General features: G+C 24.4%; 2 protein-coding genes across 2 annotated transcripts; one reads left to right on the plus strand and one right to left on the minus strand.

Annotated features, from left to right (window-relative positions):
- The first annotated feature begins 21,795 nt into the window (after window positions 1-21,795).
- On the plus strand, window positions 21,796-30,311 carry LOC145838073 (vitamin K epoxide reductase complex subunit 1-like). The gene is made up of 3 exons (XM_082945609.1): window positions 21,796-21,968; window positions 22,053-22,159; window positions 29,603-30,311. Exons 1-3 carry the CDS (start codon window positions 21,796-21,798, stop codon window positions 29,803-29,805), a joined length of 483 nt encoding a protein of 160 aa, XP_082801735.1. The 3' UTR covers window positions 29,806-30,311.
- A 7,593-nt stretch (window positions 30,312-37,904) lies between these two features.
- On the minus strand, window positions 37,905-51,125 carry LOC145838381 (solute carrier family 22 member 21-like). The gene is made up of 14 exons (XM_082945961.1): window positions 51,012-51,125; window positions 47,959-48,145; window positions 47,226-47,325; window positions 46,676-46,834; window positions 46,137-46,240; window positions 45,231-45,385; window positions 44,550-44,739; window positions 44,186-44,309; window positions 43,383-43,533; window positions 42,960-43,130; window positions 42,773-42,878; window positions 41,928-42,027; window positions 38,647-38,789; window positions 37,905-38,207 (listed from the first exon to the last, which is right to left on the minus strand). The coding sequence occupies exons 2-14, from the start codon at window positions 48,123-48,125 to the stop codon at window positions 38,129-38,131; spliced, it is 1,749 nt and encodes a 582-aa protein (XP_082802087.1). The 5' UTR covers window positions 48,126-48,145; window positions 51,012-51,125; the 3' UTR covers window positions 37,905-38,128.
- Window positions 51,126-72,089: the final 20,964 nt, after the last annotated feature.

The following is a 72,089-nucleotide window of genomic DNA, read 5'->3' on the forward strand; positions in this document are numbered from 1 at the left end:
AAAATATAAAATTAATTTTGAAGAAAAACGTTGCAAAGTGAAAAAATGCAAAAAAAAAAAACATTAATTTTTTAAAGGGGCCCCACCATAGAAGCCAAATGTAGCTGAAACGCGGAAAATTAGTTAAAAAATGAGCTATTTTCCACAATAGCTGTTAGCTTAGCATAAACCTCTTTTAACCTAAATTTTGACTTTTGTAGCAGAACGGCCTTGAGGGGCGTCACGTAAACGTAAAGGGGAATCTCGTTGTACTAAACATTTTGAAAAATAATTTATCAAAGTTTATAAACTGTAGTAACAATGCTTGTAACTACAAGTTGTAAGGCTTAAAATAATAAATTTAAACTGTGACAAGTTAAAACATTATAAAAGGTTTTAAAAGAACACTGCTCTTCAAATAAATTAAATTTGGAAATATTTAAAAAATGCTCATGCTCATAACTTTTATAAAAAAATCATCAGTATTAAAAAGTATATTCATTATATTCAGTAAATTTCAGTTAGTTATATATATTTTTCATTATTTTAGGTAGAAAATTAATTATTTAAATGTTAATCTAAACTTATATAAACTTTTTTATATTGTTTAACGAAAATAAGACAAATAAGACTTTCAGCAAAATATTAAGCTTAGTAAGTTGTCTATGAAACATTTCCAAATTCTTAATTACACTGATAATACAAATTTTTAAATTGACAAAGTGTTCAATTTAATGTTAAGAAGCAAAATAGAGGGTGAAGTAAATCTGATGGTTGTCTACCATAAAAAATTAAAATATCCTAGAAATAAAAAATAAATTGTAATTAAAGTCTTAAAATACTTAAAGATTTTTATCAAAAAGTTTTCTTTTTAGTTTAATTTTTGTAATCTATTTTATATATTTGAATGTTATAATGAATTTTTAAATGACTTGATTAAGTTTCAAATTACTATTTATTCAAACATCAGTTTATCACTTTTTCAAAAACAAAAATAAAGTTTAATTTTTTTTTTTTTTTTTAATTGCTTCTTTGACTTAATTTTTGCACATTTTTGCTGGTCACTATTTACTCAAAAAAAAACAACAGATTGAGTATTAATGAAATGGGTAAATAAGATTTCTTGAAACAACCTATCTGCAAAATTTAATTTAATAATGCCACGCATTTTTAAGTCTAGGACTGTTTGTATAGTAGCCATATACAAAGTAGCCTACAAATGTGCATAACTGTGTTAACCATTAAAATAATAAAATTGGTTAACATGTGTTATTAAGTTAGTCCAGTTTTATAAGCTAACTCTTATTAAAAATATCTTTAAAGACTCTCCTTTTGTAACAACTAAATATTTTAACTGTATACTTATTAATTATTCAAGAGTTAGCTAAGACTAGTAAAAAACATTTTAAGTATTATTTTAGAACTTAACAGTTATATAATGTTTTCTTTTTAATTTTTAACACTTTATTTACTCTATTTAGCTCTTCTTTGATTTCTTAAATAAGTTCTTCTGTTATTTGATAAATGTTTTTGTTTCAATTTTGGTTTTGATAAATCATGTTTTTCAAGAATTCTAGAAGTTATGATTTTATAGCTTAAGTTTAGAAGTGTACAAATTTTTCTAAAAACAGCTGTGTTTAAATCAAAATCTAAACAATGTCTTTTATTCACTAAAAAAATTAACAAAGTATTATGTAAAATAATCCTAAAAAATTTAAAAATAAGTTTTGTGTAATAAGTATATTAAAATGGTAGTTAAATAATTGATCTTAATCATCTAATTGTTACAAAAAGGAATCATTAAGAACAGTTTTAATAAAATATTCATTAAAAAAATTTGATGGATTTGCTTCATTAAAAAAATTTTCTTCTCACATTTCCCATATCCTACAATATATGAGCAAAAAATAAAATTATGTCTTTTAAAGCATTCAAATAGTCAATGAAAATGTACATTAATTTTTGTGGTGGACTTTAGATAAAATGATTGTGCTAAAAACTAATGTTTCAGTTTTAAAATTTGTTTGTATCATGTAGAAATTTCACATCAGTAGATTAGTTTTTTTATAGTATCATCCATAAAGTCTATAGTAAGATTTTTTATACTACCAAAAACAGTTTCAATTAACTTTTAAGATATATTCAGTTTAAAAAAGTTTCAGATACATACTGTGTGTGGCACTCTTAGGCTAGTATGAACTTTTTTTTGAAATCTCATGCTAGTGTTGATTTTTAAGTATCTCATACCAGTTTTTATTTCTTACAATTATTGATTTTTAAAGTTCTTTTGTAATTATTTAGGTATCTTTTTGTATTTAAACTTAACTAGTATTATTTTTATTCGAAAATTTGCTAACCAAAACGTTCTGTTTCTATTTTATTATAAACTCTAACTAGTCTCAGGTAACACAGGCTGACTATTTTGCCTCAAAGATAGGCAATTCTGATTATTATTAACTCAGCTTAATTATAACTACTTCAACTTAGTAGTTAGAATAGTTAAAAGCAAAGTATACATTTGTAAGTTGTTTAAAAAGTAGGAAAAACATCTATCTAACTAACTAATGAATTTTTATTAAGTATTAAGTAAAAAAAAATATTTAATATTTATTTTAATATCTTATTACTAACAAAACAATGTTTTACTCCTATATTTGCATATAGGAGATCCTCAGTTGTTGTCAACAAATCTGAAAAAAAATTGAACAAATAAATGGAAGTAAAATAAAATTAAAAACAAAATATAGAAATAGGCATTTAAGTCAAGAACTTTAAATTGATTAATTTAAAAAAAGTAACAATATTAATAAAAAATATGTACAATTATGATTCCCAAGATTTATTTAATCCAAAATACTAAAAAAATATTATTTGTTATTTTATGATAGTTAACTTTATAACAGCCTATTTAATATAAAGCACTAAAACATTTATTTGTCACAGCTGGTTAAAAATGATAACAGTCGAAATGGAAGCACCTACTAGGAAGAATAAACAAAAATACACTTCTAAATGGAAATCTGTTCCTGAGTTTAAAGGTAAAGTAGTTGATTATTGCTTTACATAAATAAGACTTATCTATTAAATACAGAATATGATTTTACTAATAGACTGGATTATGCCTGATGTTTCTAGTTCATACCACGTAAGATGTAGATATTGTAAGAAGAGATTACAAGCGAAATGCTCAATTCTTAAATACCATGCTAATACTAGCCAACATTTGAAAAAAGTTAATTTTAATTAATCATCCTACCAAAAATTTTGAATAACAATTAAAAACATGTTAAGGGCTGAGGGATGTAGATCACCATTTTTACAATTTAGTCTTATAATATTGAATTTTAAGTACTACAAGTTACAAGTTGCTTTTTACAAATTAAAAAAAATCAAATTACTTTTTGAGATATAGCAGGTCAAATTGGACGACAACAATAGGTTCCTTTTGGGAGGGGAAAACTAAAACAGCAAAAAAAGACTACTTCACTAAAAATCCATCTTCTTCTACGTTTTTGAGATAAATGCCACAAACTTACAGAATATGCTCCTTGCAATTTATAAAAAATAGTGTAGGAAGAGAATTTAAACAAATAAAAATAAATAATTTGTGACAAAAAAACAAAAAAAAACTGTTTTTTTTTTTGTTTATTTTTTTATAATTTTATTTTTTTAATTTTAAAAACATTCTTTCTGAAAAAGTTTTAAAGTTTTTTAAACAACATATCCTGAAAGTTTGAGGTATTTATCTCAAAAAACGTAAAAGAATATAGATTTTTAGTGAAATAGTCTATTTTTGCTATTTTAGTTTGCCCCTCCCAAAAGGAACCTATTGTTGCCTCCCACTTTGACCTGATATATCTCAAAAATTGTTTTTTATTATTAAAATCAGTAAAAATCATCTTGTAGCTTAAAAACTCAATAAAATAAGATCAAAATGTGAAAAAGTGTTTAACTCCCCTATGCCCTTAATACTTTTATTACAATTTTGTTAGTACTGCTTGGTTTTAAAAATAACTAAGTTAATTTTCCTTCTGATCTACTATTAGCATGCAGTTTTTTATAGATATTCATGATTAAAACTTCAGTAACAGGTTTATTCATTATTTTTTTCATAAATGGACTAGACTATGCATGCTTGTTTTCTAAAATATTATCATTTTGTATAAACTTTACCTGAACACAGTAAGCTGAAAGCGGATTAAAGCGGCCATTGGTTGTAATAAAATAATTTTGCTAAAAAAAAAAATTGTACAAAGTGTTAAACATAGTTTGATTTCTTTGTTTTAAAATTGGTTTTGTTGTTTTTCTGCTTTAAGTATTTATGAAGTTATGTAAGTTTAAATCCAACTATTTTTTGACTATACAGTTTGAAAACTACTCCGAATTCTTCATAGTTTTGACAAATTTTTTTTGCAGAATGTTAGAGAAAAATTTCTGTAAGACTAATTTAGAGAAACTTTTTTAGTATTTTCTTAAACTTTGTTGAAATAGTATTGGTAAACACAATAAGTTATTTAAAAACTTAAAATTTTTAACTTAATTTTTTTTATTTGATATTTTTTCAAGAAAAAAGTGCAAATAGGCATCAGGATGTTGCTTGTATAAACCTAAAATTAGTTAGTTTCCTAATGATAATTTATTTTGTAAAATTGTATATAGAATTTTTATCATATTTGCTAAAACATAAAAATGAAGATATTTTAGCACCAAGCAGTTGAAATACTTATTCTCTTTTAGAAATACTTTGTAATTACTATAAATACATCAATGAAATTTTCAAAAGATTATAAGTTTTAAATTGAGAAAATATACACTTTTTTTCAACTTTTCAAAGAATTCTGACATTTTTTAACACTAAACCAAAGAAAAACATAAAACAACATTTTTTAAAAAACCTAAAAAAAGTTTTTATATAAAAGCTTCTAAGGTATTTTTTAGCAGTTGATGTTGGCCTTAATTTTGAAATAAATTTTAGGTTTTTTCAACTTATTTTTCTCTATTTAAAAAGTAAAAATTTGCTACATTTAAGCTTACATAATTTAATTTAGTTAACTGGCCACTAGTGAGATATTTATATAACAATACTTTTATAATTTTTTTTACTGAGAGATTGTTTCTTCCAAAGTATGTTAAAGTCCACAGTTTTCATTTAATAAAAATGTTTAATATTGAAGAATAATATACTACACGTACATGTTTTGCATATGAAAGCAATTTAAATCTAACTAAATTCTATTCGAACATTTTATAAACATTAAAAGTATTATCAGTAAACATCCAATTATTTCTAGTAATCTATTAAGTTTGATAAAATGTATTTTGTATTTGTATCAAAGTTGTTTTTTTATTTTTATTTAACTTTTTTATTGAAATATTTGTACAAATTGATTAATTTTTAATGTTTTATACTTGAATAAATTTTATAGCTTTCTATTTTTAATGATATTTTTTGTTTAGTATTAATGTGTTTATTCTAGTTCAACCTATTTAAAAAAAAACTTGTTGACTTAACAGGAATTCATATCACTTGAAGCACATTTTAGTAAAGCCAATCGCAAAAAGTTGGTTAAGATTTCGAAAGACTGTTCCAATTTGATAGTTGTTCCAGGAGCACTCATCTCTTTAAGTTAGTTTTTTTTTAATATTTCATTTATTCTAAATAACTCATCAGTGTTTGTAATTTATCTATTTATTTATTTTTAGACCATCTTCCCTAATTAAAAAGATACTTTGGTCTTTAAGTTAGTTAAAAAAAAAAGTTTTTTACCTTTCAAATTTTTTTTTTCAATTTAATAAAAGTATGATTCCAATTTTTCCACTTCATAATACTTATATGTTTTTCTAACTCTTCGTTTTAAAATGTATAATAATATTATATTTAACTACAATGGATTTTCAAATATTAAAAAATTTTTTTTTTGAGTGATAAACAAGTTTTTGAAATTCTAATTTCTGTAAAAAGTTTCAAATACAAACATATGTAAAACAAAGCTTTTGTAGTAATATTTTAAAGTTTTAACTAATTTACACAACCTTTTATATGTTCTTAACAAATAATAAGCAAAAAACCTTGAATTTGTTTTATTTTTTTTTTGCAATTAAGAAAAACATAAAATATATCAATTAAACTTAGATATAAATTTACTAAAATGCAAAAAAAAATCAACAAATTTTAAAAATTTTGTATAAAAATTTTTATTTTTATTAGAATGCTAATCCAAGTTTAAGTAAACATTAGAGATTGAAAATACTCAAAATGCTTTATTTTCTGTTATAATTTGCTCTTGTTTTGTGGCATGTAATACAACTTTCTGATCAAAAGAACTGTAATTTTTATTTTTAGTTTACTTTAATATTACTTCATGAATACTGTATCGGTTGAATTGAAGTTTAATAGATGCTAAAGAATTTTGAAAAAATGTATAGCTTGATCTTACTTTGTAGATTTTTAACTATATTATATGTTGTTTATTTAAATTTTTTAACTAATTTTTAAATATAGCTGTTTAAAGTTAAGAGCACATTTAATTTTAAAAATATTTAGTGTTAAAAAAATACAATGATAGACAATAAAATGATTTAGATAATTGTTTGAACTAAAAGAAAAATAATTAAATTGGTTTTATATATGTTTTGTAATGAATTTTTGTTATATACTAAGTATTTCATTTCCTAATTGTTTGCAATTTTAATTCATTGAAAATAACATACTTCACTCCTAGGGTAAGTTGAAGTAATTTGTTCTGAATGTTTTTTCAGGTAAACTTTAAAAAAATATTTTATTTTAACCTTTTTTATTTTTAATTAGTTCAGTGCATATTTATTATTTTATTATCAACAGTTTTATGTAACAAATTTTGCACTTAATTAAATTTAGTTGTGTTCTAATAGTTTCAAAATAACTTAAGTAATTATAAAAACTACTTCTTTTTTAATTAAAGTGTGTTCAAAAAAAATATTTTTTTGTATCATTAGATCTTTTAAATTTATTTAGTTTTCAACAAAAAAATAAATTTTTGGTTATTATTTATAGTCATGTTTATTAAAAGATCAAACATTTTAAAAATTATATACTGTAGCAGTTAACTTTTTAAAGTGATGTATGTTAAAAGATTGATAGTTTCAATAAAAAATTCCTCCTTGTATGGTTTTTTTTACATTTTGCTGTTATTTTTTAGACAGAAAAATTAATTAAGTGGCTTAAAAATAAAAAACAGTTACTGTTTAAAGCAATTTGTTTTAATTGCTTTGGAGTTTCTTTATGTTTTAAGCCAACTTTACAATCTACAATGTTATTACTGATGTTTTTTCTACTTATTTTTTATTAGTTACTAGTTTATTTAGTTTTAGTCTATTTAAACTATTTTTACATTAAATGTAAAATTTTACTAACTTAGTATACAAACTTTTTTTAAAATTTTAGAAATAGTAAACAGTTTTTTATTCAGTGTTTCAACTTATGAATTGTTGGTTTTGTTAAAACTTATTTGTCTTGTTGATTTCTGATTTACTAGTTTTTTAGAAATGCTTAAAGAAATCAGTTGTATAAACCAAGCTTATGTAACATTTTAAAATATTTTTAAATTCATATTGTTTTTTTATTAAACCTCTATTTTCATTCAGATGTTTAAAATAATTGAATGTTTAAAACTAAGTTAAATTTTTACCTCGTACCTTGGAAGTTTTGTTTTTAATAGAATATTTTGATAATTAGTAGTTTTGATCTTAAAATGCTTTTTAAGCTGTATCTTTCTATATTTTCTTCATACTAAATTTAAAGTTATTCATAATTTTTTTATTATAAAAGCTTTTATACAAATGAAATTTTGAAACTACAAATGTAAGCTCTACTTTTTATGTGAAAACTACCTTTTAGAAAAAATAGTGTAGAAAATTTTTTAAATCTATTTGATTAGTCTTTTTAATTTCACAGTAGATTATTTAATGTTTTTGACCTTTTTCTTATTAATTTTTCAAATAAATACCTAAAATAATGACATAAAACATTTAGTTATGAAGCTTAAATAGTATTACCTATTATTTTTATGGTTTAGTTTTAAGGAGTACCCATAGAAGCAATTTAATTCTAATAGCTTTAATCCATTTGTTTTTCATTATTATGATGAACAAAAAAGATTAAAAGATCAGCTTAAAATTTAAAATAAATTCTTCTAGGTGTTTTATATTGTAAAATAAGTTTTACTGTTTATAAGATGTGATTTTTAGTTATGTAAATAGTTTTGCAGGATTTTAGACAGTGAACTATTACAATTTCTGCAATTAATATTTCTGCAATTACTTTGATTTGTTTTTATTATTTGTTTTTTTTATATGTTAACTATGATAAAGCTTTAGTTTTTAATATATTTTTTTAGCTAGTTTATTGCAAATTTTTTCAACAAGTTACTTAATATATTTCAAGTATTGGAAAAAATACTTAAATTAGCTACAAAAATTAAACTAGCTACTTTAAGCTAATGAATTTTTTACATCTAAAAGTTTTCTGTATCTAAAGGTAAATGTACTGAATTTGTATACGTTCAATTATTAGAAAAGATATCTTTTTTTTTTAAGTTTATCCAAAAATTTTGTTCACTGTAGGAATATATACAAACTAAATAAATAAAGATTTTTTTGTTAATAAAATTTATTATAAAACTGATAAATAACCTTTTCATTAAGTACACTTGCTAAATTTCACTTTGTATTCAAAATAAAAGTCTAAAACTATATAAAATTACAGTTCGATAATAAATTAATGTATTTTTTAAAATACTCTACTAATAATAAGAAAAAAAAGCTTTTATCCACTATTATCGTTAAAATTTAAACCAAAATTTATTACAAAAAGGTTACATATTTTGAAGTTACTGTAAATTATAAAAAAATCCTAAACATTAAGTACCATTTCATTTACATATTTTTAAAAGAATCGTTTCTTTATAAAAATATAAAAACAATCTTATAATTTGCTTTTTTTCAAAAAAAAGTGTTTATTACTGCTATTTTGAGACTGAATTTACAGAAATATATAATTAAAGTTCTTAATCAAGAAATGATTTCTTTGATTAGAACATTTAGTACATTTAAAAATTTTTTGTTTTGTTTTTCTTTAACTTTATAATGTTTTTATACATTTATTTAAATAAATTAGAAAAAAAAACTCATTAATAATAATATTTTGAAGCAAATATTAAACTTAAATTCACTTAACTTAAAATTGAAAAAGTTACATACTAAGCAATTTTTTTTAATTCTAAATCCAAAATTAAACAGCAGTGCGAACTCAATATTTGCAAATTTAACCGACTGTGCGAACTCAAAAAACTCGAACCTAACTTATAGACTTCTGCATTTGAAAATAATTTTAAGTATGAGCAAAAAACTGTAAGCAACTTTTAAATACCGGAATTTGTACTTTTAGTTTGCAAGAATTATTCTTTTAGTATTTTAGTCTAAAGAAGTTAATTTCAGTAAACTGAAAGTTAATAAGAATAACACTATAGTATAGTGTTTTATTTGAAGACTAATTCATTTACTGAAATTCAAAGAAAGTCAAACTTAGCTCTTGGGCGATACTTAACGGTTAAAAATTTATATATGTCAACTTTTCTATAGAAGTTGAATGAGGGCAAAAATAGCAGAAAAATTCTGGCAACTATGGGCCCCACTACAAAAGTAAAACCCCTATTCGATTAAAATGATTATGAAAAGTTAAGCAAAAGAACGTTATTTAGAAATAAAAAAAAGTTTCAAGTAAGCATTAAAGAAATTAAAAATAGTTGGTTTTAAAGTTTGGTTAGAAAAAAAAATTACTAAAAAGCTATTTCAGCCAAGTTAACGCTCGTTTATAATACTTATACCACCCAAAAATTTAAGAAACGAGTCCGACAATAACTAAACATAAGCATATATGTTTGCAAAAATTTATAAAAAGTTGGTTGCAAAAATGGAAAACTTGAATTTTTTTTTTATCTTAATGGATGTTTATATATAAGTTTTAAATGAAAAAAAAGTGGTTTATACACATGAATCGGTGCACACGTTATTTAATATAACTAGAAGGACCTTTTTCCAATTTTTTATGAAATAAAAAATATTTATTTACTACCTGATCCAAATTTCTACAATATGCTTTTAAAATAGTAAATACATCGGTAAGGTACGCACAATCAGAGGTACGCATCCGCGTAAAGTACGCACCAATTTTAACATTTTTTTTAAAACAGTTCACGATTGTTTTAGGAAACTTATTTAAAGTTGAATATTTACAATTTTTTCAGGTGTTATCAGAATCGAAGACAAGCTTTTTAAAGCATAGATAGAATACTAAAACTTCTAGTGACATTTCAACTACGTTTGACATTTATCTATATCAAAACTTTACTGCACAAATTTTTTTTTTTCTTCGAAAACTTGTGTTTGACTAAAATTAAAAAAAAAACAAAATAATAGCTAAGTTTAAAATAAGTTTTGTTAAACCAAAGTTTAACCAGAACTAGTACTAGTACTAAAACTGTTTTAAATATAAAAAAAAATCTTTATCAGTAGAAAAAAAAAGTAACTATCTAAAAAAAATAAAACTTAAAAATTTTTAAAACTTAAATCGTATAAAAAAAATGTTATGTTTAAATTACAGATCTTTTTGTTTTTACTAAAAAAATAAAAAACTTAAACTATTTTACAAACTTTATTTATTAATTTTTATCAGAAAAAAACCTAGTAGTAGTGGTACAAGGTTTAACAAAACAATTATGTTACAAAAACTAATAAAAAAATTAAACACAAGTAAACTTTAAGTTAACACAGAATGAGTTTAGTTTTTACACAATTAAGGTTTTAGCAATTTAACCACTGAATCATAAAATGAGTAAAATCAAATAATAAATACAATAATTTATAGCATAAATTCTTTAGATTTTTTTTTCGTTTAGATGTTAACAATGTAAATCAAAGAAAATATCAGCGAAAATATCTAACAATGCCGAAGTCTAGATTTTTGTGAGCTGATAGACAAGCTCAAGTTAACATAGAGTAACGACTTTCAATCTTTAGACCAAGATTAAGCCAAATTAATACAGTATAATAGTAAGTTAGTTTATTAAATGTACAACTGTACTAAAAATGATTAAAAAGTGTAACAGTAAACGAGTAGAGAGTATGTTTAGTTTAAATAAAAAGGTTAATCTACTGTTAGGTAATGGTTTTAACTTAACTTCTAGATTAAATAAATGTTCTAAACCAGTAAAGAATAAGCTTAAACTTATTTAAGTGTACATCTATATCGAAACTCCAGTCGGAGCACACATACTTAACTGTAATAAAAGCAAACAAAATATATAACTATTTGGGCACGACTGTTTTTTACAAATCTTTTTTCATTTGCATGTTGTTAGAAAAGATTTTGTGTACACTTTGTTTACAACTTTCCATATAAATATAATACTCCAAATTTTTGTTTTACTTCGTTTCTTATTTCGTTTGTTTTATTTGTTGAAGACTAAATAATTTTTTTTTATTAATAATAAGTTGTAAAAATTCAAGGCATGTGGTGTACGACTTGATAACCAAATAATTTTTTTGTACACCAGGTATTTAGACCAAAATTTTAAAGCGTTTTATATCGTTTGATGAACAAAAATATAAAGCATTAGCTTTAGCTAATTTTTCTTTATAGTATTAAAATAAAAAAACTAACAAACAATCGTAGAAAACCACTCTTTATTTTATTCTAAAACGAACCATTATTTTGTATCAGAAACTTAGCCTCAATAATACTTTAACCTATTTGGTTTGAAAACAGCATCTACAGGAATGGCCTCCCGCACTTAATTCGCAATTTGACTAAAGAACAAACTATAAACGAAAGCTGAATATAAGCTTATTACTTTTAATTCACTGAAACATTAGTCTTATTCTTCTTTTTCGTACAGGAATGACTTCCCACACTTAATTAACAAATGGAGTAACTTGTTTATTTTTTTTGCGTTTAAAAAAAAACAAATATCTTACTACTTTTTGTTTGATTTTCATTATTACGACCACTTATGTGGTCCTTCAGGTCTCGACAAGACCTTTCTACAATTTGGGTATGAACCCAACGGTTAAAAGGATTTGACAATTAATATGATTCACTTTATACTGGCAATAATTAATCGACATTTCTATTAGAAGTTTAGTTAAACTTTGGTTAATTAAAACTTAATTATTTTTTGTTGTTATTTAGTTTTAGTCAAACAATTTACATATAAAGAATAACTTTTATTTTTGTGACGACAAAGTTTTGATATAGTTAAAATGTCAAACGTAGTTAAAATATCACGAGAAGTTGCAGTATTCTACCTATGCTTTAAAGAACTTGTCTTTGTCTCTGATAACACCGGTAAATAATTATATAAATTTAGTTTTAAGTAAGTTTCCTCAAAACAATATTGAACTGTTAAAATTAAAAAAAAGTTAGTGCGTGCCTCTTAAAGTGCGTACCTTAGCGATGTATTTGCTATTTTAAAACCAAATTGTAGAATTGTGGACCTGGTAGTAAACATATATTGAATATCATAAAAAATTAGATAAGTTCCTGCAGTTAAAGTTGAGTACTGTGTGCCCATTCGTGTGTATAACCAAAAAGTGTGATGTAGTAGTGATGAGTAGGGAATACAGAGCATTTTTTGGTCATATTGTAAAATTCACATTGGGAAATATTATTCGGGTGTGTTTTGGCTTTATTTAGATAAATCTGAAAAAAAATTGCTGCATAAAAAACAAATTTCGGTTATACGCACGAATCGGGGAACACGATGTTCAACAATATTTGAAGGAACTTTTTTCTATTTTTTTAATGATATTCAATATATATTTACTACCAAGTCCAAATTTGTTCAATCTGTTTTTTAAAAAGTAAAGACATCGGTAAGGTACGCACTTTGAGAGGTACGCACCCGAGTAAAGTACGCACTAGTTTTTTAAATTTTATTTTGTTCAAAATGTTCATAAACTTTTTACAGGTGTTATCAGAGACGAAGACAAGCTTTTTAAAGAAAAGAAAGAAAACTGTAACTACTAAAGACGTTTCAACTACGTTTGACATTTTTACTATAGCAACTACGTTTCTTTTTCGTCTACTTGGTTTGCTGAAAATTAAATTTTAATTAAAATAGCAAACATATTTTATTAGATTGTTCTTATACAATTAAGGTTTAAAAAGTATTAAAACAGTTTAAAGACAAGTTAGTTCTAGAATATTTGAACACTTTGTCAAAAACTGAAATTTCGAAATAATTTCTATAAATATGATTATTTACCAAAAGCTTAGTTATAAAAGGCCGTTTCATAGCAATTCAGAAGCAACTGCTACGCTCGTTTTATTTTTAGTATATAAGAGACAAAAGTAAAACATTGATTTCAAAAAAAGTTGAAACAATATTAAAAACATTTATTTATCTAACAATTAATTTTGCTTAACTTGTTTCATTATCTCTACAAGTTTGTGCACGCATAAAATTTATTGTTTATATAAAATTAACCAGATATTTCATATAAATAAAGCGTTGTAATATTGCTATAATATATTCAAAATCTATTGCACGCACTATGTATGTGCTTGATAAAACAATAAATCTTTTAATACATTTTTCTTTATTTTATTAAATATCTGAATATAATTACTTTTTTCTTTATTCAACAATAATATAAAGTAAGATCAAACCTTTTGGTTATCTAGTCATACACAACATGCTTATACAACCTACTACGATTTAATAAAATAAGTTTTTTTTTGTATTTTAAAGAAATAACAAAACCAAAAAAGTAAGTAAGTAAAAAAAACTCTGAATAGTATATTTACTTAGAAAATTGTAAACAAATGTAAATTTAAACTTTTCTAACAATTTTAAAATCAAAAAAAGAGTTAAAAAAAATAGCCGTTCCAAAATAGTTGTATATATTGTCTGATTAAAATTAAGTATGTGTGCTCCGACTGGAGTTTTGGTACAAATGTACAGTTAACTAAGCTAAACTTATTCTTACTGGTTTAAGAAATATATTTAAATTATCATTTAAGTTAATATCATTACCTATAAGTAGATTAACCTGTTTATTTCAATTATATATATTCTATACTCGTTTACTTTTACGCTTTTTAATCATTTTAATTTTAATCAAAAATTTTAATCAAAAAAATAAGTTATTTATATAGAGCATTAATTTGGCTTACTCGTGGTTGAAAGATTAAAACAGCATAATTAAAACTTTATGTTAAGTTGAACTGGTCTCTCAGCGTACAAAAATCCAGATTTTGGCATTGTAAAATACTTTTCGTTGAAATTTTTTGATTTAAATCGTAACATTTAAAAGAATAGATCAAACATAGTTCTAAACAATTTATGCTATATATTGTTTTCACTTTTTTTACGATTCAGTGGTTAAAATTGTAAAACCTTAAATGTGTAAAAATTAAAAAAAATAGTTAAACTCATTGTGTGTTAATTTAAAGTATACTTTTGTTAAATAAGCTTGTGTTTAATTATTAGATTAGTTTTTGTATTATAATTGTTTACTTAAATCTTGTACCGCTATGACTGGTTTTTTTCATGATAAAAATTGATTAATCAAATTTGAAAGTTAAATACAAGTTATTTATTAATTAAAAAAAGGTCTGTAGTTTAAAGTTAAAAAGTTATTATATTTAAATTAATGTTAGATTTTCTTTTCTTTGAAATAATTGCATTCTTACTTTTATATACTGATAAATATAATTCATTTTTATTTAAAACATTTCTTGTACAAGTTTAATTAAATTTTGGTTTAACAAAACTTAATTTAAATCTAAATATTATTTTTGTTCAGTTTTAGTCAAAAACTTTTTTCATAAAAATAATTGTTTTTATTTGTCAGACGATAAAGTTTTGCTATAGTAAAAATGTCAAACGTAGTTGAAACGTCTTTAGTAGTTACAGTTTTCTCTCTTTTCTTTAAAAAGCTTGTCTTCGTCTCTGATAACACCTGTAAAAAGTTTATGAACATTTTGAACAAAATAAAATTTAAAAAACTAGTGCGTACTTTACTCGGGTGCGTACCTCTCAAAGTGCGTACCTTACCGATGTCTTTACTTTTTAAAAAGTAGATTGAACAAATTTGGACCTGATAGTAAATATATATTGAATATCATTAAAAAAATAGAAAAAAGTTCCTTCAAATATTGTTGAACATCGTGTGCCCCGATTCGTGCGTATAACCCAAATTTCAACCTCCAAAAATCACCTATATTTGACTTAAACAGTATTAAAGTCACTTATTTATTTCCTAGACTTAATGTTTATAGCTTAAATAAAACCTTATAATCATAGGCATACATTTAAAGATATTTCAACTGCTTTTGATATACTATGACATCATATTTACACAAGATTGCAAATTTTGTTTGTAAAATTGTTCTTTTTTCTAATTAAAAAAGCAAATTCTTCTGCTGTTTTTACTTTTAGTTTCTTTGATTTTAATGTAAAATGTGTGGAGCCAGTTTACCAGAAATATATCACTAATCTAATGTCATTTCAATTGCATTTTGTTATAGATATAAAATACATTTTAAATCAATTTCAGTTATTAGATATTACCATTATTAAAAGCACCTGACTAAGAGTAAAAGAATTAGACAGAAAAATATGTGATTTTTTGGGCAACATTTTTTTTTGCAAATTTTTTTTAGATACTTTATAATTAAGCCAAAACACATCCAAATCATATTTCCTAATAAGTCCAGCAAACATCACCCAAGTTCTACCTACCCCTATGTAGATTTGAATTTTGGTGCAAGATGAGTTAGTTAAAAGTCTAACTAGATTTCATTAAGTTACTGTAAAATTTCAAAAGAAAATAAATAAAATCTTGTTGAATTCTTATATTAATTTTTGAAGAAAAAAAAGGTGAGTTTATTCAGTGACACATCTGTTAAGCTTTCTAAGTTTAGTTGTAATTTTAGATAGATATATAAAAATAAATAACTTTCTGCCCATACAAGTTCACAAGTTTTGCTTAATTATTACAAAATATCTACATTTATATAAATTTATAAAGAGTAATTATAGAACTCAATGTAAAGCTTTAAATTATAACTATCTTTTTTTTTATCACAGTTTTTGTACACTTTGATAAAATTCTTATTTACATTAATTTGAATTTATCTTAAATAATTTGATGGTAAGACATTTAACTTTAAAAGTTTATTAAATTGTATTTATTTTTATTTTTAATATATTTTTACTCTGTAGGGGTAGGTGGTACAGCACATTTTTTTGGTCATATTGTAAAATTAATATGAGGGTATATGATTTAGATGTGTTTTTGCTTCATTAAGAAGAATCTAAAAAAATATAAAAAGTAAAAAGTTGCTTCCCAAAAAACTAACTTCAACCTTAAAAATCACATATTTTTGACTGAAACAGTAATAAAATCACATATACTTGTCCTAGACTTATAATTAATTTATATCTTAAATGAAAGCTTATAATTGTAGGCATAAATTAAAGACATTTCAACTGCTTTTGATGTATTATGACGTCATTATTACACAAATTATGCATATTTTGTCTACAAAAACCTACTTTTTTTCTAGTATAAATCAGGGGCGTGTCTAGACTTTTTAAAAGGGGGTTCACAATATTTTTTGTTCTTAATTTCCCGTTTAAGTGCGCATTTCTTAGGTATGCACTGCCAGTTAAAAACACAATATTTAGCAGAAATCTCTGTGTTTAAAATTCTTATTTTGCTTAGAAATAAGAAAGAAACATATAAGTAGTAATGGGAAAATATTATATATTTTTATTTATTATACTTATTAAATTTAAATGAATTAAAACTAAAAGAGCCGGAAAAAAATATTTATAATAAAATGATTTTTTTAAGTAATTTAATCTATAAAAGTTTAAATTTCACTAAAAAAATGGGTAAATACCTAGGATGATGTTGCACCAATATCAAGCTAGATTATATTAAATTCAATGTTGTTTTTTACCATAATTATAGGCTTAAAACTTATATTTTATAAATACATAAATAAAACTTATTTATTATAAACCAATATAACTTAAATTTTTCATTGCTTTTATTTTAAAACAAAGCAAATGATATGATTACTTATATACATTACTATACTGTAAAATAAAGTCAATTAAGTATTTTAGTTTATAACAAATAAATTTAATTATAACTATGTATTTATATGGCTTGTTTAAAACAAAATATAATTTTAGATCAATCTTACAAGGCTTAAAATCAATATAATTCATTTGAACAAAAAAAATTTAGGCGATAGAATATCCTTTAAATATAACACTAAAATTTAATTTTTGTGTTTTTGAAAGTATTAGTATATTAAACTAGTTGAATAAAAATTTTAATGTGGCCTGCACGCCACAGTTAGCCGACCCCTGTCCTATGTAATTACCAAAAAATGTTTAGACTTTTACAACTAAATTAAAATATCTTCAAATTATATTCAAATGTTTGCCTGATGGTGCAGGAATTCTAATAATGATATTGAAATCTCTCTGAGTTAAAAATTTCAAAAAATCAAGATCAAAATTTGTGGCTAACAGATATACAAAAATAAAACAACTTAAATAAAAAAATGTTAAAATACCATTAAATGATAGAAGAATAAATTGGCAGGTGGTGGTGTATTGGTCTAAAGATAATTTTGAAAACTCTCTAAATTGAACTTTTCAAGGTTTAAACCCAGTTGGTTGACACATAAACAAAAAATATAAATTTTAAAGTACAAAAGCTTCACACCACATTATTATATACAACCAAATAAGTAAAATAAAATTTTTAGTGATTATATTAAACATTTTTTAAGCAAAATTGTACTTACTAGTTCAAAAACAATACTGTATTGAAATCTAATTACACTAAGTAACAATTTATAGTGGGAACTGAGAAGTGAGAACATCTTAGTAAAAAGTTTCCTAGAAAGAAAGTGCTACTTTAAAACTTTTACCTATTATGACATCACAATTGAAATTTTATTTAAAATCTATTTCAGCTGGGTAAAAAAGAGCATTTTTTGTTAAGGAAACTTTTTATCTTTCAGTGTTATAAATTCAACATTCATTATTCAAAGTTTCAGGGTTTGTGTCAGGCTAATTCAGGCTAAATCAGTTTTTTTGAAAAAAGTTGGAAAACGTCAGGCTAAATCAGTTTTTTTATTTAAAAACATGAGAATCTCAGTTTTTCTCAGTTCAAATGCTTGCAAAATTTTTATTTAAAAAATGTTTAGAAATCTTTTTAAGATAAAATTGAGATGTGAATTTATTTCTAAACTAAGATTTATTTATTAAATTTAAAATCAGTCAGTATTTGTAAAAATAAATGCTTAAAACGTTTTGTTGAATCACTGAAAATTTTTAATAACATTCAATATTTTGAGTAGATTATATACGTCATTATTATGGAAATTAAAAAAAAAACAATTTAAACATTACAGTTTAGTTTAACAACTTAGCTGTTTGTTTGAATTTGTTTACATCAGCTATGTTTTTCAGAGGTTAGTTGGTTAAACTATTTTAATTTCTAATTTAAAGGCTTTATACCAAATACTTTTGAGATAAAATCTCTTAGCAGTTTATTCATATATTTTACTGTTTGTTTAAAGTTATTAGAGATATTCACAACACTAAAACTTAGCTTTAAGATATAAGTACTAAGTTTTGTGGGAGTACAAATTTTAGGTACAATTTATTATTATATACAAGAATAAAATATTTAAGGTTTTTTTTTTTGTTTAAGAGTAAGCTTTTTAAATCTGATATGACATCAACAATCACTATATTTATTTAGAGTTTAGGATTTATAATTATGTATCAATTTTAAGAACTAGCCAAAATACCATAAAGAATATTTTTTTACTTATTTTTAATACTCGTGTAAGCATTTCATTTTAAACTTTAATAAAACACGACAATGCACGTTGTTTTATTATAAATCTTCTGTTTATAATGTTTTTACTTAGTGCTTAATTATACTGAAAAATTGTGTTAAGTAATAAATATTAAATTTTTACACTAATAATAGATTAGATATAACACATATTTTAAAACTTATCACTGAATTTGTTAAGTTAAGGGCATGAGGGTCAATCACCTTTTTCACAATTTAGTCATTAATTTTATTGAGTTGTAACTAAGCATTGAGTTGCTTTCAACAGGTTTTTAAAGCTCAAAATATTTTTGAGATAAAGCTGGTTGAAGTCGGAGACTACAATAGTACTAATCAAGATCCCCCAATACCTAAAATGACTTCTAAAGGAGATTTTCTTTACTTTTAAAAAATGTCAGGCTAAATTGGTCTCAGTCAGGCTAAATGAAAAAAATTTTGCGCACGAACCCTGAAGTTTATCAAATAACCAAAACAAAGTCAATAAACAACGTTTTTAGTGATATTCTAAGAATCTTTTTTTCTTTTTTCTTATATTTTTTCATGGGGTTTACAGGAAACAGGAAACCAGTCAAAACATGCCCCTGGTATAAATAGCAAGTTCTTCTACTGTTTTTACTTATGATATTTTGATTTTGAAAGTAAAATGTGTGGAGTCAGCTAGCCAGAAAAATATTACTGATGTAATGTCATTTCAATTGCATGTAGATATATATATATATAAAATACTATTTTATTTTACTTGAGGAGATTGCAATTTTTTTGTCACCGAAATCTGGTTGTAAACAAAGTATTTAATTTGCACATCTCTATTTAATTAATCTCTTTGCATTTCAGTAAATTGAGCAATCTTTTTTAATTAAGACAAATAACTATATACCTGTTAAGCAATGAAATTAAGATTTGACACAAATATCTGATTAAAATTTCTATTCAAAATTCAAATTTAATTGCTTGCTAATAAAGATCCTAGCAAAATGAGGATAATATATAGTAATAAAAACAAATTATACAGTACTTCTTTTATTATACCAACATTTGTTTCTGTGTGTTAACAGATTAACACACTTCAACTGGGTTATGAATGAAATAAAGAACTGATCTTTTATTAACAAACACTTAAACTTCTATTTTTAATAGTGATGATATATAATAATAACAAATTTAAACAGTACTCTTTCTTTATTAAACTAACACACGTTTCTTAACTTCAACAGAGTTCATAAAAAATATATACTGTAAGGAAAGAATAAAAGCTAAAGTAGGTGTGTATATGTGTTTATTTAAAATAAATATGATTAAGTAAAATAAAAACTCACATGAAAGTTGGTATTACAGGGTTGCCAATTAACCTGGAAACCTTGAATTTGATAATTTAGGAAGAAAAAAAAACTGTAGTTTGAGTAGTTTTGAAAAAGTCTAGAAAAACTTGGAATTTTGAACTAAAAACACTAAAAAACTAAGAATTTTAACAATTTTCACATGTTCAGTAATAAAGTTTTGATTTGACTCAAAAAGTCTATCTTTTAAATAAAAACAAATTGTCATGTCCGCTTGGAGGGCCTAGCAGCCCCGACAGAACAGATACTGCTTTTGAGTCACTAGAGATCATCCTAATATACTCTTACAAGATAACAAGTATTAGAATATTAGACAATATTAGAATATCAATTATTAGAATATCAAATATTAGAATATGAATATATGGAATATGAATATCATTAATGGATATCAATTACAATAACAAATACTAATAATAGTATGAAAATTTGTTAGAATATCATGAGTCTAAATAACTATATATAATAAATACTGAAAAATTAAACTATTACTAATTAAATTTAAATTACTAATTCATTATAAAACAACTATGAAATTACTAAATTTTATTATTAAACAAACTAAAATGTAAACTTGCAATTAAAGAAAATCAAGAGAGAATAACAGCATTTAAAAGATAGCAGTTCAGCATTAGATTACCAAGTTCTCTGAAGCCTTATCATGTTACTCTTAAAACATATCTTGTTACTCTCAAGCCTTATCATTCAACTCTGAAGACATAAAACCTGTCTTCAAAAACAACAAATTCTATCTTTTTTATTATCTTTCTATTAAGTCATATCTTTTGATTTTAGCGTTCTTAGAAATGTATAGCTATTTTGTACTTTTTCGAATAATAGCCTAACATTACAGTCATCATCAAAAAACTTTTTTATTAAAAAACATGTTTAAAGTAGCTTTACAGTATCTTTTCATTGTTTTTGTACAATTTAACACAGTTTCTTACCTTAAACTTGACTTTAAATAAAAAATAGACCCATACAAAAAAAAAAGTACTTTTAAAAACCTGGAAGAAATTTGGAAAACCTGGAAATTTTTTTGAAAAAACAAGGGGCAACTCTGATATTAGTTATTTATTAATTGAGTAATTAAAGTTTGTTGTTTTAGTTCTTTTTCTTTGTACTAGATTACTTATTATGTATTTAAAATAACTGTTGTGTAGTAAACTATTGTTTTGATAAGAATTTTACATATAAGTAAAAAACGACTTTTCTGCAAATTGTCTTAATTTAACTATGTATTGGTAACTTAATAATGTTATTATTTGCTTAGATATAATAAAGAAATAACCTGTTTTTATAATACATAACGTTTTGTGTTAATAATAAAACTTTATCCAAGTTAATTAACTGTTGAAAATAAAAATGCATCTACTTTCTATAATTTTCTTGATATTTTTTAATCCAAATTGGGAAATAGCTAAAAAATCTGGTTTAGCTTGGATTAAATTATTATGAATCAAATCAGTAGCAATAAAAGTAGGTAGACTCATATGGTATAAAAAAAGACTTAATACTTAGTTTTTAATAATGTTTTTCTTTAGAAATGAATTTAAGTATAAGTTTTCAAATTAAAGCAAGATTTTTCCTAGTCTTAATTGGCATAGGACTATCACTGTATGCTTTGTATGTTAAAGAATCTAAAGCTGAAGATGATAGTTATACTGCTCTTTGTGATATAAATGAGAAAATCAGCTGTTCTGCTATTTTTACATCCAAGTTGGTTAAATGTAAAAACTGAGTGTTTTTTTTTTTGAGTTTTGTTTGTTCTTTTTGTATTAATTTTAAATGTATATATACCAGGTGGGGTAGAGGTTTTGGAATATTAGAACATATTGTGGGAGAAGATCATATTTTGAATCAATCAAATAGTCTCTATGGTATATTCTTCTTTGGTATCCAAATTTTAGGTAAGATTTGAACACAATAGTTTTAAAACTTTTTCTAACAGTAGTTTTTATTGTGTTATTTTGTACAATTGGTATGTTCAGTTATTTTATCAAATTTTTACTAAAACTTTAAGCTTTTTTAAAATAAAGTATATTTTTAATGTGTAATACTTTGCCAATTAGTTGTCTATAATTTTCTTAGGTAGTTAAAATGGGAACGGGTCTTATTGCACAAGGTTACTAAATTGCACAAGGGAACAAAATTGCACGAAGACATTTATGCACCAAGGGTCAATTTCGCACAAGTTACATTTTTGCACGAGAGTAAAAAAAAACAAAAAAAACATAAAAACAGTCATTAAAAAATAAAAGATAATTAAAAAAAAGTTACTGACTGAGGGTAAGGGTTAGGGTAACAGTGATAGTAAAAATAAAAAACTAATAAATTTTTTATAATGAAATAAAAAAAGAAAAAAAAAAAAACATATATTTAAGAGGGAAAAACAAAACTACCAACCAAGGGTTATGGGTAACAGTGATAGTAAATAAAAAAATAGTAAAACAAATAATAACTAAAAAAAACAATTAAAATTAATCAAAAAATTTAAGATCTGCAAAAATGTCTTTATGCAGTTAAATCCCCTTGTGCAAAAGTATCTTTGTCCATTGGTGCAATTTTATACGCTCATACAAATTTGACAGCTACTCAGTTAAATTTTCTACGGTTTGTATTAATTATATTTAGAACTTTTTCTGTTTCTCAAAAATAATAGAATTATCTGATATTTTATGTTTAAACATATTTAATTAACATTTAATTAAATTACCATGTATTTTAAGTTTTTTAATATAATTGGCTGTTAATAGTTTACATTGTATATATTTTTTTATGTATTACATTTTCATCTTATTTCATTTTCATTAAGATACTTTTGTGCTTTTTCATGGAAAATTTTTGACTGGGTAATATTTTATTTAAATATTTATAAAATCAAAACCTTCACTAACTTTATGATTTATTTTAGCTAATTTACTTTATATTCAATACTTAATTCAATAATTTTATACAATTAAGGTCATAGGGGGTAAAATACTTTTTTTTACAAAAATTAACTTTGGCTTTTTTTTTGAAACCTTTAAGTACAAACTACAAGCCAGTATTTATAGAATTTAAATATTTTATTTAAATTTTGAGATATTTATTTTTTTTGTAAAAACTTTCCGATACAAACGTATGCAGGGTTCGTGCGTGTCAGGCTAAGTCAGGCTAAATCAGTTTTTTTGAAAAAAGTTGAAAAAACGTCAGGCTAAATCAGTTTTTATATTTAAAAATTTGAGAATCTCAGTTTTTATCAGTTCAAATGCTTGAATGTTTTTGATTAAAAACAATTAAAAAATCTTTTTAAGATCAAATTGGGATGTGAATTTATTCCTAAAAAAATATTTAGTTATTAAAGACAAAATCAGTCAGTATTTGTAAAAATAAATGCTTAAAACCTTTTGTTGAATCTCTAAAAAAATTTAAAGAACCTTCATTATTTTGTTTCAAGTAGATTATATATGTCATAATTATGAAAATTCATAAAAAAAAAAACAGTTTGAACATTACAGTTTACTTCAACAACTTAGCTGTTTGTTTGAATTTGTTTACATCAGCAATGTTTTTCAGAGCTTAGTTGGTTGAACTGTTTTAGTTTCTAATTTAAAGGCTTTATACAGGGTTCGTGCGCGTCAGGATAAATCAGGCTAAATCAGGCTAAATCAGTTTTTTTTTTGAAAAAAGTTGAAAAACGTCAGGCTAAATCAGTTTTTATATTCAAAAATTTGAGAATTTCAGTTTTTCTCAGATCAAATGCTTGAAAATTTTTGGTTAAAAAAAGATTGAGAAATATTTTTAAGATTAAATTGAGATGTGAATTTATTTATTAATAAAATTTAGTTGTTAAAGACAAAATCAGTCAGTATTTGTAAAAATAAATGCTTAAAATATTTTCTTTAATTTCTAAATTTTTTTTGATAATTTTCATTATTTTGTTTTAAGTAGATTATATACGTCATGATTATGAAAATTCATAAAAAATACAGTTAAAAATTACAGTTTAGTTCAACAACTTAGCTGTTTGTTTGAATTTGTTTACATCAGCAATGTTTTTCAGAGCTTAGTTGGTTGAACTGTTTAAGTTTCTAATTTAAAGGCTTTATACCAAATACTTTTTAGATTTTACTGTTTGTTTAAAGTTACTAGAGATATTCACAACACTAAAACTTAGCTTTAAGATATAAGTTCTTAGTTTTGTGGGAGTACAAATTTTAGGTACAATTAATTATTCTTTTCAAGAACAAAATATTAAACGTTTTTGTAAATTTAAGTGTAAGCTTTTTAATTCTGATATGACATCAACAATCACTATTTTTATTTAGAGTTTAGGATTTGTAATTATTTATCAAATTAAAGTATTAATCAAAATACTATAATAAACATTTTTTACTTATTTTAATACTCGTGTAAGCGTTTCATTTTAATAAAACACGACAATGCACGTCTTTTTATCATAAATCTTCTGGTTATAATGTATTTACTTAGTGCTTAATTAAATTGAACAATTGTGTTTAGTAATATATATAGAACTTTTACACTAGTAATAGATTAGATATAAGACTTATCTTTAAAACTTACCATTGAATTTGTTATGTTAAGGGCATAGGGGGGTCAATCACCTTGTTCACAATTTAATCTTATTTTATTGAGTTGTAACTAAGCTATGAGTTGCTTTTTGCAGATTTCTAAAGCTCAAAATTAAAGCTGAGATAAAGCTGGTTGAAGTCGAAGACTACAATAGTACTAATCAAGATCCCCCAATACCTAAAATCACTTTTTAAGTAGATTTTCCTTATTCTGAAAAAATGTCAAGCTAAATTGGTCTCAGTCAGGCTAAATAAAAAATATTTCGCGCACGAACCCTGTTTATACCAAATACTTTTTAGATTAAAACTCTTTCCAGTTAATTCATATATTTTACTGTTTGTTTGTTTAAAGTTATTACAGATATTTACAACACTAAAACTTAGCTTTAAGATATAAGTACTAAGTTTTTTGGGAGTACAAATTTTAAGTACAATAAATTTTTCTTTACAAGTACAAAATATTAAAGGTTTTTTTTTAATTTAAATGTAAGCTTTTTAAATCTGATACGACATCAACAATCACTGTGTTTATTTAGAGTTTAGGATTTATAATTATGTTTAATTTAAGTATTAGTCAAAATACTATAATTAACATTTTTTACTTATTTTAATACTCGTGTAAGCGTTCCATTTTAAATTTTTATAAAACACAACAATGCACGTCGTTTTATTATAAATCTTCGGGTTATAATGTTTTTACTTGTGCTTAATTAAATTGAACAATGGCGTTTAGTAATATATATTAAATTTTTACACTAATAATAGATTAGATATATCACTTATTTTAAAACTTATCACTGAATTTGTTATGTTAAGGGCATAGGGGAGTCAATTACCTTTTTCACAATTTAGTCTTATTTTATTGAGTTGTAACTAAGCTATGAGTTAAATATATTTTTGCTCAGCGGGCCGCATGTTTTTCTTTCGCGGGCCGCAGTTTGCCGACCCCTGCTTTATAAGAACTGTTTTCATTTTATTTATGTTTAGTTTTACTGTAGATAAGTTATAACGTAAGTAAATTTAAATGATTTTAACTGTTACTAATTGCTTTTGTCTTTTACTAAACTCTTGATTACTTTATGATTATTTAATTACTATATAAGTTTGTAAAATCTTATTACTTGTTAGCTTTGTTCTCTATTGATGAGAATTGCTCGAAATATATTTAGTTTTATTGAAATAGTGTGTCTTGTGTATCTTATTGTATAATTACTGGTAACTTATGTTTCAATATTTGAAAAATATATAACTTAAATATAGTTACAACAGATTACTTTAAGAATTCAACAAAACAGGAACAATAAGGAACCTATTGTTGCCTCCAACTTTGACCAGCTATATCTCAAAAAATATTTTGAATTTTTAAAATCTGTAAAAAGCATCTTGTAGCTTAGTAAAAACTATATAAAATAAGATCAAAAACCAAAAAAGAGTGTTTACCCCCCTATGCCCTTAATCAAATTTAACAATTGTGTTTAGTGATATATATTAAACTTTTACACTAGTAGTAGATTAGATATAACACTTATTTTAAAACTTATCACTGAATTTGTTATGATAAGGGCATAGGGGTCAATCACCTTTTTCACAATTTAGTCTTATTTATTGAGTTGTAACTAAGCTATGAGTTGCTTTTTGCAGATTTTTAAAGCTCAAAATATTTTTGAGATAAAGCTGGTTGAAGTCGGAGACTACAAAAGTACTAATCAAGACCCCCTAATACCTAAAATTACTTCTAAAGGCGATTTTCCTTACTCTAAAAAAATGTCAGGCTAAATTGGTCTCAGTCAGGCTAAATGAAAAAAAATCGCGCACAAACCCTGCGTATGGACTGCAAATTTTTCGGAGTCAATTTCTTGGAAATTTTAAATTCACTAAAAATCTATATCCTCTTTCATTTTTCAAGAAATCTTCTTCAAATTTTCAGGAAATGTTCCTTATAACAAAAGAAAAAAAAAACGTTATTTATGAATTTTAATAGTTGTAAGAAATAAAAATTTTATCACAAAAAGTAAAAAAAATATTTACAATTTTTTTTTTTAATTCCAAAGTAACGTTTTTTAGTCATTTTATAAAGGTTAGACTGAAAGTTTGAAGAAGATTGTTTGAAAAATGTAGGAGGAGATATATTTTAAATAAAATAGTCTTTTTTCGCCGTGTTAGTTTTCCCTTCCCTTAAGGAACCTATTATGCGGCCCGACTTTGACTGGTCATATCTCAAAAAATAATTTGAATTTTTTAAAACGATAAAAAGCATCTTGAAGCTTAGAAAAAAACTCTATAAAATAAGATCAATTTGTAAAAAAACATTGCTTTAATTTTGATTTTTATTAAGTTTATCTTTTAACTTTTCATTATGGTTTTTTAAATTTTCCAACAAGCTCACCCATAACTTTAAATAAATGATTTAATTCCTGATTTAAGTTATGGTTTTGGTAAAAGTAGGCCAGAGATAAACATGTTTGAAAACTAAGTAAAGTATTAAATATTTTTTGAAAAGGTGGGAAAAAGCAACTATATTTGCTTGCTCAATAAAGTTATAATTTAATTAGAATTATAAAGTTATTTTTTTATTGTTCTAAATTAAATGTAACTATTAAAAAATAATAATATTAATAGTTATAATAATAATAATAGTTTTAAGAAAATAATTAATAATGTTAACTGTTCTCAACGTAGCTAGTGAGGAATTTCGCACCTGCTTTCTCTTGGGGAAATTGATGTAATTGCTTTTTTTTGGGAGAGTTTTGAACCAGCTTATTTCCTACTAAAAATTTTACTCTTGCTCTTTATAATATTTCAATGATTACAAATCAGATAATTTTCTTAAAAGAATTATGATCATTTAAAATTTAACTACATATTTTTAATACATGATTGAAATCAATTAAGAATCGTATCTAAAAGGATGTTTAAAAAATAATAATATACAAATTACGAAAATTCTTTTTTTACAGAACTAGGTACTTATACTTTTTGACTGTGTACATTTTTATCTATTATGCCTTTTGTACGTTAAATTCTTATTGAGTTTTTTATCATATTTCTAGGTATTTAAAGTTATTATCTGAAACATAAATATTATTTAAATTTAGTAATCATTAAGTTATTAAGTATTTACATTTTTGTTTTTACTTAGTCATTTTTGTCTTTATCTTAAAATCAACTTTAAAAGCACTAAAATATTAAAGGTTTATTAAAGAGCAACAAAGTAAATTATTTTACCTACACTAAACTTAAACAAAATAACTAGAAAAAATTTATTTTATTTATGAGGACCTGGTTTTTTAATAAAATAAAATAAACAAAATTCTAGTGGTCAAGTATAAATTTGTTTAAAAGTTTACTTATTACTTTATAAAACAATGTTTTTGTGCTTGCTATATCTTTGAATTTATAAATTTAAACAGTAGTTAAAACAAAAATTAAAAATAATAGAAAGTTAGTACTGTACAATTTTTCGCTTTATAATTCCTTTAACACCGTTCATATTACTCTTCAAATTGTAATTTATTTGAACATTTGAGATAAAATAAGTGTAATGAAATATTTTATTACACTAGAAAAAATCTCTACACCACCATAAAATTGAAATATAATTTCCTATTTATAAAAATCATTTAAAAATTTTTTTCCAACTTTTCCCATGAAAACCAAACAAATAACATTATAAATTTTCAGAGCTATCTACCTATTGATAAAAAAGAAAAAAAATATTTGGAAGTTTTATTTAATTTACAAAAAATGAGAAAAAATTAAGTGTTATTTATAATGTATTTATATAAGGCCACAGTGGGTAAGACACTTAATTTATATTTTGATATTAACTTTTAAGGTTTTTCAACTAAGCTAGCAGTAGCTTTTACTGTTTAAAAAGTTCAAATTAGTTTTTGAGATATAAGAGCACATTTTGTAAAGCTCAATAGGTTTCTTATAGAAGGACCAAACTAAAAAGGCAAAAAAAAAACACTATTTAGTTTTAAGTCTATTTTTTTTTAAGTTTTTTGAATTATTTTTTATTATTTCTCGATCTAATCTTAATATCATAATAAACAATTCTAATGTAACATTTTTGATTTCTATTTTTTTTAACTTTTAATCATAAACTGCTTATTTTTAATTTCATTTAAAGTTTACGAAATGATTTTTTCTTGGAATGCAGGGAACATTTCTTGAATATTGAGGTTAATTGCTTAAGAAATGAAGGAGAAGATAGATTTATGTGTTGTTATGTGTTAGTGGTTATGTGTTGCAAGAAAATCAGCAATAATTTTTTTGACATACGTTTCTATCGAAAACTTTTTACTTAACTGACTATATCTCAAAAATTAATTAAAATTTTTGTGTTCTGTAAAAACTGTTTTCTGTTATCAAATTTGTGCCTTCAAATAAATGCCAATGTAAATAAAAAAAAAGTTGAACCTTTTATGACCTTAATTTCAAATTATTTTTTGTTTCAATCTAGTAATTTGGTATAAAAGTTATTATTTTATATATCTTGTCTATCGTGAAACTTTACCTTACATTTATAATAAAATTTGTAGATAGGTTTATTGTCTTAATGTTCTTATTTAAAACTAATTATTTTGGTTGAACTTGTTTTGATAGCAGTAAAAATGATTTAAATTTCAAATCTTTTTAAATAAAATGTTGTGGTGCCTACCAAAATTCAGTAAGTTATCATTATGTTTACAAAACGTAAATAATTAATATAATGTCAATGATGTATTTAAAACTTTTTGTTATAATTTATAAAACATTATATAAATCTATATACAGGCTGCTTTTCGGATAAGTATGCAAAGTTTCTCTTCTACATGACTACATTGGGAATTTTATCGTGCATATACCTCGCTTACATCCTCTACTTTGTTCTTGAAGACTTTTGTGTAGTATGTGTTTCCACCTACTTTGTTACTATTTCTCTGCATTATCTTAATTACCTATCATGCAAATCTGCTACTAAAAGAAAACAAAATTAGGTATATTTCTCAAAACGTTCTACTTTTTTTCAGGTAATTTAAGTTTGTTACATATGAATTTTTACAATTTATTATACCCGAAGAAAGATTTAAAAAATTACTGTATAGTTAATTTTTTAGTGCCTACTAGATTTTTTTGCTAGTTATCATGAAAAATTTTTAGACAGATATCCCTTATAACGCTGAACTATGCTATTACTTTTTAAGTGTATAAAAAACTGTTCAAAAATTTTTAAAACACCAAAAAAGTTTCCAAATTTTTTGTTATATTTTAATGTTTGATCTTTGTTATTAAACAGTGTGTAAAAATTCATTTACCCTTATATAAGATTGCCCAAACATTGTAATAACAAATGTATTTTTTGCCATTATAATTAAAAAAACTTAAACTAACAATTTATAACCGCAAAAAACTACAAAAAAAATTACTATAATAAACATCAGAAAAATCAAAGCTAATCATATTATATGTTTTATACTCTGTTTTTCATGTATTATGTAACTCTTCACACTATTAATCTTTATTACGTTGAGTTTATTGTTTTGTTAGTTGACTTACTGTTTTAATGTTTTTTAGTTTTTTCGTCTACTATACTACCTTTTTTATAGTACGTTTAACTTGTATATTCGCAATAATTTTTGTTTTGCTTTTGCATTAAACATATATTTTTACTAAGTATTTTTACTATACAACTGATGAATACTTTTTCTATATGTATTTTTTGTTTCAGTTTATCTCTTAAAGAAAAATATAATAACTGTCACAATTACTAAAGTATAAAAAAACTTACCCTTTAGAATTAATAGAAATTCATCTGTATTACTTAAAAACTGCTTTGAAACAATATTTAAAACTGTAAAGAGTATATAACTATAAATTGAATGTAATTAAGTTTAATAAAAAATATATATGTAAAGGTAAGAAAAAGTTTAAATAATTAAAATTATAAAAAAGTCATTAGAAACTTCATCTCTTAAAATTCAAAATCTTCTAAGTATCTAAAACCTAAAATTTCGAAAAAAAGGTTAATTGAATAGTTATTTGGTAAAATTTTAAATCTTACTTAAAATATTTTTAATAACTCTGATAAATTATTCAGCAAGTTATAAAGAAGTCGACGATAAAAACAATAGTCTTATAAACTGATGTATAAAAATACCTTATATTGAGTACTTAGTTAACCACTTGTCTAGTTTAATTTTACAAATAAATTTTTTTGTTTTTAATTATTTTTTAAATTTAACTAATGAATTCATTTAAAAATATTCTTGCTAGGTGTACTCTTAAATTGTTATTTAGGGTATTCCCATAAACAAATAACACTAAAGTGAGTTCAACCATGTTCAAAGTGAATGTAAAGATTTTTTGATCAAAAATTAAGTTGATCCAAAAGACGACAAAACTTTTGACCTCATGTGAGTTAATACTTAAAAGCTCCAAGTTGTATAAAATGACTTTTAATCTTTGTACTACCGTTAATCTGAACAAAAATTAGTCAACTCATGTGCCTATTTGATTTAAAGTGATATGTTGATTAACATATACGTTTTATAATACTGTTTCATTAACTTAAAAATTACAAGTTTAATTTAGTACAATTATATCTTAAAAGCCTATGTCTTTTCTACTACCATTACTGATACAAAAGTATTACTTTGAACATATTATTCCAAATAGATAATTTTTTTTGCGATTTCGTACTCAATGTGATCAAGATTATGTGACTTATATTTATTAAAAGTAGTATATCATACAAATGTACCATCATATCGTATCTAGTTATATAATCATTTATTTTGAAAAAAATATATTTAAGTTAAGGTTTCCCAACCTCATCTAGTTAATTACCAACTTATTACTTACTTAGACATATTGAAAAAATATTTAGCTAGATCTGCATATTTTCGATAACCATCTATCGCAGGGGTCGGCAGGCAGTTGGTGGTCGCGGGCCAAATTTCAAGTTTCCAAAGTCTTCGTGGGCCGCAGTTTTAGTTATAGTGACATTTGAATAATCTTTTAGTTTTAGTCACACTAGAGAAACGTTTTACTTTTAATTACTTTATTATTTTAAATGACTTATATAGAATGCCTTTTTAAAATAATATTTATTAGATTATAATTTACATTGACTAATATACTTAAGTGTTAATAAACTATGTACCTTCATAAGCACTTAATAAGTTAAACTTAATACTTTTGTAATTTTACTTACAACCTAACTCTCTATAAAAACTTAACTTGAAAGACAATTTATAGGTTACTTTCATACATTTGTTATATCACCTTTTTCATATTTTACGAATATTTACTTCAAAAAAAGTTTTTGCGAATTAAATAATTTACACTCATTAAGGAATTAAGTAATTACTTAACATAGTAAATTTAATACCTGTACGTATTCCAGAAAGCTAAAACAAATGATTTAAATTAAAGAATTCTCAAATATTTTAATAAAATATCTTAATAGTAATTAATTAGTCTTTTACATGGTTGCCACTTAAAAAGTAAAAATGTCTGAGTTATATCGAACCAGCTTAAGCTTTTTTTATAATTTGAAAAAGCTAACAAATAATTGTTAATCAAGCTTAAATACCTAGTTAAAATATCATCATTATCAAACAGTACACAAAGTGTAAGAAAACAAGATAAAAATACAATTAGTAAACTACACTACAGTAATAAAAACTATTCTGAGAATTGGAAAACTTCTTTAAAGTGTTTGAAATAAAAGCTTCACACACCTGAATTTTCAAGCTTTCAAAATAGCCTGTTTTTGTAGCAACCAAGTTAAAAAAAAGTTCACAGCATAAAGAAATAACGAAAATTATTAACAGTAAATAAATTACATGCCAAAAAAAATATAAGTCAGCTGGAATGGACAATCAAGTTTCTTAACCAATTTTAACAAAAGTATAAAACTTTATTGAGTCATTAGCAAAATAGAAAAACTTATTTTTTGTTAAGCATTATAGCAATTCTTTATTTGCAATAAGAATATTGCATTTTAAAATATTAATTGTAAAATATAAGACGAGCAACAAAAAAAAAGTTAGTTAGGAGTTATTGCGAGAAACGATAAAAAAAAATTACCAAAGTCAGTTCACACAAAGTACATGATTATCTTCAGTAACTACAGAATTTTCAGAAAAAATTGTTAAGGCAAGTTATAAAGTAGCAAAATTTATTATTTAAAATGAGATAATGTTTATAATAGAAAACCTTTTTTAAAGAATTTATGTTGGCAGTAATGAAAAAAAATTGTTTATTTCTTCAACGAAAACAAGAAGTCGTGTTCAGGAAATGCATTAAGGTTATAAAGTCGCATAAATCTTTAAGCTTTAAGCAATATTTTAACATGAGAGAACTGTCAGAAAAACTATTGCTCATCTGAGAATTTTTATTAGAGATGTTTTTACTAATTTTGACATTTTAGTAGAATTTCTCGGTTTAGTTCCAACACAAAGCACAACAATCAGTGAAATTTTACAAGTAAAGGTGCAATAAAAAGTTTTTAGAAGTACAATTCCTTCTTTTATTTTTAGTTTTATTATTTTAATTAAAGTTTAAAAAGTGTCTTAAAAAATATGTCAGTATTAAAACACACTGTTAAGCTACTTTAATATATTTTTTAATAAAGAAATGTTTATTTGTTAAATTTTTTTGTGTCAAATCGAAATTTCATTACTTTACATGTAAAAATTGTTTGAAATTCCATGTTTTTTCAAAAATTCTCAAATTAAAGTTTTTTTCTAGAATTTTTAAGAATAAATTTTTAAGTTCAAAGCTTTTCCGTGATTCAAGTTTTTTGGCAACACTGATTGTTCACACTTAAATGTAAATAATATTATAAATAATATATTGAGTTATACCAGCTGCAAAACTTAAAACTTAACATATATTATAACTCAAACTAACACTGTGGGTTGAGCAAAACTTACATCATAAGTTTAATTTGCCACCCTTTCAAGCAAAAAAGCCAGCCTGAGTCAACGAAAACATTTCTGATATTTTTGTATACAAAAAACAATTCTAGCCAAAAACTTATAAAATGACTTGGTTGATCTGAGATTTGAAGTCTTCAAATAGTGATAGTCTGAGTGTGTGTCAATTTTTAGTTGTTTATTTGCTTGGATTTGAACTATTTTGATTAACAATGTACAAACTCGATAAATTTACCATCCCTAAGTCTAGTTTATATTAACTAGGTAGCTCCAAAAAATAGCAAATGTGTGTATAGATATGCAAGGCATAAAAGTTAATTTAGTTTGACAAAAAAAAAATTTGAAAAATGAAAATATATTCCTAACAAAAACTATATTAATTTATGTCGTATACATTGTTTCAATTGTGTCTATACATATTTAGAAATTACAACAACAATGTTAGAAAATTATGCATAAACTAAACTTAAACTAACTAAAGTATTAAAAAAAAAGTGGTTTAAAATATGAGCATCTGTTTAACTTGGTGTGCATATAAATTAATTTAAGTGCAAAGAATACTTCTAAAAAATTAAAATGTGTCAAAACAAAAATTAAATAAACCTTATTTCTTATTACTATGTTATTCTAAATGTTTTTACACTAAAATATAACATTTACAAATTAAAAAATCTATAAATAAAACTTAGGTATAAAAAACCTTGAAAAAGAATATCGAAGCTATAAAGAAATTACACTTTAGTAAATTACTGTGCATTATTTTGTACAAAATAGAAAACATTTCCATTTAGTTTATTTAATAAATAGGTATTATATAACTAACTTATTAAATTCAAGCACTGTTTACACTCTTTTTTCAGATAATTACTTGCTGTTGTAAAAAAGAAATTATTATGAAACTCAGAAAAATATCCTGTTAGAATGCTAATCGGTCTTTCTCACATTTTTAAACTAAAGCAGTTATTTCTTCTAATCATTTTTAAATGTTATACATAGAATTAAAATCAAACTAATCAAATTGAATCGAGTTACCGAAAATAATTTAACTTGAAATATATTTTTGCTGAGCGGGCCACATTTACATGCTCGCGGGCCACAAAATTTTCTTTCGCGGGCCGCATTCCATTCAAAAAAATAACGTGCTCGCGGGCCGCAGATTCACCCTTCGCGGGCCGCAATTGGCCCGCGGGCCGCAATTGGCCCGCGGGCCGCAGTTTGCCGACCCCTGCTATCGTATACAAATTGGTACATAAACAATGATTAAGTATTTATTGGACTTGCTAACCTGTGCGAACAATAAGTTATTTTACATTATTCAAGTAAACTTTTTAAATAAAATTTCTGCCATTTGAAAATTTGTTGTTGGTTTATTATCTAAAAAATAAAATATATAATTTTACGTGTAAGAACTAATTAAACTTTTTATAACGTTATTTTAAACATGTGTTATATGGCATTAGGATCAAAAAATACAAGTTGAAAAAGCTTATTTGTACCAATTTCTTTGTGTTTAAATTAGGGTACAAGTATTTCAACGATTTGTGATATTGTTTGAATTTTTACTTTTGTTTATGAAGTGTATTTAAATTTCTATTAATTGCTCTCTTTTTAAGCTACTATGTATTTTTTGATAATTAGCAATGTGAATCCTGTAAAACTTTGCACTAAAAACTAGTAAATTAAATCCGTGACTTTAAAATTAATAATTAACCTAATTAACACACAGTGATTGAAACATTTTGTAAAAGCTTGAACATTAACCAAGTTTTAATTTTTTATACTAATGCTAATGTTCAACCGTTACTATTAATATTTAATATGCTCAAAGTTACTAAGATATTTAAAAGGAGTAGAACTTAACAAGTTTAAAATGTTATAATTTGTCATTGGAAGCAAAAAGTTTTATTATACTAATTTTCAAACTCTTAATATTTTAAAAATTCATAAACTTATTTACCATAAAAACGCTAATCTACTGATCAAAGTGTTAAAATGTTATAAAGGAAATACTTTACACCTCTTTTTATTTTTGAAATTAATAAAGTTTTAAGCTTCTATGTTGTCATTGAATTTAAGTTGGATAGGACTGCTCTATTTAGGTCTTCATAATCAACTCGACAGTCTTTGTTTTCACATTTTCCTCCTCGAATTCCAACTCGAGTTTGAATTGTCGTAGTTTGAATTGTCGAAGTTTGAGTTGTCGGAATTTGAATTGTCTGATTTTGAGTTGTCGGAACTTGAATTGTCGGAATTTGAATTGTCGAATTTGAATTGTCGGAATTTGAGTTGTCAGAATTTGAATATTCGTGCACCCGTTTTAGGGAATTTTCAACTTTGCTTACTTACTGCAAAATCAATATTTTATTTTTGAAAAAAAAAAGCTTTTTTGATTTAATTTGCGGCAGGCAGCTAAGAGTTTGCGACAGTGTAGTGAGAAAAATGGTCGTTGTCTAAATTGGAGTTTTAAAAAAGATTTATTCTAAAAAATAAATAAAATCTTATAGATACTTAATTTTTTCTTAAAAAATTTTAAGGTGGTCCAGTTGCGACAGTGCGACACCCCACGCTACGCCCCTGACTAGTATCAAATATTTTAAATTTCGAAAACTTAATAATATAACGAAGTTTTATATTTATCTACTATCATCTCTAGAGTATAGAAGATGGCAGTTTGACTTGATAACACTTTTTAAAATTGTTAATGGTAAATATAAAGGATTTTTCAATCAGTTTTTTGTTTTTTCTAGGACCAATTATAATTTGAGAGGAAATAATAAAAAAATAAAATGTAAATATAACGTTAATAACAGTCAGTGGCAAAACTCTTTTTTCTGCAGAACATGTGGAATAGGTTACCGCAGGATGTGGTTTCGTGTGGGAGGGTGGAACAATTTCGATTAAAACTAAAAAAAATCGATTTAAATAATATAAACACAAGTAAAATACAGTGATTAACGAATAAAAATTCATTTTAAAATATTAGTATCACTAAGATCAATTTTTCTTCCTTACGCCTTCCCCCTACAGATTATAAGTTTTTATATATAATTTTTGTAAATGTGTAATCTTTTCTAGTCTATGCATAGGTTTTTTTATGAGAATTTATTTCGTTTTGTTCTATGTGCATACTAAGTTATTATTTATCGTACAGGACTATTTGTTTGTAATTTTTTTTTTTGCTGTGTTGTTTTTAGATTTTAATTTTCATTGAATGTAATTTGTTTGTTTCTTTTCTCGTGTGTATCGTTTAAGCGGCTCGGGTTTTAATGCCCGAGTCCATCTTTGCACAATAAACTCCAATAATAATAATAATCTTAACTTATAGTTGGTATGTATAAAACAAAACTACCTTCAGAAGTTTACTATTTTAGATTTTAATCACCCTATGATGGCTTAAATATGACTAATCTTTTGGCTATACATTAAATAACAATTTTTGGTCATTTTTACTTTTCATAATATTGTGGAATAGTATAAATAAAAAATGATAACGTTCTCGATTCTAAAAAGACTTACTGCCCTGCCAAAAAACGTCACCGACATAGCCTTTTCAAGGAGACCAAGAATAAAGCATTAAATTTTATACATAAGTTTCTGGAAACCTAAATAAAGCAACTTTATTAAGATTAATTTCATCATTTACAAACTTTAAACCTCCATTTTAGGAGCAATTAAACATTGTGATATCTACATTTAAAACCTCGTTATAAAACCTGTGAATCTCTGTTAAATCATAACTATAGTTTTGAATTTCTAATTCATCAATAACTTTCTCAATAATTTTTTTTGGGAATTTTTGAAAACCGTGTTTCTGGGCAAAAACTCGCATTGTTTTTGTTTAGTACATATTTCTCATAAAAAACAAGAACTTACTAGTTTAAATATGCGCTTTTTTTAACTACAAAAATCAATATACCTAACTATTCAAAAAGTAAAAAGAAATTCTTTGTATAGATAACAAAATTATACCGATTATGGAAAAAGTTATGTGCTCACCTCAACAGTATAATCTCTACACCTTTTATTTAACATGATAACTAAAAGAGTAAAACAGTTGAACTAAATAAGTATCTAGGAAAATTAAGCTATACATAAAGCAGATAAAAAACAAACAAGCTTTAGTAACAATATACAGTGTAAAAAAACGAGTAGAACTTGTTGGAATTATCAGATTATAGCACTTCATTTTTATCATTTTAATAAACGATGAACAAATATCTATTAGCAGAGTAAGATTAAATGATAACTTTTTAGGTCACAAAATCAAAATAAGTTTACAAAAATGTTCGATATCAAAAATTAACTTATACTTTTTTTAAGAAACAGAAAACATCAGAAACGTTTTCGTTTTACGAAAGTTTATCAATTGTATGACACTTTACAACAGCGGAAGATCCTCAGTGGCTATTTTCATTTCTAGACTTTCGTTTTTGTTGTTGCACTCAGTTTTCTTTGTTCTAGTGTAAGTTTTATTTAACACCTTTTAATTGTAAAGAAATGCATAACATTATATTTATATTACTTCACAATAAAAAAAGATTTAGGTAGAGAATTATATACATTCAACTTGAAACCTTTTATTGTTTTGTTGCCAGTATTTTAACATTTTTAAGCTAAGGGTAGTTTAGTTTTAGTTATTTAAAACATAGAATTTTTTTTTAAATCTAACTTCTTCAAAGAAATAACAGAAAAGTAGTTAAATATATTTTTTCCAATCATTAATTTAACTAAAACAGTGTAGAAAACTAATTTAGTAAAGCTTATTATTCAATAAAATTTGAACATTATTAAAATAAATATGTACGAGCTTTAAAACTTATAAAATGTAATTATATAAACACTTTGAGTTTTTATACTTTTATTGTTGCTTAGATAGTGTAAAGCTCATAAACTTACCCAAATAATTTGTTGTAAAAATTCATTTTAGAAAGGAAGAACTGTTCTGTTTCTTCCAGTGTTGTCAGACAAACAGAGTCTTCAGTTTCAGGAAACATCAAACAAACGAACCCAGCTATGACTCCCAAAATACCAAAGACTGTCTGTTTTTAGAAAAAAAATTTGACGTTTAATGATGAATAAGCAACTAATAATTTAAATTATTGTTAGATTAAGAGACAAATTGTTTGATACGAATAACTATCTTACTTTTTTAGAACTAACCTTCACAAAAAAAAAACTTTATTATTTAAGTAATAACTTAATAAATATTTTAGTAACTATGAAGTAAATTTAAAACATCTAACAAATTGACTTTATACTTTATTTTTGTAGCAGCACTTTAGAAAAACTGTTACAATTGTTCACTAAAACTTAATGAAACACTATAAAAGATATTTATTTTAAAATTATCACTTATGTTTAATTTAAATGTTTTTAAAAGTTTTTATAAAAATCCGTATTTAAATAATTTAAAAGTAGTTTTTTAAATAAATAAACTAATTTATGCAATTTAAAAACATAGTAATCGTGTATAATTTTAACACGATTAAAAACAAAGCCACCCAGTTTATAAAACTTCAAGTAATTTATAAACACCAATACATCTTAAATATGTTTTAAAGCTTATTCAAGTTGCTGTAAATATCGCTTTACAAAATACAAAGTGTTTCAGATTTAATATAGATACCAAGACCATTTTATAAGTAATTTATACACTAAAATGATACGGACAAGAGTTAAGCTACAGTTAGCAGATTGAAAACATGATAAAAAAAAACTAAGTTTGATTTCTTTAACGTTCTAATATGTAAAAGTATTGCTACACAGAATGGTATAAAGCTTTAAAGTGGTTGTTGATAATAATAAAAAAACATTATGTTTTTATGGTATCTTATGCAGCAAAAACAAGTTTAGTACAACTTTTCCTTTTCAAACATAAAACAATTAACTACGGATAAAAATGTACAAAAAAATATTATGTCAAAGTAAATAGTGACTGTGAAAAATAAAACTCCCAAAGTGTGGTAAATACTTAAATATTTAGTTATGTAAAGGTACTGTTAGTTCAAATAAAATATAAGAAGTAAATATAACTTCAGCTATCATTAAAATTGATGACATATAAATAAATAAAAACAGTTAATTAAATTTGATAAACATTTTAATTCTCAAACAATACCAAAGTTTGGGAAGAAGTTTTAAAAACTGTTTTTGTTGTAAAACTACTTATGAACTTCTGAACAAAAAAAATAAAAAGTTTTAATACTTAATGAACTTGTGCAGAAAAGAGCTTATTACTAAAGCTCTAATTTTGAAAATAATTCGACAAAAACTTTAAACATTTGTCACTCAGTTTAAAAAAGTTTATCAAACAATTTCGTTAAGCGCATCCTCAGAATAATCTTGCTAAAAACTGATAATATTATAGTGTAAATTTAGTTATAAACAATAATTTTGAAATGTCTAGCAAAAAATAGTTACGTCATAAAGTTTATAAGTCTGTTTAAAATGTTTAAATTAGAATTGATTAATACATAGCTGATTATGAAGTAATTTATAGCAATAAAACAAGATGACTGTTTAATAAAGTTGTATTTGCATTAAAGAAAAATATTTGGAACTGTGTTTGAGATGTTTGTGGAAAATTGATATTACAAAACAAACTTTAACATATAGGAAGTAATTATCTATTAGTATATAAAAAAAAATTAAATGTAGTTCTGAGTGAAGGCAGTTGTATATTTTAGTCGGACTAACCTAGCACATACTATTTTGTAAAGAACTATTAAGTAACTTAAATAAACAGTTGATGAGTATACTATTTTTTATAAACTTTTTATTAAAGTACCTTTAATAAAGAAAAATAAGTAATTATTAATATGGTTAAAACATAAAAGTTACTCGTAATTATTTAAGCTAAACTTTCATTCTTATAACAAAAAAAGTTCAAGCAATACAAATAAACTTTACTCTTAATCTTCTTATTCACTAACACCTTATCATGTTGTTTTAGCTACTTTGAATTATAGACATTACTTTTTTAACTAGTTTTTAAAACATTTAACATTTACTCTCTTAATATTTAGGTATCTTCACTAAAAAAACTTTACTATTTTTAAGTTAGAGTTCATTTAATAAATAATGTTTGAAACTTCACTTTAATAAAGTTTTATGGCTTAAGCCATAGTAATAATAATGTATCTGTAAATATAAAATAAAACCTTATCTTTACTTAGATGTTAAGTTTTAAAAATATTTTTAAATTTAAATATTCTAAAGTCGTAGTAAAAATGAAGCTTTTATAAATTATAATGTACTAAACTTATAGTTTTAGTATTTAATTTATTTACAATTTACCATAGGATTTAACTGTAGTGAACCATAGCATTCAAAACTTTTGAGTTCACTTAAACTCAAATTATTACAACTTTGCTTCAAGTATTTCATCAAGTATAAAGAAAGTACTTCAAACAATTGATACACCAAAAGGAAGTTTTAAGAAACTTTAGTGTTATAAATTTTTACATGCATTGTTAAGTTTTTTATTTCTACTTTAGAAATTATTTAATTATGCTATTCACTTACCGTTTACGATAAGTATTAAAACTATCTTAATAATTAAAAGTCTATTATTTTAACTTAAAAAACAAAAACAAAAATGTTTTTTATTACAACTAAGTTAATAAAAAAAAAAGAAATATTAAACCATTTGTGTTAAGTTACATATTATCATACGTAGGTTTTGATGGTTTTTGTTTTTGTGTTTTTAAATGTCACAAATACTACATTTCAGTTTATTTTCATTAAAATAATATTAGGAGATTAAAAATACAATCAGTAGTAATTTTAACTTTCTAGGATTAAAGTATAGAAAAAAACACCATGCTTTTAACGACAAAATTAAATGACTGTTTAATTTTTTTATCAGCTTTTAAACTAAATGATAGTTGTAGTACTCTTTTTTAAAATTAATAAAGTAAAACAATAATACAAAAACAAAGCGCATAATTTACTCAAAAAATTTAAACGAAAATTGCTTGATAGTATCACAAAACTTGGGTTTGATTTGAATAAATTTAATAGTTTAATATTTAATATTTTGTTGTTGTTTAATAGTTTGAACTTTGGATTTTTAACAACTTACAACAATACACGATGCTACATATAAAGATAAATGTGTTGCTCTTGGACAAATGTTTAATTTTTTAGTTATCTATTAACTTTAATATATATCATACCTGTGGTAGCCAAGGAAACGTTTTGTAAAATTCCAAGGTAAAAGGGGTTACCATGCCTCCGAGCCGTGACATCATTGAGCCTAAACCAACCCCAGTACTCCTGAATATTTAATTAAGTAAATTTCATGTTTAGGTTCTTTAATAAATAAAAAATAATTTTGGAATAAATTATAGTTTTTAAAGGTTAACCAAAATGCCTATAAACTATTTCTAACTTAAAGTACACTTATCTTCAGCGTAAATTTACATTTTAATATTTCTTAGGTTTGACGTTTAAAACCTATATTTGAACTTTATAGTTTTTCACTGCATACCTTTGTACTTTTGACCTAAGGCTCAACAGGCAAAATTTTGAGGCATGTTATTGTACTTAACTATTATTTAATAATAATTGATCTCTTTTTTAGTTTTCGTTTAATAAATTAAAATCTTATTTAGTTATGATATCTACACTGCGTGAGTTAGCGTTTTTATTTTAGTTTTGACACACAAGAAACTAACAAAAAAGCTTAAATGTTTTTGTTTTTAAAAACTTATTTGTTAACATGACGTTTATCTCAGCCCTGAAATATCAAATAGTAAAATTTACAAAATTATACTTTTGTGTTTTCAAGACATATTTCTATGAGTTTTTTAACCACTTTTTTTATAAAACAGATTATTAGCTAAAACAAAAAAAAATAAGTATAAATTTTTTATAAGTGATGACTGATCTATAAAAAAAGTCTGTATTGAGTCATTTAATTTATCTAAAATACTAGAAGAAAAAGTTTAAAAATCTTAATTAATACTTTCTTTATAAAATTAATTTTTAAAGCTTTATATGAAATAAAACAACTTTAAACCTGAGAACGGTCGGGTACACGTCAGCTGTAATGCTGTATATGAGCAAAAAGCATGCTTGAGACCCCATTTTTCCTATCAATGCAAAAGCTGTGCTGGCTGTTTGACCTGCCAAAGTAGTTATTAAGTTAAAAGAAATAGTAAAAGTATAATACTAAACATTTGTAAATGTGAAAAATTTCTGCTTACCAAAACTTGAAGAAGAAAATGAAGCTATACAATAAAGAAGGCATGCTATTCCTGAAAGGAAATAGCAAAAGCTTGTTAGCTTTCTTTTTCCAGTTCGATACACTAAAAGACACATGATATTTCCTAATATTTCTATACCGGCATTCATTAGACCATTAACGTAGATGCTACCTTAAATTTCGTTTTTGGTCAATAAATAAAGATTTTAAGGTTTCAAAAGAAAATATAAATAAATAAAACATTAGTAAATGTACAATTGTTAGTTCAAATTAATTTAAATTTATAAGTAAAAATACTGTACTATTATCATTAAAACTAAATTTTATTAGAACAAGTAATAAGTTTAAAATATTGAAAAAAAAATTGTGTTAATTTGGATAGCTTTCATAGTACAGTAAAACCAAAAAATAAAAGTATAACAACCTGCAAGATTTTGAACATTATAAATTAATCCGTAGTACACAAAACACACTGTGAACCATGTATATGAAATAAAAAATGATACAATTCTCGTTCTTGGCTTTTTAAACAAGTCTATAATCGAGTACTTGGTGTCTTTTTTGAAATGCCTTCTCTAAATTTGTGTGGTATGATGTTTAAGTTTTTTTAATCTTTGTTAAGTTAAAACAGAAACATAAAATTCTACTTATTGTAATAGTTTTTAATTCAGACCGATGTAAATTATGCAGTATGAGTAATAATAAGATATACAAGATTTAAACAAACAGGTTTTGTTTGCAATATTAACAGCATAACCGCATAATTGTTTGTTACAATATACCTTAGGCTAATTTGTTTATTATTAAAATAAAAAGTTCATAAAATATTACATTATTATTTATATTGCTATCCTTTTAAAATAAATATTCCTAAAAAAGTCTTATAGAAAAAAAAACTTAAATGAATCTTAAAAAATTAAAAAATACATTACTAAGCTACATTTAACTACTTATATGTTGAGGGGACACGTTCAAAATCCAACTGGGATCAAAATCCACCCGATCAAAATCTACCCAGTCAAATTCGAGAATCGCTTACCAATCGAGGGTAAGGGTTAGGGGAAACATTGATAGTAAAAAAAAATATAAAATAAAATAAAAAAATGCAAAAAACATATAAAAGAAATCTATAAATAAAGAAAACAAAGTCGGGTGGATTTCGAACACGGGTGGATTTTGATGGTATACCGTATTGAGTCTGTGCACAACAACAAAACAGCATTAAACTTTTGAAGACTCTGTCTTGATAACTAGCTGCCAATCATCTTTTTCCAAAACTGTTTTGTTAGATCTAGCAAAATTTTCAACAATCAACTTAGCTTCCTCATCTCTTCCTTGAGAAATCAACCATCTGTTTATTATAAATGCATTATCGTGTTTAAATGACCTTTATTTATTTTTCAATCGTAAAGATATATTTAGTAGAGTTTTATGTCTTCTAAATTAACATTAGTTTTATAAAACATATAATATCCTGAAATGGACTAAAATAAAAATAGAACTAACTGTTTAAGTTAAAGTTTATGACGATAACAAAAAAAAAACTTTTTCTACAAAAAAAATATTTTATTTTTGTCACACTTTAATTTACCTCGGAGTTTCGGGAACGTAGAAAAGAATAATCACGCACGGAAGACAGTAAAGAGCTGTCACTTGTACCAAAGTTCTCCACTCTCGAAAAAAGTAAGCGATCATGGGCAGGGTGGTGTGAGCGAGCGAGGATGAGAGAGAAATCCAAAGCGCCGTGTAAGTCCTGTACTTGGTCGGTGCCATTTCAACAGCTGAATTTTAATTAACTTATTAATATTTACAAGCGTTTATTTAAAACAACTAGAGGTTGTATGCGAGTTTTTAATTCAATAGGTATATAGTGTGGAACTTTAAAGTTTTGTTTAAATGTATTAAACGATCGAATATATGGTTGCACTGAAAGGTAAAGTTTAAAATGCATTGAGTAAAAATATTAATTATATACAGTTTACTTTATATACTTTTTGTGGAATTAAAATATTAACTTAGATTATTATTTGTAAGTTATATAATTAAAAGAAGCTTTTCTGAAAACAAACAGCTGTATTTTGAATGGTTATAATTATAAAGTATGAATTATACTAATTTTTTTAGTAAAAAGTTTTAAACTTTATCAGCTAACTGAAATGCACTGTTAGTAAAATTTTAAGAACAAAAAATAACAATAAACAGTTTCTGACACGATTCTCAAAGCTTTAAATAATATATTTTACATTGAATAGTTATTGAATAGCTAATTAACCATGCGTAAATACGGCGATATATGCAAAAACGTAAGAAGTAGCAACAAGGATTCTTAGTATTGTGTACATCGCAAAACTTTGTGAAAATGAAATTGCACACTGAAATACTAAATAGGTTGCCCAAGACAACAAAATTCCTTTCTTTCTTCCAAACCTAAAACAATGTTTTCAATAATCGTAGTTAAAAGGTCAAATGATATTTTGCTGGTTAAAAAGGTATTCATTTTTAACTTTATATTTTTACTTTAAATTGTTGATTTTATATAAACGAACGTTTGCATTAACTTATGAAATACAAAATACTTTTAAATGTAAGAATGTTTTTTAACTTTTTTAGTGCACTGTACAATATTTTACTTTAGTGAAATAAAAAACGATGATTCATGGTTTTTAAAATCAATAACTGTATCAAAGCAGTTGAGTATATTATTAGCCGAATTTATGTATCTAAAAAAATTTTTGCATAATTACTGTGGAACTGTTTTATAAAATTTCTTTTATACATAAATACTCCGAAGTTTTAGGATGTTTAAAATTTAGTTTAATATTTATCTAAGAGTTTTTATTTTTTTTAGTTAAAAAATTTTTTGATAAAATATTTTAAGGTTTTAACATAAAATAATTCTATTTAAACTTTTTTAACAGCACACAAGTTTTAAAACTTTGTTAATGAACGAAAAATTATGTTTTATTTGAAAAACAAAACATGTTTAAAATCAATCATTGCTTCGAAATAAAACCTCAAACATAATGATATTTTGTTTGTTTTAGTTTACAACTCTAAAGATTTTAAATTGAAGTTAAAAAGGGCAAAACTTATGTATTTTTTAAACTTCTTTTAATTAATTTAGTTCTAATTAAATTAGTTATTGTAATTTTAATTAACTAAAGTTTAAAAAACTCACCAGTCACAAATAGGCCCAGTTATAAACGAGCCAAAAAAATATCCTACGAAAAACAGACTATTTGCGATCGTATTCCAAATTGATTTGTCACATACCACGTTGTACTAAAGTTGAGTATATATTGTTTTCGAGTTTAATATACTTAGGTAAAAATGTATTTCTTAAATCATAAAAAATTAGTTTTTATTTTTTATGATTGTATTATTTAAAAAATTAATATTATTTGGTAAAATTATTTAAAAAAAGCTTAGAATTTCGTTTTAATTTATGGTAATACTTTTGAAAATTATATAAAAAAAATAATTTAACATTTTTGTTTTGAAAATATTACTTTTGTTATTATTATTTTATGTTGTAAAAATATTTTTTGCTCTATTTAAATAGAAACTTTTATACATTAAGTAGTTCGATTTTATTTACCGAGAGAGTTATTTTTTATCTTTTTATGTTTTAATAAGAATTATAGCTTACTTACTTATTTTAATTTCTGTTTAAGAACCGCAAAATAACATTTTTTTAGTTGGAATAAAATTACTTACGTCAGTTAAAACTGTACTTTTGAAGTTTTCGGTGACGAATATGAAGTTTTCTTTACACTTTTTTCCCTTCTCAAACGAAATAGAACAGTCAACCAAACTACTATTCAAGCACTTCACTGTTTCGTTTGATAGCTCGTAGTTGTAACAGAAATCAGCCTTCTAAAATTATTTGTAGTTGTTTAAAGTAATCTCAAAAGCATTATTTTAAAACTAGTAATTCACTATATTCACAAATAAGTCCGACTGAATCCGGATATTTATTAACTAGGATATTTTTTGTCTGTAAAAACTACTAAATTTTATTATCATTAACTTTTTGATATAAAAATCATGCCATTTTTGAGATAATTATTATTTTAATTGCAAAAATCTATTAAACCATGTGTTTTTGTCGTATTATCTGCAAAAAAAGTGAGCCATCAAGTATTTTTCAATCAGGCCATATCCGGGTCTGGTAAATCAATATCAAAATTTTACTATGTTAACACTTTCATTAAGAAATTATTTGACGTTTAAGATTGTTTTCCATTTATCAAAACAAACAACTAACTTTGTTTTGTTGCGAAAGGTCCTCTTCAATTGCATTGCTTTGATCTTTTAATGTCCAGTTAAGATCTCTAGCGTACTCTTGAAAACTTTTAGACGGACAGCTATCAATAAGTATTTAATGAAAACAATCATCTTTTTTAACCATTGTAATTTGTTTTAAATCAAACAATTTAAAGTTATTTACTTAATTATTTTTAAGGAGACTTTTATATACTTTCTCAAACAAGGTATAAGAGTACTTTTTTTTTAATTATGAACGAATTATACATCTTAAAAATTTATATAAATATAGACAAATACTTACTTATAAAATATATAATACCTATACAAAACTCAACTATGTATTTTACAGACAACAACAACAGGTGTATTTTATGTTTTAAGATATATTAGTTTTTAAAAATAAAAGTTTGTTGATAAAAAGTGCTTAACTAATTGTCATACAAAAAGTTTTATTTTAATTACTCTTTACACGCTTTAATAAAAAAAATATTTGATACTCCTACTAATAAAGCTATAATAAGTTTAAACATGACTTTACTTATTAAATGAACTTAGTTACAATATTAAAGAAAATCGACTAAAACACGATGAAATTTGGTAAAGACTTTATTGAGCAATAGTTGAAAACGTAGAGTGTTTAAATATATTTGTTACGAAACACTTAGTAGAGCATTTTATTAAGTACAAATGAAGTTTAAATACTGTATTTGAGTTTCTTATTAGAAACTGACCTAAACTCGGGAGTAGCAGCTATGAAAACGGCCATTTGGGAGGCAGGACCAGTGCCAAAAGTAAAAGCAGATACCAATAAAACGACAAGCACTTGATAGTAACTGAAACCTCCTAATTTATGTTGAAGTGCATCAAAATCAAATTCATCTTGTTTATCGCTTTTCATTTCTGCTCTTTGAATAAAAGCTGCAATATATTTTTAAAGTTAAAAAGTTGAATTTTATTCATATTTTTTAGATTTTCTTAACTTAACTAAATATTTAAAAAAAGTAAAAGCTAATTAAATCAAATCTGATAAGTTATTAACAATTTTTAAAGTAAATTTAATCTTGTTTTAAAATTTTAGTTCATTTACAAAATTGTAATTTTTTTTTTAATTATAAAAGCAATCTTAATTTTGTACATATCAACGATTTTTCTTGTAACTTTAGTTTTATTGGCAATTTTATTCAAACTTATATTAACTTAAAATAACTTTTGAAGTCATTAATTAAATAAAGTTGGTAAAAAAACCTCTCTATTCTTCATAAACTTCTGGTTTTTAAAAAACGTATACTTACAACTTTAGTAAAACCACTTCAAAACTGAATACAAACCTTACTAACCCAAAAAAAGTTTAATATTCTAGTACTTAAGTGATGCTCGGTATTATAAAATCATTGAAATGTTGCTAAAAATGTCGTAATTTCTTTTCATTGTCAGTAATAAACAAAAGTGTTCTTTTTTTATGTATACAACTGAAACGAGATATTCTCTCTAAAAATTTATTTCAAAAAAAAGTGTAAGAATAAAAATTAAATTGTTAATTTTTTTTTTTCTTTTAAGCTTTTTATTTTTTGATTTTAATAAAAATTAATAACTAGTTAGAGTAAAAGTTCTTTTTAAATAAATTAAAACTAAAATAAAGCACAAAAATTATATTAAGGGTATTTCAATAGATTCCTACAAACAAAGTATTTTTTGTACTATAATAATTTTTAACTAAGTTTTTATTCACAATTGGAAAAAGTTTGTACATATTAAAATCTTACGTCCTTAACTGAAAGCTTATCAACAAGTTTATGCAGGTGCTGCGTAATAATTTTTTGTGTTACCACACATTGTTTTATTTTTATTTAAATATTTTAAACTAGATCTAACAAACTTAAAATGATCAAGCTATAAAAGTACTTAAAGTACCTTGAAAACTTTGATATAGTATAAAGCTAAAAACTAGTTTTATTAATATTTGAATTTTAGTGCTCAAGATAATGTATTTAAAATTCTGATTAAAACTCATTAGAACTGATAAAAATTAATTAAAAAGTTTCGAACTTACTTTTTTAGCGTTTGACGTTTGAAACTAGCTTGTAAACTAAGCTCAACCCACTTCAAATTATACAAATGCTTAAACCCAAGTATTTATATCAATGGTTTTAAGAAAAACAACAAATGTGTCTTAAAATTTTTTGTGTCGTTTCTTTTGTTTTAGATTTGTTTTTGAGAGTGTTTAACAGAAATGTGGTTATTTTTTTGTTCAAAGTTTACTAAGTAAGTGCTACGCTTTTTTACTAAATTAACTAAATAAAATTGAACAACAATTACATAACTCACAAATTTAATTTTAAATAAAAATTGAAGACAGAAATTTCGATCGACGCTTGTCAAAAGTTCATGTATTATTGTTTAATGACCGATAAAAAAAGCGCTCAAAAAGTTCGGTCTAAGGACCTGGTGTACAAAGGAACCTTTCGGTTATCGAGTCGTACACCACATGCTTATAAAGTTTCTTACGAGCTATTACACACAGCTTTTTTTATCATTTAAATATTTAGATCTTTAGTAAAGAACAATCAATTAAACAAAAAAAAAAACTAAATGAAAATTAACTGAGTTTTGTGTTTAATAATGTACTATGAATCTTGTTTAGTAACATATGAACTAAAAAAAATATATAAAATTTTTAATTAACTTAAAAAAGTATATAAACAACACTAATAACAAACGTGTGAATACTTGAATTATAAGTTACAACTTCTTTAAAGAAAGTAAAATGTAATACGCTGAAATTTTTTACAAAAACAATTTTACATTTGAATAGTTAAATAAACTGTTGTAATATTTTTTTTAATTTTAAAGAAGTGACTTTTACAATAACTTAACTTAACTTTTATAAAATATGAAGATAAATACTGTAAAACTTGTGCTTTTAATAAGAAAGCTAAAAAACTATAATAATTTTAACAATAATGATATTAACAACAACAAATTTCCTTTTATTTTAAAACACTATCTTTATTTTCTTTTTTTTGATTACTTGTTTAAGTCTAAAACTGTGTTAAAAGAAAGCAAGCAAAATTTGCAAACATAAAATGAAGAATTTTTTCTTTAATTTCCTCAAAAAAACAAAAAAATAACTTAAGTTTGCTTGGAACATTTATCTAAGTTTACTATTTAAATACATTATTTTCTGTAAATTAAAAACATCTATAACTACTTTTTTACATTTGTTTGTATACTAAAAAAGGTAAAAAAATCGTAAGCATAACAAAAAAAAAAGAAAACGTTTTTAAGTGTTCTGAACTTAATTCAAAATAGTAATCTTTAAGAATAATCTTAAAGTATAACCAGATAGAAAATGCTAAAACCTAGATTAAACCAATGTTAATGTAACTAAACAAATCAACTTTCGAACAAAAAAAAAACAAAAGTATAAAAAAGAAATAAAATTTTTGATATCAATTGACAAATACTATTAACTCCTTAAACAAAGTAAACAGACGAGTAGGTATGATCACTAATGACCTTGAGAATCACTACTTAAAAGATAACTTTTAAGTTCAACCTGGAACTTTCCAAAATAACTTATATTTTTTAGATATAATGGTAGCTTAATCCATAACTTACTTCGTGGTAGGATAGCGATTTATGACCTATTGTGCTGTTGAATCTAGGTAGAAAAAATTTGTTTCTGAAGACCTCGTATGATAATTATGGACATTTCTTACACTTTTATAGTAACTTTTAAAGTTATCTGGTAGCAAGTTATTGATAAACTTAAACATAAACAGACCTATTTCATATAGATACAGACTTTCAACATCTAATATTTTTTTCTGAGTTTTTAATTCTCTTACGCTATCATCATATTTCTTATAATGTATGCATCTAAGTGCTCTGTTTATGAGAACATTGATATAGTTTATACATTTTTTATTTTCCCTTCCCCAGCACAACAAGCCATATCTAACATTGATATATATAGATAACTAAACATTCTGTGTAAAACTGTAGACTTAATAAAATTGTAGGATAACTATTAATGAAAAACTTTAAAACACAAAACTAAATTATCAGTTACTAAACAAGTTATAAAGTTGAGACAATTTCTAAAAAAATCTACTATAATTTTACGTTGATACCAATTTTAAAAAGGTTTTATACGGCGTAAAAATAAATAAAAAACTTAATCAATAAATTTAAAGTATAAAGCTAAAGTACTAGAAATTTAAAGCATTAATAGCAATATTAATAAGAGGAAATAAATACTACGAGGAAATGATACATATCACGTCCTTTACAAACAATGGAAAACATGTTATCGTTATAGTTTTTTGAGCATTCTAAGATATTTAACAAATTTTCATCTATTACCGATTTATCATACTTAGTTTTTCGAGCACATAAATATGTTCCAAGGTGAAACTAAATGAAGAAATTAATAACATTAAAAGTATTTTTGGCTCCTTAGGTTACCCTTAAGAATTCATCGAAAAAAACAGTTAATAGGACTACAGCAAAACTTGTCAGCCCTACGAAACACGGCACAAATAAATGTTTAGTATATTTAACACTTCCATAATTATCAAAGGAAGCTAAGATTTTAGAAAATCAAATTAGATAAACCGTAAATTACAGTTTTGGGGCAGTAAATTTAAGAATAACTCATTCCACCAGAAAACCCCTTAAAGGGATTGTTAAAGACCTCACTCCTGATCCAGAAAATTGCAACACAATTTATAAGTACAAATGCCACTGTGATAGTGAGTAGTATATTGGGAGAACCTCGCAACGATTCCATATAAGAAGGGACGCCTTAAGAATGTTACCAACGCCTTAAGAAACTGGATGACCTATGGGACAAACAAGCCAATAAAAAGTCAATTGGCAATAGATGAACATTTGTTAAATAACTTAGAATGCACAAAAAACTATAACGATAATACGTTTTCCATTGTTTGTTAAGGACGTGGTATGTATCATTTAAGTGTTTTAAAATTTTTATTTATAAAAACTATTAAGCCAAGTTTATGCAAACAAAATTTTGTTTATAATTCTAATTTGTTTAAATTATTCTGATCTTGTTACTAAGTTTCGTTTTTGTTACGTGATTTTATTTTTATAGAAAGTTTAAATAAGTTTGTTTCCTCTTATTAAAATTGCTATTATTGCTTTCAATTTCTAGTAGTTTAGCGTTATACTTTAAATTTGTTGAATAAGTTTTTTATTTATTTCTACACCGCATAAAACATTTTTAAAGTTAGTATCAAGGTATTATTATAATAGATTTTTTTTTTAACTGTGTTAACTTTATAATTTGTTTAGTATCTAATAATTTAGTCTTGTGTTTTAAAGTTTTTCATTAATAGTTTTAAAATTACTTTATAATAGCATTGCATTGTACATAAAACTTTATTTACCTATTATAACTCAAAATCTTACAATTTTATTAAGTCTACTGTTTTAAACAAATATGTTTAATTATCTACATGGAATTTTGACAAGCGTAGATCGAAAAACTTTAAGTTAACAAAAAACAAATTGCAAAATGAACTTATGTCTCCAATTTTTATTTAAAGTTAGTACCGTAAAGAAGTTATTTCAAAAATGTAGTTTCTTAAATCTCAATTACCTTCAATTTATGCACATTTATACACTACTCTAAATACAAGTATTTTTATGTACAGAAGATTATCTACTAATAATTTTTTTCTTTTTTCTTTTATTCATTAGAATTTTAAATTTAAAAAAGCTTTACTGTTGTTCTAAAAGTTAAAGAACATACATAATTTAGCTGCGTCTAAACAAATACAATCTTTAAATGACAGATTCAGAAAAATTTTGCTTAATAGTTTAATTGTGCGCAATTTTTATTATCTAATTTTTACACTCCTTATACTGTAGCTATAAATGAGTCATAGTTTTGACTCAACTTATTAACTTTAAAAGGGAGTAGCCTTTTTTTTAAGTGCTTTTACTTTTTTTTTAAGCTGAATTAAAATTATTGTTTACAAAATAAATTTAAACTTTACGAAAGATTATGCAAAAACAAGTTAGGTAAATAGGGAGTAAACAGCAAAATATCTATATAATTATAGGCTATAGAAAGAGATTAAAAAACACGAAAAAAAGTGGAAAAGTTTTTAATTGAGAGAATTTGAAGTTTAACAAAATCATGATAATTGATTAAACACATAGAATTGGCAGTCAAAACAACTTAAAACTGACTTATAGAACAACATTTTATCAACCAAGTTTGTTCTTATAATGATTTTTTTTTTTAATATTCCATTTATTTTAAATATGTAAATATCGATAAACGAAACGTTTTTTGGTGCATTAGGTCCTAGGATCAAACTATTGAGCACTTTTCTTTGTCGTTCAACAAACTATTTGTATTTGCAACATTTTTCTTTTCTCAAGCGTTTTTAAAATAAAACAAAAAAAGAAAAAAAAGGCAAAATAGAAAATTTGAATTTAAATATTCAATGCTTCAAGTTAAACATTTACTAATAAAGATCCCAACGAAACAAGTCCATTGGTATACATGATAACACATTTTTGCCGTTTTGCTCTCTTTGTTAAACTAATATAAACAACGAACTTCACCGCACGATCTACAACAACAGCATCCGAGACAATCCTACGACCGGTTTCGTCCTTATTAGGACTCATCAGGCAGGAATAGTCGCGAGAAACCGCTTTTGCGTTAACACATAAAATCATATGTTAGTTTAACAACAAAAATTAATGTGAAATTTTATTATTATCAATCTTAAATAACATACCTTACATTATAATGGTATACTAAAAGCTACAAAAGCCATCCTACAATAGACATGTAAAATTAGATATGATTGCTAAAACCAGCACTTAAAATTATCTTTTAAAGGTATTAAACGGCTTTTAACTAACTTTATGAAAAACTAAAATTGATACAAATGCTAATAGAATATTACAAAAAAAATTATTTGCTTAAAAGTTAATTTTATTCTAATCTAGATATATTTTAAACTACTACAGTGAGTTTGAATAATAGTTTAATATTATAATTGTATTTTTGTTTGTTTATTTCTATTTTAGAAATATTTTTAAATAATATTTTATTACAAGAAAAAGTTTGCTTTTTAGCTGCTTAACTGTCTTCATAGAACAATTTGAAAATATTTTAACAAGTATGTTTCAAAATATCTTCTAAAATCTTATTAGTTATGAACTTTTTGCATTTATCACAAGTTAAACTTAGCAAACAATTTTTCGTGATTTGTAGCGTATTTATTGTGCAGCTCAGTAGTTTTCACTGGTGTCCACAAAACTTATTTTGGGGTGTGCGAAACTTGTTTTGAAATTTGCACTAAATATTCTGGAATTTATGATTTAAAGCAAAAATAAAGACTTCAAGTACTTTTAAGGGGTGTTTTGAAATTTAACTAGTAATTGTAGAAAAGTTTTGAATATAGCTACTACACTTTTGAGGATCTTTGAACTTGAGTCGAACAGAATTTTCTTATCTAGTTTAGTGTGTGTACAGATATTAATTACCGTGAAAACCACTGTACAAAATCACCACTAGGCATTTAGAAGAAAATTTATTTAGCTAAAAGTAAGTTCTACATGTTTTCGACAACTGTCGTAAAAAACCCAAGTATATATTCCGTTTTAATGGGGGACCCTTGAAATTAAAATTATTTTATTGTATTTATTTAATTTTTCACACTTTCTGGTACTTTTTGATATATTTTTTAAAAGTGTTGTTGTTTTATTTAATTACATAATAATAATATTTATGAAAACAGTAATCTTTTTCATTAAAAATGTTTTAAACGTGTTTTTTTATACTATTAGAACGAGGAATAATCAATTAAAATGAACTTAACAATTCTAAATTCTTTATATAAAGTTTAGAGTATTGTTATTTGAAAAAATTATAATTCTGTTTCCACGTTTGAATAAAATTTTTAAGCGTCAAAATATATATGAAGCTATGTAGTAATAAATTATCTCTATTATGATCTTTTTTGTGCTTTTTGACAGTTAGCTATGTGAATCTTGTAAGGTTTTGCACTAAAAAAATTTTATTCCGTAATTATATAAAAGTTGTCAAAGTATTCTAAATATTTTTGTTTCTTATTTTTTTAGTTATTTTGTATTTTCGATTGTCTGACGACAATAACATCGAATGTCTTATTTTAAGAAAAGTAAATTATAAAAAAAAACATCTCAAAACTGTTTTTAATATTAGAGAAATAAAGTTTTATAAAATTAAAAACATGATAGTTTGTTATTGTAAGTTTTATTAAATTTGTTTTTATAATTTTATTTTTAAACATTAAAAAGTTTAAAAACCTTCGAAACTTTCAATTTATAAAAAAAAAATAATCTACTAATAAAATTATTTAAATTCAAATGTTTTACTTGAGCTTATTCATTTTTTATTGAAATTATTATATATTAAGCTTCAATTGAACTCGAATTTAACTGCTCCAATCAGGTCCAAAAAAGTCGTTCAAGATTGACTCAACCTGTTCTTCAACCTTGCTTCAACCTGTTCTTCCTCGAACTCAAAACTAAAAATTGAGTCTTTGGTAAACCACTCCCCAGTTTGGTCTAACATCTGCAAGAATCGTATTAGAGAAATTTTTCCATCATCAAGCAACTTGCTTGCTTTCTCTAGCCTCTTTTCAGCCTCCTTAATTTCTCTCTGTTTAATGATCTCGACTTTTCTCTCTCCTACATCTAAGTTGGCTTGATCGTTTTCACTGATTTTTTCACAACACTCTGGTATTGAAGCTAAATAGCAGGACGATCTAACACTGCTACATTCTTTTTCATCAACAATTTCTGGCCACTCGATGTTATGATTATTTAAAGTTTCTCTAAGAACTTCGAACTCTAATACTTTATCATTCTCAGAGTGATAGTCTGAGTCAAAACTTTCTTCAGTAATTTGACTCTTTTCCCACGCAATAACGTCACTGTAAATTGTTTTTGTTTATTTTAATGTATAATCAGGAGTATGTATAATCAGGCTTAACTATTAGTTAGATGTTGTGGTAGACGTGTTTCTGAAAACCTTAAGTAGTTCAAAAAATATAATTATGTGTATAAGAAGTTATAGAATGATTAGGTTAACAAAAAGTTGTTAAATTTACATTAATAAACACCAAGGATTTTTTTAATTAAGACTTTTTTTTAATGTTTCTCAAAAAACTAGTCTTAAAGGAACAAGTTAAATCACTAAATTAAGGCTGCTTTTAATCGTTGTTTTAATGTTTTACCTACATGTTCTGTGAAAACTTTATTCTTTGTAAAATATTTAAGTTTTAATCACATATTATCCTTGTCGTCATTTAAGCTACAAGTAAAAATACATATTTTATGTTTTTAAACTTCTTTCATTAATAATAATGAATACAATCCACTTACTCGGTACCAGCTGTAATCTTTATTGAATACTTCTTCATGGGAACGGGTCAGAAAAGCACGGGTGACACTTTAGCACGGTGTGACACTTTAGCACGGAGTGACACTTTAGCACGGAGTGACACTTTAGCACAGGGTGACACTTTAGCACGGTGTGACACTTTAGCACGATGTGACACTTTAGCACGTTGTGACACTTTAGCACGGGGTGACACTTTAGCACGGAGTGACACTTTAGCACGGAGTCACTTTAGCACGGTGTGACACTTTAGCACGGGGTGACACTTTAGCACGGCGTCACTTAAGCACAGGGTGACACTTTAGCACGGGATGACACTTTAGCACGGCGTCACTTTAGCACGGAGTGACACTTTCGCACGGCGTCATTTTAGCATGGAATGACACATTTGTTTATGCTTATATGTTATATTGAAAAATATAAAAATAAACTATGCAACATAATACTACAAGCTTTTAATATGTTTCAAGTTAAAGCTTCAACTAAATTTTCGTATTTAATATAAATTACAATAGTTACTCTATGGCAAACCTCAACTTAGTAATAACAATACAAAAGTAATTTTAAGAATTCTATCAAATCATTTAATAAAGATATTTTAACTAACGTATCTAAATATTTACAACAATATAACAATATTTATTTTGTTATATATATATTTTAAATGTAAAACTACTTGTTTAAACCTAGCAACATATACGAGCTCAAGGTTTTTTAAAACGTTATTTAATAAAATTTTAGATTAATTAACTTAAGTGAGTTAAGTATAAATATTAATAAATACTAGTATATTAGTAAATACGTTAAATAAATGTGTAAATGTGTAAGATTTATCTATAGACTGCAACAAAAGACTTTTTAATAAAAAAAAGTTTGAACATAGTTTAAATATAAAGTCTAAAAAATTTAACAACATAAACTTACAGACTATTAAAACAAATAGGGTGATTGAACAGTTGTTAACACAAAAAAATAAGTAAACAAACCTAATTTGACCATTCTACTTTCTTAATTAAAAACAATTTAAAAATTATTTAAAGAAAAAAATAAAATAAAGAAATTTTGACATGTCTGACTGTGGATTCGAGAAATAGAATAAGAAATCACTTAAATTATTTTGTTAAATGTTTAAATTTTAGTTCTTTTGTACAATTTATTTTCTTGCTGAAGTTACATCACAGACGATATTTATTTTTTTGTCCGTAAAATGCCAAAATTGCAGAAATAAAGAGTTATAAAACTAAATAAACTTTAGATTAATCTAATATTTCAACGAAATTATAATTTAATGCACTATTTATAGTATTAACATATTTTGGTAAGTGTCAGTTTTTTTTAAATTTTAAGTTTGATAATGTTTTTATTTATAATATTTTGAGCACACACAAAGTTTAAAAACATTTAAGTTTTACCATAATGTTTTAAAAGTTCATCCTTGTGTGTTTATATTATAGTTTGAATGAGTTCCACCGCCTCAAGTTTCACCGTGCTAAATTGAAGCCGTGCTAAAGTGTCACCCCGTGCTAAATTGACGCCGTGCTAAAGTGTCATCCCGTGCTAAAGTGACACTCCGTGCTAAAGTGACGCCGTGCTAAAGTGTCATCCCGTGCTAAAGTGACACTCCTTGCTAAAGTGACGCCGTGCTAAAGTGTCACCCCGTGCTAAAGTGACACTCCGTGCTAAAGTGACGCCGTGCTAAAGTGTCACCCCGTGCTAATGTGTCACCCTGTGCTAAAGTGTCACTCCGTGCTAAAGTGTCACCCCGTGCTTAAGTGTCACACCGTGCTAAAGTGTCACCCCGTGCTAAAGTGACGCTGTGCTTTTCTGACACCTACCCCTTCTTCATATGTCTTCATCATAATTCAAATTTGTACTTCCGCAATGTAAGTAAAGTATAAGTTAATGTAATTTTAATTGGAAAAAATATTTTTATACTTTTATAAAATGACATAATCTCTGTTGTTATGGTTGCAAGATCAAATACTTCGAAAATATTCTATATGTATAGTTATTTGCCTTAACTAAAAAATAAAATATTCCGAAAAAAAATCCAGTTTTAATTATTTAATAAAAAACTTTTTCATATACCTTTAGATTAGCAGATTTTTTTAGTTATATAAAATATGTTTTTGCGATATAGTTTGGTATACCATACACTGTACAATAAAATTATCTCAAAGTGCAAAACTTTCCACAAATGAACACTTTTGAAACACTGCGTTTTCCATAAAATCATAAATATTTACTTTTTATCGAGTATGGGTTTAGAAAAGGTTGAGAAAAAAAAAATTCTTAGTAAAAAAAAATTGAAAACTAATTCCATAACAAAAAGTTTAAAAGTTTATTAAACTAGTCTTGTTTCTTTATAAAACGAGCGTTTTGGCCCTTAATAAAACTAAGTGCAAATTATAATAGTTATGTTGCTAAAATTTAAAGATTAGTGAAAAAACAAAATTTGTTTATGCTATATCAAAGAAATTAATTCGATTATTCTTTAGAGACATGGTGTTTAACTTAAGACAGATCTTTTATTTGTTTTTAAGTGAATTTACAAACTTCGGAAAAATTACTTTAACTGTATTAGTGTAAAAAAAACTTTTAAAACTTTATGGGAAAGCTAATATTTTTAAGTCTTATTACATATGTCCTTTATTAAATAAGTTTGTCACGAAGTATTTAACAAAATTTTTGATAAAAAAAAACAGAAATAGTATATCTTAAATTGTTTTTTTTTATTAGTTGTTGCAAACTACGGCCGTCTTGATAGAACTTTTGCAAAAAAAAAAAAAAAACATGCTTTAAACTAATTTTAAGTAAATAGTGGTGCTTATCAAATAGTCATTTCGTTATAATATTGCCTTTGATAAGTTATTTTACTATAAGTTTTAAAGTTACGGCCCGCAAATTTAATTTTCTAGAAAATATCACCCTTACGTAAACTAGCTCCTGTTTAACACTTTTGAACTTAGTTTTATAACAACTTTTACTATTATCTTAATTTGAGTTGTGAATCAACAGCTAAGCAACTATAAAAGTAACAAAAAAATGACTTGGTTTATTTCTAAAAATCTTACTTTAATGGGTCAGCAAGCTATGGCCTGTCTAGCATAAGTTTATTGCTCACACTATCTATTAGTTGTAACGTATGTACAGCTAAAAAAAATTAAAACAGGCAGCATACTGTGAGTTATTTGTGAGAAAGCAACAAAGCTAGCTTCATCAGCATTTTGAAGTTGATTTTAATTTTTAATCCACAATGTGGCGTTGCGTGGTATTTTTCTTAGTGGTGCAGAAAATTAAAAAAAAACTGCCGAGTTGCCCGTGCTCAAGTTGCCTCTGCTCGAGTCGCCTCTTAGTTGCCGGTGTTTCTGCTACTCACTGCTTAACTTCTTTTTAATTTCTTGTTTACAATAGCTTGTAGAATGAAACTTAAGCCTGTAATGTTTTAGGAAATTTTCAACTTAGCTTACTTACCGCAAGATGTTTTTGAGGTAGCTTTTAACAAATTTTTGCTTTTTTGACTTCATTTGCGGCAGGTAGCTTTGAGTTTGCGGCTGTGTAGTGAGCAAAATTGTCGTTGTCTAAATTGGAGTTTCATTAGAAATTATGTTATGAAAAATAACTATTACGTTATAGATACTTAATTTTTTCTTACAAAATTTTAAGGTCGTGCAATTGAGGCAGTGCACCACCCCACGCGACGCCCTTGATCCACACTAACAATAATGCAGCGGCTCGCAAAAATCATGATGAAAATTTGTAAACATGATGATGTTTTAGTTTTATTACCAATAGACTTTTATTTTTCTTTTTTTTTTTTTTGTGTAGGACATTTATTCATAAACTATTATAAGTTAAAGTATACCATTTCTATTGTAATAAATAACACTGTTTGAGTAATAAACTAATCAAAGATTTACAGACATTTAAGCAAGCCTTTTTGAATATTTTTCAGGCAATAAACCATAAGTAAGCGTTAAAAATGTAAAAAAAGACCTTTTTTAAGCATTTTTAAAGCTTCATCTGGTCATTTGCAGACCGGAACTTTTACTTGTAACTAAGTAAAACAAAACGTTGCTGGTGATGACCAACTGGTTTAACTTAGAACCATTTAGCGTTGTTTATTCACTAATAGTTGATGAGAAGGGTATAAATTTCTTTTTTGGGCCACACTTAGTTGTCATAATTTAAGTATTGGCAAATCAATCAATAACAAACATTATTCTTTTTACAATTATATTGACATGCGTTTAGTCTTGACGAATTAAGTGAAAAAAGTATGAGTTTTAGAACCGCAGAACTTAAGAAAGCTTCATATATTACAACTCTACCTTGAAAAAAGAAAAATGCTATGAGGTTGTACTCAAATTGCATCTTTATGTCAAGTTATATAGAAAAATTTCAATTATTACAATTTAAAAAGTAGTGCTGCGTAAATAGTAGGCACCCAATAAGTTTTATAGTAAAATGAGGTGTGTAAGACTCAATAACTTTTATGAAGTACATTTTTGTAGTGCACTATTTTACTTTTAAATTAATTTTTAGTTAAGAATCTCTGATTAATTAAACTTTTTTTTTAAAGCTTTAAATTTTTTGTTATTTCATAAATGCCGAAAAATAAAACTTAAAATGAAAGTTATAGACTTCTTATTAAATAAATCAGTGTCGGGTTGTTATAATTGATCACCATAAACTTTTGTTATTTTTAAATATTTTTTTCTAGTTAATTAGTAAAGTTAAATTTACACTTTTTAAATTTTTGAAAATCTATTTAATAAGTGTTTACTTAATAAGATACCTATAAGAATTTTACAACCAAAATGCTTAATAGATACTTTCACAAATTATTTAATTTCTACCTTTAAATTCAAGTATAAATAAGCGCTAAATGAAATATGTATACAATTTACTTTTTTTAAACTTAAAGTTAAAAAAGTGCTAATATATTTTAGAAAATTTATTACCTTAGATACGACTTATGAAATCTTGAAATTTTTTACTAAGATATTTAAGACCAAAGAACTGTATAATCGAAATAAAATTAAATAAATTACTTTGATACTTTAAAGTTTTCCCTTTAATTAAAACATGTTATATTTTTTCTTAAGTAATAAATTTTAGATAATTTAAAAGAAATAATACTACTTTACTCAACCTAATTCTACAGCTAGTTTATAAGAATTTTGCTTATTGCAATTTCAATAAGCTTAATTAGTCAATTATAAAAAAATAAGTAGTTTTTTTATCAAACTTTTTTCTTAAAAATCTTTTAAAAATGCAAGATCAAATTTAGATTTATAAATTCAAAAGCAAATGATAATAATAAATGCTGAAAAATTTTTAACGATTAACTAAGTTTTTCTTTTAAATAATTTAAAAAATTAGTCAAACTATAGAGTTTTAATAAGATAATAATACTTTTACTTTGTACAAAACTATGTCTTTTTTCATAATTAGTTGTGTTTTATTGTGCATAATGATAGTTTATGTGCATCTTAAACGAAAATTTTACTATAATTTGATTTGCCAGGTAGCAATGTTTTAACAGCATCAATTACTAACCCGCTTTTCAAGGCAGTAGTCCTAGGCACAACATCAAACTGTATCCGTTGTATATGACTCAAAAACAAAAAGTTTTTTCGTACATCAGGTCGTTAGACCAAACTTTTTAAACGCTTTTATTTTATGTAATAAACAGCACTAACGAATTAATTAAACCATATTTTTAGAATTTGTAAATTTTTATTGGTTATTTTTAACATACTTTTATTTAGTTAAATTATAACACGTTAAGACAAAGGTATATTAAAACTTTTAACTAGTATCAAACTTTTTGGATTTCGATGTAGCCGCTCTATAGGGGTAGAGAGTCATTCTTTCTTTCTCTTCTTATGTCAAAATTAGCGAAGTTGTTTTAGTTTGGCTGGTTTATTTTGGTTTTTGCTTGGTTGGTTTTATTTTAGTTTGTTTCGACTTTGCTTACACTTTAGCTTTATTAGATTCTGAGATTTTTGTTCATCATCGATTGTAATGAACTGTGGTTGTAAAGCCAAAGTATTTTATTTCGTATTAATTTCCTAGTACAGTTTGTTGTATTTTTTGCACATTTATTTATTGTAAATTTATCTAAACTTATAGACTCGATTTCAACTATACAAGTAGTTTAAGTTTTCTAACTACCTTATAAACCTACTTAAATAAACAATAGTTTAAATTATCTAACAGCTTTGTAAACCTATGTCAATAAATAGTGGTTTAGGTTCAATCAACACTTATAACCTATTATAATAATAGTATAAGTTCAATTTACTAATTATAAACCTGCTTTATTAATTAACGAGATCAGTCTATCACTAGCGTAGAACTATCTAAGGATACCTTTGATTATATTATATCTAAGGATATAGTAGCGCGTTATAGTCAGTAACCGCCAGGCCTGCGTTACATATATAACCAAGCTTATCCCTTAGTTAGTTTATCGAAAACTTTTTAATACAATGAAGTTTTATATATACTTTAACTTACAGTTGGTATATATTAGCAAAACTACCTTTACAAGTTTACTTTTATATGTTAACTAATTTTAGAGTATGTTAAATATGACTAATCTTCTAGCTATACAACAAATAAGAATAACAGTTTCAGTAACAATATACAGTGTAAAAAAACGAGTAGAACTTTTTGAAATTAGCAGGTTATAACACTTCATTTATATCATTTTAATAAACGATAATTAGTTAATTATTAGCAGAATAAAATTAAATGATAACTTTTTAGGTCAAAAAATCAAAATAAGTTTACAAAAATGTTCGATATCATTAATTAATTTAAACTATTTTTAAAAAAACAGAAAACATCAGAAACGTTTCGTTTTACAAAAGTTTGTCAATTGTATGACACTTTACAACAGCGGAAGATCCTCAGTGGCTATTTTCATTTCTAGACTTTCGTTTTTGTTGTTGCACTCAGTTTTCTTTGTTCTAAAGTAAGTTTTACTTAACACCTTTTAATTGTAAAGAGATGCATAACATTATATGTTATATTACTTCACAATAAAAAAAGATTTAGGTACAGAATTATATACATTCAACTTGAAACCTTACATTGTTTTGTTGCAAATGTTTTAACATTTTTAAGCTAAGGATAGTTTAGTTTTAGTTATTTAAAGCGTAATAAATTTTTATTTATCTATCTACCTCAAACAAATTATATAACATTAATTTAACTAAAACGAAGTAGAAAACTAGTTTAGTAAAATTTATTGTCCAATGAAAATTAAACATAGTCAAAATAAATATGTATGAACTTTAAAACTTATAAACTGTAAATTTATAAACACTTTGAGTTTGTATACTTTTATTGTTGCTTAGATAGTGTAAAGCTCATAAACTTACCCAAATAATTTGTTGTAAAAGTTCATTTTAGAAAGGAAGAACTGTTCTGTTTCTTCCAGTGTTGTCAGACAAACAGAGTCTTCAGTTTCAGGAAACATCAAACAAACGAACCCAGCTATGACTCCCAAAATACCAAAGACTGTCTGTTTTTAGAATTATTTTTAACGTTTAAGTAATGAATAAGCAGCTTATAACTTTTAATTATAGTTTTATTAAGAGACGAATAGTTTGATACGACAAATATCTTATTTTTTCATAACTAACCTTCACAAAAGAAACTGTATCATATAAGTAATAACTTAATAGATATTTTAGTAATTTTAAAGTAAACTTAAATTATCTAACAAATTGACTGTATACTTTATTTTTGTAGCAGAACTTTAGTAAAATTGTAACAAGTATTCACTAAAACTTAATAAAAAATACTCATAAAAGATAATTATTTACAATTAATCACATATATTTAATTTAAATATTTTAAAAATCACTTATAAAAATCCGTATTTAATTAATTTAAAAGTATTTTTTTAAATAAAAAAAATAAACCAATTTACACAGTTTAAAAACATAGTTTTCGTATATAATTTTATTGGGTAGCTGTCTAAATTGCACGAGCGTACAAAATTGCACGAGGGAACAAAATTGCACGAATGCACAAAATTGCAATAAGATAAATTTGCACGAAGATACTTTTGCACGAGCAGACAATTTTGCACGGGTTAATTTTTTTTCTTTTTATTAATTTTTTTGATTTTTTTAATTAAGTTTTTTTTTTTACTATTACTGTTACCCCTAACCCTTACCCTTGGTTGATAAGTTTTTTTTCAAGTTTTTGTTTTTTTATTTTTTTATTTATTGTTTTACTATCACTCTTACTTATCAATAAAATTAAATACATATACATTGAAAAACTGTTAATTTAAATTTGATAAACATTTTAACACACGAACATTACTAAAGTTTTCGAAGATCTTTTGAAAACTATTTTTGTTGTAAAACTACTTGCTGCACTTCCAGACAATAAAATTATAAAAAGTTTTAAGATTTGATGAACTTGTGCAGAAAGAAGCTTACTACTAAAAAAACAAATTCAAAAATATTTCGATAAAAGAAGATGAGTGTTTACTAAAATAGTATTTGCATCAAAGAAAAAAATTAATTTGGAGCTGTGTTTGAGATTAATGTCGTGGAAAATGGATATTACAAAACAAACTTTAACATATAAGAGGTAATTATCTTTACCAGTGTATAAACAATATAGATAAATGTAGTTCTGAGTAAAGGCAATTAGTTATTTCACTTGGAGTAACCTAGCACATACTATTTCGTAAAGGATTTAATTAAGTAATTTAAATAAACAGTTGATGAGTGTACTAATTTGTTATAGATTTTTTATTTAAGTATTAATATTGTACAAAAATAAGTAACTATTTATATGATAAAAATATAAAAGTTACTCGTATTTATTTAAGTTAAAATTTTTCATTCTAACTAAATACAACTTCAAATTAAAATTAAACTTTACTCTTAATCTTCTTATTCACTAACACATCATCATATCAGTTTAGCTACTTTGAATTATAGACATTACTTTTTCTAACTAGTTTTTTTTTTTAATTCTTAATATTAACTCTCTTAATATTTAGTTTATTTTTATTAGTATTATTTTATAATATATTATTATTATTATATTTTTTTTATATAATATATATATATATATATATAATATTATATAATATAATAATAAAATATAATAATATATTAATATAATATAATAACATAATATTATATAATATATATTAATATATAAATTATTATTATAATTTTATTTTATTATTATTATTTAATTCTTGTCACTTAACAAACTTTACTAGTTTTAAATCTGTGTTCATTTAATTAATAATTTTTGAAATATCACTTTAATAAAATTTTATAGTTTTAGCCCAAATAATATTAATGTATCTGTAAATAAATTTGTTTTGGACAAGACATTAAAAGGTATCCGTGGTGTGCGACTCGATAACCAAAAGGTTCCTCGTACACCAGGTTCTAAGACTAAACACTTTGAGCGTTTTTTTTATCGTTCAATAAACTATAGCATAAAATAAAACCTAACCTTTAGTTAGGTGTCAAGTATCAAAAATATTTTTTAATGTAACTATAGTACTTTCGTGGTAAAAGTTAGGCTTTTTTAAATTAAAATGTACTAAATTTAACAATTTTAGTATTTAATTTATCAATACTATACGAATGACGATTTAACTGTAGTGAATCAAAGCAATCAAAACTTTTGAGTTCACTAAAACTCAAATTATTACAGCTTTGCTTCAAAGTACTTCAAGTATTACATTAAGTATAAAGAAGGTGCTTTAAACAATTGATACACCAACAGTAAGATTTGAGAAACTTTAGTGTTATGACTTTTTATATGCACTGTTAACTTTTTAATTTGTACTTTAGAAAATACTTAAATAGGTTATTAATTTACCCTTTACGATAAGTATTAAAACGAGTTTAGAATATTAAAAGTCGATTGTTTTAACTTGAAATGTACACTACAAAAAAATATTTAACTTTTGTACAACAACTGAGTTAATAAAATAAAGAATTACTTAATCATAACATTAAGTTGTGTACGTAGGTTTCAGCTATGATAATTTTATTTTTCTGTTTTTGTGTTTCTAAATGTCACAAGTACTACATTTCAGTTGATTAACATTAAAATACTACTAGCAGATGAAAAATACAATCAGTAGTAACTCAACTTTCTAGAATAAGATTATAAAAAAAGATACCGTGCTTTTAAGAGTATTATTAAATGACTGTTTAATTTTTTGATCAACTTTTACAGGAAATCATAGTTGTTGATACTTTATCTAAATTGGTAAAGTAAAACAATAATACAAAAATAAGCAGCACAATTTACTAAAAAATTCATAAGAAAATTGCTTGATAGTATATCACCAAACTTGTGTTTAATTTGAATAAACGTTTTTTTAAATGTAAATTTTAAAGTTAATTTCGAAAAATAAATAAACTAAGTTTAACAGTTTAAATTTGAATTTTAAAACAATACACGATGCTACATATAAAGATAAATGTGTTGCTCTTGGACAAATATTTAATTTTTAGTTAGTTATTAACAATATATAACATACCTGTGGTAGCCAAGGAAACGTTTTGTAAAATTCTAAGGTAAAAGGGGTTACCATGCCTCCGAGTCGCGACATCATTGAGCCTAAACCAACCCCAGTACTCCTGAGTATTTGTTTAAGTAAATTTCGTGTTTGTGAAAAAATAAAAAAATTGTTCTAGCACAAAGTATAGTTTTTAAAGGTTAACCAAAATGCCTATAAACTATTTTTAATTTTAAGTACAGTTATCCTCAGCGTAACTTTACATTTTAATATTTCTTAGGTTTGACATTTTAAACCTATATTTCAACCTTTTTTAGTTTTTTCACTACATACCTTTGTACTTTTGACTTAAGGCTCAACAGGCAAAATTTTGAGCCATGTTATTGTACTTAACTTTTTTTTAAATAATAACTGATCTCTTTTTTTTAGCTTTCGTTTATTGAATTAAAGTTTTATTTAGTTATGATATCTACACTGCTTAAATTAGCGTTTTTTTTTTAATTTTGATGCACAAAAAACAAACAAAAAAGCTTAACTTGTTTTTGTTTTTAAAAACTTATTTGTTAATATGACGTTTATCTCAGCCCCGAAGTATTAAATAGTGAAATTTACAAAACTATACTTTTGTGTTTTCAAGACATATTTTTAAAGATAAATTAGGCTTGTTTATAAGTTTTTTAACCGTTTTTTTATAAAACAGATTATTAGCTAAAAAAAAAAGAATGTATAACTTTTCATAATTAATGAGTAACCTTTAAAAAAGAGCTATAAAAATTCGATTATTTTGAGTTATTTAGTTTATTTAATACTAGAAAAATAAGTTTAAAAATCTTAATCAACACTTTTTTTTAATAAATTTCATTTTTAAAGTTTTATACACAATAAAACAACTTTAAACCTGAGAACGGTCGGGTACATGTCAGCTGTAATGCTGTATATGAGCAAAAAGCATGCTTGAGACCCCATTTTTCCTATCAATGCAAAAACTGTGCTGGCTGCTTGACCTGCCAAAGTAGTTATTAAGTTAAAAGAAACGGTAAAAGTATAATACAAAGTTTTTGTGAAATGAAAAGTTTCTGCTTACCAAAACTTGAAGAAGAAAATGAAGCTATACAAGAAAGAAGGCATGCTATTCCTGAAAGGAAATAGCAAAAGCTAGTTAATTTTCTTTTTCCAGTTCGATAAACTAAAAGACACATGAGATTTCCTATTATTTCTATACCGGCATTCATTAGACCATTAACGTAGATGCTACCTAAAATTTAATTTTACTATTCAATTATATATTTCCTTATAAATTAAAGATTTCAAGTTTTCTATAGAAAAAATAAATAATTATAACATTAGTTTAGTAAATATATAATTGTAAGTTCGAATTTATTTAAATTTTCAAATTATATTAATGTACTGTTATTATTAAAAGTAAATTATATTAAAACAAATAATAAGTTTAAAAATTGTAAAAAAGCGTTAACTTCAACAGCTTAAAAATACAGTATAACCAAAAAAATTAAATATAACAACCTGCAAGATTTTGAACATTATAAATTAATCCGTAGTACACAAAACACACTGTGAACCATGTAAATGAAATAAAAAATGATACAATTCTCGTTCTTGGCTTTTTAAACAAGTCTATAACTGAGTACTTGATGTCTTTTTTGAAATGCATTCTCTAAATTTGTGTGGTATGATGTTTAAGTTTTTTCAAATCTTTGTTGACTTAAAATAGAAATATACGTTTTTACTTACTGTAATAGTTTTTAATTCAGACCGATGTAAAATATGCAGTATGAGTAATAATAAGATATACAAGATTTAAACAAACAGGTTTTGTTTGCAATTTTAACAGTATAACCACATCATTAATTGTTACGATATACCTTAGGTTAATTTAGTTAGTAGCTAAGATAAAAAAAATATAATACTATCACGTTATTATTTATATTCCTTTACTTTTTAAATAAAAAATTCTAAAACAGAGTTTTATTAATAAAGACTTAAATAAATCTTTAAAAATTAAACAAAAAACATTACTGAGTTACATTTAAATACTTATGTCTTGAGTCTGTACTTAAAAGAAAAGCAACATTAAACTTTTAAAGATTCTGTCTTGATAACTAGCTGCCAATCATCTTTTTCCAAAACTTTTTTGTTAGATCTAGCAAATTTTTCAACAATTAATTTAGCTTCTTCATCTCTTCCTTGAGAAATCAACCATCTATTTATTATAAATGCATTAACGTGTTTAAATGAGCTTTATTTTTTTTACAATCGTAAAGATATATTTAGTAGAGTTGTATGTCTTCTAAATTAACATTGGTTTTAAAAAATATATAATATCCTGAAATGGACTAAAATAAAATAGAACTAACTATTTAAGTTAAAGTTTATGACGATAACAAAAAAAAAAACATTTTTCTACATTTTTTTTTTGTCACACTTTAATCTACCTCGGAGTTTCAGGCAAATAGAAAAGAATGGTCGAGAAGGGAAGACAGCAAAGAGTCGTCACTTGTACCAAAGTTCTCCACTCTCGAAAAAAGTAAGCGACCATGGCCAGGGTGGTGTGAGCGAGCGAGGTTGAAAGAGAAATCCAAAGCGCCGTGTAAGTCCTGTACTTGGTCGGTGCCATTTCAACAGCTGAATTTTAATTAACTTATAGATATTTACTATTGTTTGTAGTTGTTTTTTTTAACGTTTATTTAAAACAATTAGAGGTAGTATGCGAGTTTTAAATTCATAGGTATAAAGTGTGGAACATTAAAGTTTTGTTTAAATGTATTAAACGATCAAATATATGATTGTATTGTATGGTAAAGTTTAAAATGCATGAAGTTGAAATATTAAATGTATACAGTGTATTTTATATATTTTTTGTGAAATCGAAAGGTATAAACTTAGATTATTATTTGGAAGTTATATAAGTAAAAGAAGCTTTTTTGTATAAAAATAGCTGTGTTTTGAATACTTATAATTTAAACGTAAGTATACTATTTTTTCAGTAAAAAGTTGTAAACTTTATCAGCTAACTGAAATACACTGTTAGAAAAAATTTTTATTTAAAAAAAAAAGTAAGCAACTTCTGAAACGATCCTCAAAGCTTAAATTTGTGTCATTATCATATAACTTTTTAAACTTAAATAAATATTTAAGAGTTAATTTACCATGCGTAAATACGGCGATATATACAAATATGTAGGAAGTACCAGCAAAGATTCTTAATATTGTGTACATCGCAAAACTTTGTGAAAATGAAATTGCACACTGAAATATTAAATAGCTTGCCCAAGACAACAAAATTCCTTTCTTTCTTCCAAACCTAAAAAAAAATCAAATAATCGTAGTTTAAAGGTCAAATAATACTTTGCTGATGAAATAGGTATTCATTTTTAAGTTTATGTTTATACTTTAATTTTTTTGTTTTACAACAAAAGGTTTGCATAAATTTATAAAATATAAAATACTTTTAAATGTAAGAATGTTTTTGAACTAAAAATAAACATCTTAATTTTTTTAAACTTTTTTAATGCACTGTACAGTGTTTTACTTTAGTAAAATAAAAAACGATGGTTTATGGTTTTTGAAAATCATTAACTGTATTAAAGCAGTTGAGTATATTACTAGCCATGTTTATGTATTTAAAACCTTTTTTTGCATAATTACTAAGAAACCGTTTTATAGAAATTTTTTAACACTAATATTGCGATATTGTAGAATGTTTACAAATTTAGTTTTATATTTACCTAAGATTCTAAGAGTTCTTATATTTTTGTTAAATTTTATTTTGTGCTAGAAATTCTTAAGGTTTAAACTAAAAAAATCTATTTAAACCTTTTTAAGAGTAATTAAGTTTTAAAACATCATTAATGAAAGAAAAATTATGTTTTATTCGAAAAACAAAAAATGTTTAAAATCAATCGTTGCTCCGAAATCAAACCTCAAACTTAATCATTTTTTTTTATTATTGTTGACAATTTTTAAGATTTTATAAGGATGTTGAAAAAGGGCAAAACTTTTTTTTTTTTTTTAACTTCTGTTAAATTTGTTTTATCCTCAGTTTTCTCTTAAACAAATTTTCTCATCTAGTTTCCAGGTGAAAAAATCGTGAACAATCTTTAAGAGAAATAAAAAAAAACTGTTAGTTATTATCATTTTAATCAACTACAATTTGAAAAACTGACCAGTCACAAATAGGTCCGGTTATAAACGAGCCAAAAAAAAATCCTGCGAAAAACAGACTGTTTGCAATTGTGTTCCAAATCGAGTTGTCACATACCACATTGTACTAAAATTTAGTAAATGTTGTTTTCGAGTTTAATTCACTTTGGTAAAAGTGTATTTCTTAAAACGTAAAAAAATAAGTTTCTATTTTATTAGTTATATTACTAAATAAATAGAATTACTTGGTACAACTATTTAAAAAGTTTGAGCTTAATTTTTTGTTTTAACTTAAGGTGATACTTTTTAAAGTAATTTTAATAAAGTTATGTTATGTAACACTTTTATTTTGAAAAAATACTTTTGTTTCTATTATTTTATGTTGTAAAAACATTTTTAGCTCTACTTAGATAAAAACTTTTAACATAAAGTAGTTCTATTTTATTTACCAAGTGTAATATTTTTATCTATTAATGATTTAATAAATATTATAGCTTACTTAGTTATTCTAATTTCGGTAAAAGAGTCATTTTTTTAGTTAGAATAAAATTACTCACGTCAGTTAAGACTGTACTTTTGAAGTTTTCGCTGGCGAATATGAAGTTTTCTTTACACTCTTTTCCCTTCTCAAACGAAATAGAACAATCAACCAAACTACTATTCAAGCACTTCACTGTTTCGTTTGATAGCTCGTAGTTGTAACAGAAATCAGCTTTCTAAAAAAATGTGTTTTTGTT

This window comes from Thalia democratica, chromosome 6 (genome assembly GCF_965202585.1).
Source record: "Thalia democratica chromosome 6, ktThaDemo2.hap1.1, whole genome shotgun sequence".
Lineage (NCBI taxonomy): Eukaryota > Metazoa > Chordata > Thaliacea > Salpida > Salpidae > Thalia > Thalia democratica.

Excerpts from the sequence above, each read along its gene's own strand:
- LOC145838381 (XM_082945961.1), bottom strand. The coding sequence starts at position 48,125 with ATGAAAAGCGATAAACAAGATGAATTTGATTTTGATGCACTTCAACAT. Across the intron at positions 44,740-45,230 it reads TATCGCCGTATTTACGCATG|CTGTTGAAATGGCACCGACC; the intron begins GTTAATTAGCTA and ends ATTAAAATTCAG. Across the intron at positions 44,310-44,549 it reads TACGTTCCCGAAACTCCGAG|ATGGTTGATTTCTCAAGGAA; the intron begins GTAAATTAAAGT and ends TATAATAAACAG.
- LOC145838073 (XM_082945609.1), top strand. The coding sequence starts at position 21,796 with ATGAATTTAAGTATAAGTTTTCAAATTAAAGCAAGATTTTTCCTAGTC. Across the intron at positions 21,969-22,052 it reads TCTGCTATTTTTACATCCAA|GTGGGGTAGAGGTTTTGGAA; the intron begins GTTGGTTAAATG and ends TATATATACCAG. Across the intron at positions 22,160-29,602 it reads CTTTGGTATCCAAATTTTAG|GCTGCTTTTCGGATAAGTAT; the intron begins GTAAGATTTGAA and ends ATCTATATACAG.